Here is a 72,089-nt window from a genome sequence, read left to right on the forward strand (position 1 = left end):
TATTCTTGATGTTGTTACACATGGCATTTCTGTATAAACCCAATCTTGCATTATACATGGCAGCTACTCTTCAAATTGCTTTCCTTAATGGACTGAAGCACTGTGGGTTGAATAATAAAAAAAAATACAAGACATGTTTATTATGATTTATTTTAAGCAGAACTAGTTTGTGATTTCAGACATTTTACTCATTTCCGGCACTTTGGTCATTTCACCAACACTATTTCCAAAATCCTGCATAAGCAAGGGACCATTCCTGATTGGCTGAAAAACCACAGGCTGGTCTAATGACTCTTTTTTTTTTTTTTTTTTTTTTTGCTGCTAAGCCTGGGATTGACTTGTGATTTCTCAAGATGATCATCTGCCAGATGGACATTTTATATGTGCTATTCCAAAAACAAACAGATAACAGCACCTTTATGTCTTCATCGCTAATGACATTTCAAATGTGGTTTGCGTAAAATTCTGAAAAGAATTTGCTCCACGCAGGTCAGTCTTCACAAGGAGGGCTCCACCGTCACCACTGTTATGTAATGGCCAAACCAAAGAGAGTAATTGGAAAGTGTTTCAATATGGTTCTTGTTCCAGTGACTGCTATTTCAAATAATGCCTCATTTTTTATAAACACCTTGATCAATTCACTTCTCTTCTTTGCCAAAGCCTCTTAGTCAAGTAGAAAGGTTCCACCAATGGTGAAATCATATTTATCAAACAAGAAAAAAACCTAAAAAAAACTAAATAGATATATGCGAAGTGTTCTCCAGATGCAGAGGTTGTCTAAATATGATATAAAAGCATTTGAAATGCAGAGTGTTTGCTCTTCATAACATTCATCACATAATGTATAAACATGGGTCCAAATAATATCTGTTTTTTTCTGATGATGCTCCATTTTGACATCTGCCACTGATTTGATTTATGACCAGATTTGTCATAAACCATTGACCAAGACCATTAGCAAGTACCATTATTCTTTCAGATTCAGAATTTAAATGCCTCTGTGACTTTGATTTACCACGAGCCAGACAGGATTTCTTTTGAGATTATAGCGGCTGTATTTATTTACTACAAATGTAATGTTTCTTTTGGGAGCAAGTAAGATGACTAAGCTTAATCCAAAATAAAGATTGTATCATGGTATGCTCCCATTTCACTCATCTCCACATCTCTCTCTCTCTCTCTCTCTCTGCCACATTTAGTCTATGATCATATCTCTATCTGGAGGTGATTATGCCAGTGTCCACCTGTGCTGGATTAGGCTGCATAGTTACTGTTCTTGTTATGTCAAAACAACAAGAAAGCCACAAATCGTGCAGGAAATTTATTGAAACAGATTCCAAAACATGAGTTTAGGTTAAAGGGTCATAAAAGAGATTTGGCCCTGAAATTTTGTGTGTAACCTTAGTTAAACACTGAATTTTGCCAGTAACTACTTACATAACTGAAAATGGAGATAAACCAAGGTCAAGTTATATTTCTCCAAAATGTTTGACATAAATGTTTCAGCTTGATTCGTCAAAACAAACACTCTTCTTGAACACATCGGATGCGGTGCAATGGAAACCTTTATATTTGTTTAACAACTTCTAGTGGCAGAGAAAGGAAAAATTAATGGAAGAATGAATGGAGGAAAACTGACTTTGCAAATGATAGATTGTTCAAAAAGCAAAAGCGAAGTCTGTCAGCAGATTATATAATTGCATTTGATGTGAATGAACAATTTTGTAGCTGAGTACTGTTGCCTATGGAAGGCAGCTTCATTAAAAAAAAAAAAGGTAAAATAGTGATAAAATAGTGAAAATAAAAAGCACAATAAGCATTTCAGTATTGAAGTAGTATGTGCCGAACTAAAAAAAAAAAATAATAATAATTTGATTTTTTCTTTTTTCACATGCACATGCATCAACCCTATTTAATTAAAATAAAATAAAATTCCATTGTTGATTTGACATCTACATTAGAATTTATATGTAGTTTAATTTTCTCTTTTATTCAGTAGTTTTTAAAGTTGCCCTGTATGTAAAGTCATTTATTTCAAGTTGGTGGGGCTCATGTTTGAAAGTTTGGTATTATTCTATTGTGTTCAACTTTCCTGGTTGCAGTTACTCTTGATATCAACACTGACACTAGCAAAAACTTCTGTCAATGCCAAATCAAGTAGGAAAAGGATGTTACACTGCACAACACCATTGTTCGCCGGTTAAACAAAGTGTACATGTTCAAACATGTTTTATTAATTTTACTTTTAAAGCCAAATACTGACCATTGAAACTAGAGTGAAAGTAAAACTAACATGTAAACATTCAAGTATGGTACTTGAAAACCTACTCAAACATTACATAGTAAAGCCACAGAATCCGTTTGTGGCTATAAAGTTAAAACCACAGGGAAAAGAATGTCAGGGAAAAGAATGCTATGCTTTTTGAGTTCCCTTTCGAGGGAACTTCGAACTGCATCCTCTAGGGGGCGCTTTGGGGAACACCTCGTCGTGACTGAAGCATACATTGAAAAAACACCAACTTGTTGGCCGGCGACAGCCTCCGACGTCACTACCGGCGCGACTATAAATCAGCACCGGGAGAGCACGTCATTATCTTCTTCATCTTCACTGACTGTTTTGTTTGAAGCGTGCATCTGAAAGAACCGGTAAGGCTGATCTTTCTCTGTTTATCATGGCGACAACTAGCAAGCGTTTAGACGATGTGTGCATCCGTGTCGGCGTTATTTGACACCCGATGACATGCGATCTTTGTGTCATTTGTTTGGGTGAAGAGCATGCACGCGATGTCTTTGAGGAGGCAATCTGCGTGCATTGTGAGCGTTTTTCAATGGTAAAAGCTCCGCTCTCGTTCGTCTCTCTTCTGAAAGAAGGAAAAAAAAAAGGCAGCCATCTGCTTCCCGCGGTTCAGGATCTATCCGCGCTGAGGCATGGAAGAAAATGAGCTCGTGAGAATACAGGTGGATCTGTCGGAATGGTTTAAAGAGGGACTTTCCCTTTCGCGCTCGTAAAAAAAAAAAAAAGGGCGGCGGATTAGAGAGAGCCTCGGGAGGATGATGTTATATCTTTAACACTTTCTGATACTGAGGTTAGTGCTCTGCTGGGTTTTTACCCAGGAAAAGCAGGAGATATTTGAGGATGGTGAAGAAACTGAGCCTGAGCCTTCTCAATTCTCCTGCCCTGCGTATGTAGAGCTGTTGGAGGTTATTGAGCGAAAATTACCTTTTGACCATAGCCCTCCAGCTAAGTCGAGCCTTTCATTTGTGCATGATCTCCATACAGAAATGAAAGATGCCGTTTTCTTCTCGCATCCATCGGTTTCAGCATGGAAGTAATCTGCCGACATCGAGGTGATGTGCGAAAGCGGCTAGGAGGGAATGCCCCCTGTAGAAAGAGCTACAAATTTTATAAATCATTTATAAATAATTTTTATCTGTGAAAATTTTTTCTTTCTGCAGGTGAAACATCCTCTCTTAATCTCCCTCCTTGCCATCTAAGCCCCTTCAGAAAATCATCTCCCTTAAATGGCAAGGCATACGCAGTAGCAGGTCAGGCTGTGGCTTTATTACAGCACAATGCTGGTGCTTCAAGCATATCAGACTGATCTGCTAAGAGACCTGGATAGAGGCAGGGGCCTTATTCTGATCAGGTAGCTGAGCTGCGCCGCACCACGGATCTCTCTCCGTGCTACCAAGCAGGCCACCTCCGCCATGGGCAGGACTATGGCGCCCATGGTGGCAGCAGAGAGACATCTGTGGATGAACAGTGAAGACATCGGGAGGAAAGAAAATGCTTTCTGTTCGATGCTCAGGTTTCGCCTTCTGAACTTTTCGGTATTTCCGTTGAGACGGCGATTTGAGAAGTTCAGGGAGATGAAGGCGCGCTCTGCTGCTTTCAGATCCTTCGTTCCACGAAGGTCCAGGTCTGAGCCCGAACAACATAGGGGTCCTGGCCTGTCTCAATCTGAGGATCAAAGATGGGCACAGAAGACTAGTGTCGCAACTCACACTCCTCCCCTACCTGCGGGCAGGGGTAAGAGGAATCATGGGTCACGAGGAGGTAAGCAGAACCTAAGGGGTATGATCTAGACGAGGCAGCGTTCCACGTCCGAATCGGAGTGATAGCGAGGTATCTACTCGTTCCCTTTGGGGATTTTTAACCCTCTGGAGTCTAGGAGGTTATCAGGAGAAAATATCCTCATAACGTGTATATGCGTTAATCGACTTCAGAAGGTTAACTTCTGCTTTTATCCTGCCCTTCCTAATTCCCCTGTAACCACCAGCTCTCCACCTGATCGAGGTTAGGTGGAAACCTCTCGCATAACAGTCTCCTATGCTGGACCTATAATGTTTTTATGGTTCTATGTTCATAGCAACCACCTGACTGATGGTCCAGACTAAATGGAGGCGCCCCTTGAGCGGGGCTCCGGCGCTAGAGGGTGGGTGAGTAAATGTAACCCTCTCTATATATACTTATGTGTATTTAATTGCTGGTGGTTACGTGTCTACTAATAAACTCTGTGAGTTTCCTTTGCAGTGCTCAGTTACAGTGTTTACTAAACATTCGCCAGCAGCAGTCATCCTGCTTCATGTTCCGGTATTAGGCGGCTGAGATCACAGGTTTCTGAGGGAGCCTCCTTGATCATCAGGCCTGGCACAGCACTGCAGGGAATTTCATGGATGTCTGGCCAGGTCACCCCGAGGGGTCTCCTGGTCGCTTAGGGGTGCTGTCGCATCTACCGGGAAGTGGAGGTGGCAGTTACAGAAGTCTTCTTGTATATGCTGCCTCAGGTGATGCTCCCCTCGCCCGAGGTTTGTAAAATTGAGCTTGCCTCTCCCGTGAGATTCAGCACCTCTGCGATGCTTAGGAACCTTTAAGTACACACGCTAAGCTTTGTGTACTTTCTCAAAACCTCATGGTGGTCAGTGTGCACGTGAACACTTTGCGCACTTTCTAAAAATCCACAAGAGGTAAGTTTGCACGCAAGACTCTGCAAACTTTCTGAAATCTTTTACGATAAGGGTTACGCGCTCCGCTTCGTTCCCTTTCTTGAGATGATTAGACCTTGGTTCCTTGGGTTCCATTCAGCCAGTGTGTATGTGTTTATACACCTCAAGCATCGCTTCCCTTAACATGAGGGGCTATTTGGGTGATTCTCGTAGTAATTTAGCAGCGCTCCCCTTTTTCCAAAAAAGGGTCGCCCATGAGCGCGCTACTCTGAGCCCAGAGTTCTCCTCTCGTATGAGACTGAGTTCTCTGTTTTTTCCCCAGACGCTCCAGTATTGTTTCCATAAATCGAGTTGATGACTCTCAATCAAACAGTTTTGAGATACACTATTCCATCTATGAGCTGCACTATCGGAGTGCCACGAGAGCCCCACCTTAGAACAGTATTTGAAAATCCATGCTATGGTAAGTGTGCACGTGAAGTCTTTGCACACTTTCTGAAATCCACACTGTGGTAAATTCGCACACTATATATATATATATGTATTCTGCGTTCTTTCTAAAATCCTATATGGTGAGGGCTTCGCACAGTTGCTTCGTGCCCTTTCTTGAGATGGTAAAAGCCCAGTTCATCCTGGGCGCCACTCCACCTATGTATCCTCGGATACCTATATAAACAGGGTTTTGCTACTAGAGAACTGTTGAGACAGCTCTTTCAGCAAGCTTATGCGTAAGCTAGCGGTAGCCCCTGTGTGACAGGCAAGACTTGGTAGAAATGCTAGGTTCTTAGCCGTATCCCTTTAAAGGAATCTTTCCTGATTCCAAGCCTTCAGCTCTACCCTGGGCCGAGGCCCTAACAATTAAGTTGGGTATGTAGCTTAGGCCTCTTGGCCGTAAGGGGTACTGTCACAGACAGCCGTCTAAACGTCCCAGGGGCAACTCCCATGGAAATGGTAGAGTTGGTACTTAGTGCTCGCCATGATTCTGGCCTGCACTCCCCTCAGCATGGTGGCGTGGGTATACTGTTCCCCAAAGCGCCCCCTAGAGGACGCAGTTCGAAGTTCCCTCGAAAGGGAACTGTCTCAGGTTACGTATGTAACCATAGTTCCCTGAGTAGGGAACGAGACACTGCGTCCTCTAGCTCCCTGCCATGCTTCGGACGCAAGCTTCCGACGAAGAAGATAATGACGTGCTCTCCCGGTGCTGATTTATAGTCACGCCGGTAGTGACGTCGGAGGCTGTCGCCGGCCAACAAGTTGGTGTTTTTTCAATGTATGCTTCAGACACGGGACACAACGAGGTGTTCCCCAAAGCGCCCCCTAGAGGACACAGTGTCTCGTTCCCTACTCAGGGAACGTACTCGGTTACTAACGTAACCTCGGTTCCCTGAGATGAGGGAACGAATACTGGGTAAGCTAGCTTACACTATGGGAAAAGGTCCCCTTTTCTCGAGAATATGAAGCCAAAAATTATCCTTAATTTTTAAATAATGTAAAACACAGTGCTGCAGCACAGCAGACCCAAGCGAAGCGGCTCGCGCGCTTATTGGCTGTGCTGCGGCAACTGCAGCAACCTATGGTGAGGCGGCGGAGAGGAATGAACCAATGGGGGCGCTTCGCGCCCATTGGACGTCAGAGCGCGCCAAAATAGGCGTGGCTGGAACTATATAAGCCACCGCTTCACCATAGGGATCAGGTTTTAAATCGACTGAAGCGATCACCCGGTCCGAGCACATAGCACGGCAGGTTACGCAGTACTCGTTCCCTCATCTCAGGGAACCGAGGTTACGTTAGTAACCGAGTACGTTCCCTTTCGAGAGTACTCTCGTACTGCGTAAGCTAGCTTACGCTATGGGAACACAATGTAAAACGCCGTGCGTGCTCGGGAACTTCGACCTGTCACAGCCCGAGGCGAGAGCCCGGGGCTTTATAGCAGGGGAAATCCCAGTCCCAACAGACAACCTTAGTGAGCTTTATATAGGGAACGAAAAAAGGGGGACGTGATAAGGCTTAGCACGTCTATATAGAAAGTACCCTGGCCTGCAGGGCAGGGACTTGCAGATTATAGAATCTAATAAATGTGGACGGAGAGGCCCAGCCTGCCGCCGCACAGATATCATCCAGTGGTATCCCGCAGGACCACGCCCATGACGAGGCCATACCTCGGGTGGAATGGGCTCTGATGCCGAACGGGCAGTGAAGGCCTTTAGATTTGTAAGCCAGCGAGATAGTGTCTACTATCCATCGCGATAGGCTTTGCTTCGTGGTGGCGAGACCTCGGGTGCGCCCACCAAAGCATATGAAGAGCTGGTCCGACCTCCTGAATAAGGCGGAGCGCGCAATATAGGTTTTAAGAGCCCTGACGGGGCAGATGAAGCTTGCGTTGCTTTCGTCGCTTTGCGAGGAAAGGGCTGACAGCGAGATGACCTGCGCTCTGAACGGTGTTGAGAGCACCTTGGGGACATAGCCGTGTCTTGGTCTGAGAATGACTCTGGAGTCATTAGGCCCAAACTCGAGACAGTCAGCGCTTACAGATAGCGCATGTAAATCCCCCACTCGCTTGACTGAGGCCAGAGCCAGTAGAAAAGCGGTTTTGAACGAAAGAAGCTTCATATCGACAGACTGAAGTGGTTCAAAAGGGGGGCCCTTTAAGGCCTCTAGGACCGTAGACAGGTCCCAGGAAGGGATTGAAGGGGGTCGGGGAGGGTTCATCCGACGAGCTCCCTTAAGGAAACGAATGACCAGTTCGTTTTTTCCCAGTGATAGGCCGGCCACCGGAGCATGAGAAGCTGCAATGGCTGCCACATACACTTTGAGCGTAGACGGGGATCTGCCCGCATCTAAACGCTCCTGTAGGAAGGAGAGTATCTCCGTCACGTCACATAAGTGAGGGTCTAGGTTCCGTGTCCCGCACCAGGTGGAGAACACTGACCATTTCTGCGCGTATAGGCACCTGGTTGAGGGCGCTCTGGCTTCCGTAATGGTCTTTAACACTCCCTCAGGGAGGTTCCCGGGTACCCGTTGAGGGGCCATACATGAAGGGCCCAAAGTTCGGGGTGGGGATGCCAGAGCGCGCCCTTCAGCTGCGTGAGGAGATCTTTCCGCAGCGGTATTGGCCATGGGGCTGTACTGGACAGCTGCATCAGCTCGGAGAACCAAGGTTGGGTCGTCCAGAGTGGGGCTACTAGCAGCATAGCACATCTGCTCTTCCTGACCCGATCGATGACCTGCGGTAGCATCGCGACCGGTGGGAAGGCATAAAGCGGGCGTCTGGGCCAATCGAGGGCCAGCGCGTCCCTGCTCTTTGAAAAATATATTGGGCAATGAGCGTTGTCTTCTGAGGCGAAGAGGTCGACCTTTGCCCTGCCGAAGATGCTCCACATCAACTGAACCGTCTGTGGGTGAAGAGACCACTCCCCAGGGGGAACATTCGCCCTGGAAAGCATGTCCGGGCCCCGGTTCAGGATGCCAGGTACATGCGCTGCCTTTAGCGAGCGCAGATTGTAATGTGCCCATGTCAGAAGACGTTCGGTCAGGGTGTGCAAGGTTTCTGACCTGACACCACCCTGGCGATTTATGTAGGCCACCACTGACATGCTGTCTGATCTGACCAGAACGTGGTGGCCCTTTAAAAATGGGAGGAAAGTTTTCAGGGATAGTTCGACCGCTATCATCTCCAGACAGTCTATGTGTAACAGTCGCTCCGGGCTCGACCAGAGGCCGGAGGCAGACCTGCCCTCGTACAGGGCGCCCTAACCGAGGTTGGATGCATCTGTCGAGACTACTTTCCATTTCGAGACAGCGCACGTGCTTACGCCTAACTGATACCAGTTGGCTATTTTCCAAGGGGCCAGAGCTGTGATGCAGCCGTGGGTCACCCTGATGCGCGCGCGGCCGGAAATCCAGACGCGCGCTGGAACACGGTCTCTCAGCCAGCGCTGTAGTGGGCGCATGCGCAGCAGGCCCAGTTTGAGAACCGCAGAGGCTGATGCCATCAGACCTAGCATTTCCTGAAATCGTTTGAGCGGGTAAAGAGACCCGGCTTTGAACGACACGGCTAGATGCTGAATAGTGAGAGCGCGCTGTGACGTCAGACGCGCTGTACATGTCACAGAGTCTATGTCTATCCCCAAAAAGGAAATCCTCTGGCTGGGAGACAGAGCGCTCTTGACAGTGTTGATCGTGAGACCCAGGCATTTTAAATGGCTGAGGATCCAGGATCTGTGTGTCGTCAGTAGTTCCTCGGAATGGGCTAAAGCTAGCCAGTCGTCGAGGTAGTTCAATACTCGCACTCCCTGCATTCTCAGGGGTGCAAGAGCGGCATCCATGCACCGTGTAAACGTACGGGGCGCTACGGAGAGGCCGAATGGAAGAACCATGTACTGATAAGTCTGCCCCTCAAAGGCGAATCTCAAGAATGGCCTGTGATGGGTTGCTATTTGAATGTGAAAGTAAGCGTCTTTCAGATACACTGAGAAAAACCAATCCCTCGGGCGAATTTGCGCGAGTATTTGTTTGGTAGTTAATATTTTGAACGATCGCGTCATAAGCGCTTTGTTCAAACGTCTGAGATCTAGGATGGGTCTGAGACCGCCATCCTTTTTTGGTACGAGAAAGTAGCGGCTGTAAAAGCCTGACTCGCGCTGCACAGGGGGGACAGTTTCTATCGCCCCTTTTGCAATAAGGTTTATCAGTTCGGCGCGAAGGACGTGTGTCATTTCGCTTTTCACTTTCGTTTCGACCACGGCGCGAAAGCGCGGCGGTCTGCGAGCGAACTGGAGCGAGTAACCTCGTTTTATTATATTCAAAACCCAATTTGATATGCCGGGGATGGCCTGCCATGCAGCGGCTCGTGCGGCTATGGGTTGAATGTGCTTCGGGCACTGGCGGCCTGTTATGAGGGGACCAGTAGCTCGAGTATGCTGTGCTTGTGACACTGTGGTGACAGCGCTTATTTGTAGGGTTGCGCACTGAGAAGTGGGCACGCGCGCTACATTTAGAGCACCTCCGGCGCGAGCGGGAAGGTGGGCATGAAAGGAGACCCGAGTGAGTCTTTGTGACACTTGGGGGAGTGTGTATACATGTAGGGGTGCGTACTGTGTAGTGGGCACACTGCCTACATAGAAAAAGCTCTTTTTGTGCTTTATTGAGGTCGCCGTGAAAACGGCGTTTGTGTGCAGGCGTGCGTGCATTGTAACAGGCTCGTTTACTGCAGTATAGACATCTCCAACCGCCTTTAGTGAGGTGATTGGAGGAAGCATGTGAGGTTTCTTGTGTGGTGGTCCGGCCGCAGCGGGACTTAACCACGGTCTTTTCAGCCCGAAGGTCAGGAGGGCTTAGGAGGCTCGGGGTTCAGCACAATCCTGGGCCGAGGTCCCCGTCTCTCTGGCGGTTTGCGGCTCGTAGAGCGAGAGCGGTGCTGGGTTTTGGTCGCTGGGCGAGACTGTAAGTCTGGCTGCGATGGCTTCGAGGTCTGAGGGGGCGGCGCATTTCTACGGCGTCCCGCAGCAGAGCTAGAGCGTTTCGGCAGGAAGTGTCTCATTGCCTGTGACGTTTTCTGAGCCTCAGTGAAGCGTTCAGCGAAACCCTTAACCGACTGGCCAAAGAGGCCGGAAGGCGAGATAGGAGAGTCAAGAAAGGCGGATTTGTCGGCGTCCTTCATCTCCGTGAGCGTGAGCCAGAGGTGTCGCTCTAAAACAGCGAGGCTTGCCATGCTTCGGCCGATCGCTTGTGCTGTGGTCTTTGTCGCACGCAGGGCTAGATCAGTAGCGCTGCGGAGATCTTTAAAGTCATAGGTATCTGGGGCAGACTCGTCCAGTTTACGGAGAAGTCTGGCCTGAAAAACCTGCAGCACAGCCATGGTGTGTAGAGCCGAAGCAGCTTGACCAGCGGAGGTGTAAGCTCGGCCAGCGAGAGCTGAGGTGGTGCGGCACGGCTTGGATGGATGCACAGGCTTCGACCGCCATCCTGCGGCTGAGGGCGGGCAGAGGTGTGCAGCAATAGCCTCCTCGAGAGGGGGGAGGCTCTCGTAACCGTGGTCTCGGGCGCCGTCGACAGAGGAGATCGCTGACGAGACAGAAGTCTTCAAGCGTGTGGAGAATGGGGCTTCGATATCAGCGCGTTGTCCGGTGCAGCTGGGTGCTGTAGAGGGGGGGGGTCCGCAATGGAGCCCGACCATTCCTCACTACTGGACGCGGCGAGAGAAAGGCTGTCGTGTCTGTCCTCTTCCGCCTCAGGCGCTCCGAAGGAGAAGGGGGCGCTGGTGAGCAGGGACTGGCGCTGCTCGTCCACGAAGAGGACAGGCGAAGGAGAGAGAGCGGGCGAGGCACGCGGGGAGTGTTCCGGCGTGAGCTCGCGTGTAGCAGTGTGCTCAGGCATTCTCTGATCGCGGCGTTTCTTACGCGGCACTTGAGAGAGAAGAGGCGGAGCGGGTGGAGCATCGTGGCTGGTTTGAGCTTATCGAGCCCGCAGGGTCGATATAGCCATGTCGTCGCACTCAGGGCAGCCGCCCTTGGAGAGTGCGCTCTCAGCATGCTCGCGGCCCAGGCAGGAGACACAGATGATGTGGCGGTCCTCGCTGGGCAGAGGGCCTCGGCATGAAGCACAGGCCCGAGGCATTTGAAACAACGCCTCGAATTCTGGAGGAAAAAAGTGTGATGCAGCGGCAAACACACTAGCTTTGTAAAGGATTTAGTCACGCCGGATGGCGCAGCAGGAAGCGAGTGCTGAAGGCGGCGTCGAGATGAAGCACGAGCCGGCGTCCTCAGATCTGCGTTGCAGTGCTATCCCGCTGAGAGGCTTTTCGACGGCGTGCAGAGGCTTCTCCGGAGAAGACAGCGAAGTGCAGGTGAGATCGCTGAAGGAGATGAAATCTGATCCCTATGGTGAAGCGGTGGCTTATATAGTTCCAGCCACGCCTATTTTGGCGCGCTCTGACGTCCAATGGGCGCAAAGCGCCCCCATTGGTTCGTTCCTCTCCGCCGCCTCACCATAGGTTGCTGCAGTTGCCGCAGCACAGCCAATAAGCGCGTGAGCCGCTTCGCTTGGGTCTGCTGTGCTGCAGCACTGCGTTTTACATTATTTAAAAATTAAGGATAATTTTTGGCTTCATATTCTCGAGAAAAGGGGACCTTTTCCCATAGCGTAAGCTAGCTTACGCAGTACGAGAGTACTCTCGAAAGGGAACTATGGTTACATACGTAACCTGAGACAGTTCACTGCCATATACAACAAATCAAACATCAAGACCAGGCAGGCTGCAGCATTTCAAGAAGCCAAGAAGTTGATATAACTCCTCAGGTGCAATTATGAATGGGGTGTTATACCAACAGATTGTGTAATGAAAGGTACGTCATGACAGAGCACACAGAGCACTGTTTTTCTCCAATATGTCTGTTGAAATGGAGTCTGGGTTTTTAAGAAAAAACTCTTTTCTTTTGATGACTAACACATCTATACCGGATGATCCATAATAACTATGGCAGATAATATTAAACACATTAAGTGACAAAGAAATGTTTGATTTTCTTTTCTCATTTGTTGCATGATATGAAATTAACAATCCGGGTATCTGGCGAACAGAGATAACATTTACTCTGACTCGTTTTTCATTCTGAGCACAAGTATGTTTCTGCCTCAACAGAACAGTTTCTTGGCACGTTACTGAACTGTAATATACACTCAGACATACTGTCATCTGATGTTTGGTGCAGTTGCTTAGGAAACAGTCCACGTAGCTCTGCTTTGGAGCGAGTGGAAAGAGTCTGGAAGCAGGAGTTCATCTCCTTCATGTCACTGAAGCAGCAGCCCACAGATGAAATGATGAAGAGCGCTACCCGTCACAAATGATGATCTAATTCTGTAGTCATTCAGATATACTGACTTAATCCTACATAGATGTGCCAAACTCAAACTGACACACACGTTCAAAACTTGCTTTTAGACATACCGCAGCTCAGGTTTTTAGAGATGTCATTCAGGAACAAGCTCAAAGGTTAGTATAAACAATATTTGCCTTCTGGAATTTCTCAATTTGATACTTACTTTTTCTGTTATCCTTCTTACTTTTGTACGTACAGCAGAAGTGCAAATTTCCTTTGCTAAGTGAAGCAAGTGTTATAAAATGAATGGTCAAGTGTGTAATTGCTTTCCACGTGGCACCAAAACATGACATGGTCTGCCACTGCTTGGACAAACAAGTAACCTCACATCCATTAGTATTTTGAAGCTCCTCAGACTGCAATTCCATTTGGTGCCACAAATAGCACAGAAGTTACACATCACCTTAAAGTCTTTTTTTAATTTCTTTGCGTTCCATTATATCATAAGAATGTGTCCAATTTTTTTATTGCAGTTTTCCATTGCATGTTGGAGAGCAGATGGAAAACTCAATCTAATGCAAATGACAAAGTTTCAAACATAACACGATAAGAGTGATATTTTCCAGAATTACAGAATGTCAGTAAATTGGAAGTGTAGTAGATAGGGAGAAAAGATAGGTTCAGCATCCATGTGACAGTAGCACACATACAAGTGCGCACACACACACACACACACAATAATAGTGGTGGTGAAAAAAAACAACATGTTTGTTAGATTAAAAATGACCTTCTTCTTGCGTTAGACCAAGGCTGCATCTCATTATTAGATTTACTTGAGATTAGTGCTGTGGTAAACAATATAGATCATGACATACTCATAGAACAATTACAAAACTATATTGGTATTCAAGGACATGCCTTACGATGGTTTATATCCTACCTGTCTGACCATTAACACTTTGTTTATTTAAACAGGGAATCATCTTAATCAAAACCATTAAAGTATAGAGTGCCACAAGCATCTGTCTTAGGCCCTCTGCCAATTTTATAATATACGTGTTGCCCCTTGGTAATAATATAAAAAAATATGGAAAGGAGTACGTAGGTTTGGGGTTCAGACATACTCTATCTGTTACATCTAGATTGAAGACACATCTCTTTAACCAAGCATTCACTTAATGCATCTCTCAACCCTGTACTCCAGTTATATCTGATCTAATGCACATTATAATTCTTTGCTTGAAATGGTTGAACAGAGGCTATGCACATTTTTCTCTATCTGCTTTTCTGTTTCTACCATAGGATGGGTCTCTATGGTATGGAATTAATAGAATATTAATGGAATAATAAGGAATATATGGAAATAAACTTGAAATTTCTAAGTAGAAAAACATAAGTCTTATATTCTTGTAAAACATACTCCAATAAACTTTATAACCTTGAAAATGCACCAGATGTGCACTTTTAACTGTAAATTTTTTAAATACTTCTGTATGGTAATATTAGCTGCTTTGTATCTACACCATTATATATATAATTATAATTTTTGTTTTATTTTTTGTTTTACAGTGTAGATGCAAAGCAGCTTATGTTACCACAGAAGTATTTCAACATTTTACAGTTAAAAGTGCACATCTGGTGCATACTGTTTGACCGTTTCTTATGAGGTCATGGTTTTGTGAGACGAGCTTAATGAAACAATGCTCCCAAAGCCCGATTTCCAAAGAGATTCACAAACTGATTTCTTTTCCGCATTACTCTGTCTCTACACAATGTCCAGAACGAGTTTTAAAGCTCCTGTAGTAGTAATAAAGTAAATTTGAAGAATAGCCTGTGCATTAACAGTTCCAGCACGTATGCTGAGACACTTTAATAAGAGCTGATATTTTTCTATTCTGTGTGATCTAGTGGGTTTGACGCAAACCGGGAACCTCTCCTCCCTTCCAAGGATATGTTTGTTATCACGGCAGCCAAATGTTGCACTGAGACAGTTGGAGGAGCATTCTTCATCATTTCACAACAACAAGGAGACAGCAAGAACTCTTTGACATTTCTCACCAATGAGAATGAGTCCCACCAGACAGAAATATGCCATTCAGTAAACTAAATCATATGGTTGATATTTGGAAGATCTGGTGTCACAATTCAGATTGTTTCGTGGTCAAATCTTGAGTTCTATGAAAAAAAAAAACTAATAAATGATCCTCTCAAAAACTCAAAAACAAAAAGTCTCAGTCCTGCTTTCCACTATTGCCCTGTGATAACCATCACTGGTCTGAAGTGTCTGGAGCAAAACCCAACAACATCACGCTAGGAAGTGAATCAGCCTGCCCCTCAAAAAAGACACAGAAACAGTGTCTAGCTAAGTGCGGTCCTTCCCATCATAAATAAGAAAAACATTTGAGGAGAAAGAAATGCCTCACTAAAGCCATCAGGAGGAACGACTGATGACACTAGCATGTGTTCACTTCCTCCCCAGTTGCCTAAAGCCATTGTGATTGCTTTCACAGACAGCAGAGCCCAGGCATTGTCCACCTACCAACAGTCTGACCTTCATATAAGCTTAGCTGTAGGAGGAACCCTCAGTTTTACACTCACAAACACAAGGTGGAACGTTTCAGGATACAGAACAATGAAGTAGAAGAGAAGTTAAATACAATTGTATGTGCAAAATGACAGAAGGGAGTCAATTACCAGAATCATTCACTGCAGCATCTCCCCACCTAAAACATTTTCTCTAAATACACATCTTGTTTATTATGTGATTTCCAGATGAAGGAAACTCCACAGAGTCACTCTGTCTAAAGGTCTGGATGATAAAATGAGTGTTTTAACATTCTAAGACCCACTGTGGCAAAATGGCAACACTTGTTTATACTGTATTTAGCGATTACACAGTACCTGTTCTTCACATTAAATATGAGCTGAAATTACATATAACAGCAGCTCACACAATGAAATGTTTCATAGCAACCAGTTTGGCAGGAAAATATTTGCCTATACTGTGCCTACTGATACCATGATTAAAAATATATAATACTTTATTTTAAACGTGGCAGAAATGAAAGGGTGGACTTTTTAACCACCAATTTTAATTCTATATAACAGAGTTTGTTTAGTAAACTGTAGCTAAATATACATTTACATTTACCTTTATTCATTTAGCAGACACTTTTATCCAAAACGACCTACAAATGAGGACAGTGGAAGCGATCAAAAACAACAAAAAGAGCAATGAAATATAAGTGCTATAACAAGTCTCAGTTAGGTTAACACAGTACACATACCATGGGCTTTTAAATAATATAATAAATAAAAAAAACAGATAGAATAAAAAAGAATAGAGCAAGCTAGTGTTAGAGGTCTTTACACACACACACACACACACACACACACACATATATATATATATATATATATATATATATATATATAAGCAGCAGACAGATCAAGCAGGATAAGTACTGAAGATTTGGATTCTGCTCTTGCCAGTTTTAGAGCTTCAACAACTGAGAGCAAGGCAGTCTCAGTTGAATGTCCACTTCTAAAGCCAGATTGGTTGCTGTCAAGGAGGTTGTTGTGTGTGAGAAATGTAGAGACTTGGTTGAACACAGCTCGTTCAAGTGTTTTTGCAATGAAAGGAAAAAGGGAAACTGGTCTGTAGTTCTCTAAAAGAGATGGATTGAGGGTGGGTTTCTTAAGTAGTGGAGTTATACGAGCCTGTCTAAATGATGAGGGGAAAACACCAGTGTGGAGGGATGTGTTGATGATGTGAATGAGTGCAGGTACAACTGCAGAAGAAATGGCTTGAAGGAGATGAGATGGAATCGGATCAAGCGGGCAAGTTGTAGGGTGATTAGAAAGGATGAGTTTGGAGACTTCTGCCTCAGACAGTGAAGAGAAGGATGTAAATGAGTGTATGTTTGCTGGTGATATGAGCTTGACTGATTGTGGTGTGGAAAATTGTGCACTGATGTGTTTAATTTTATTAATGAAAAACGTGGCAAAGTCGTCAGCTATTAGACATGAAGCAGGAGGGGGAGGAGGAGGACAAAGAAGTGAGGAAAATGTTTTAAAAAGCATGCGAGAGTTTAGACTAATTGTTAATTTTGTTATGGTACTATGTCATTTTAGCCGTGGAGACATTAGATTAAATATATTACATTATTATATTATATTACATTAAATATACCAATTTCCTTTTTTTATTGTAGTCTAATGAAACTCTGACTGAACATCCTTAAAAACATAGTAAAGTTTCAGCCTTCTAGTGTACTAGGAAGGGTTTAAGTTCAAGACAACTGTACTTCAGGCCTCTAAATATGCATTTTCAGGTATTTTACAGGCAGGTCATTGAGGTTTAGGAATATTCCAGGAAAAAGGTGTTCACTTGCTGGCTTCTTGTTCTTGTATGGTTAATTATAACAGTGGTAAAACTTTTAAAGCCCAGCATTACAATTTTCCAATACTTAACTTCACCGCAAAACAAAATATGCATAAACATCATGATTTTCATGACTCTAAAATATTTTTAAAAATATATAAATTTAAGGGGGGAAAGCAATAAATCAGTGCTTGGATCCCTGATGATTAAATGGGAAGGAAAGATATTCACAACTTGTTCTTTCACAATGCCTGGATAAAGACACATAAACAGATGAAAAAAGATACTTATGGGTAAGATTTCTTAAAGATTGAAGAGAAGAGGAATGTGCTACTGGATCTAACACACAGACACGTTTATGCACGCTGGACAATGTTCTACTTAAATCGTTCACATCTGGACACCAATCCTCAATCACCCACACGGCCAGGCTCTGCAAACACATTGAAGTGGAGTGAACTGCATCTAGAGAACAGTGAGTTCAGACGGCCTCCTTCAGCCAAAATATCATCCTTCTCTCTCACACACACATGCACGTAAACTGCCATGGATCTTTGTTTCTCATCACAGTACCACGTGTGGCTCTGCTTATGACAATAAAATAGATAAAAGGAACAAAACCGAGTCACAGAGAGGAAAAACAACAGTGCGAGAGGAAGAACGAGAGGAGAGCGATGAAAGAGAAGAGGATTTTGTTTACAACTTGCAAAGAAATGACAAGATGATGGTTAAAAGAAACCGTGTGGATTTAAACAAAGCTTAAGACACTTTGTAACACAAAGCAGCAAGTTGTAATTCCTCCTCATCTTCTGAAAACTGGCGCTGTGTCCATGAGCAAAGTTTGCTATGTTCTGCGGTATGGTACACTTCCTTTTTCCTCAGGGTGTGCAGATGTTCTTTCATATTATTGTAAATAACAACTTGAAATAGCCATAAACATCTGTTTTCAGGAACCCTGTCCTCTTGGATTGACCATTTAGAGGTTTCAACACGTTGGCAAGTAAAGATGGTAAAATCATATAAGTTTAAATCTGCTCTGAGGTATGAAAGGAATGTTGTTAAAATCTAAACTGTAAGTGCTTGGTTGACCAAGGCAACTACATCATAAAGCATCACAATTTTTTATGCTTCTTTTTAAGGAGCAAAATACATTATATTAGCCACTAGGGACGAGCCATCAATCCTTTCCATACTGTTATGCTAACTATTAGTGTAAAAATAAACCATTGAAATAAAACAGAACCATACTCAGAGAAAAGAAGTGAGAAAAAAAACACTGTTGGGATTAATGATGAAGTTATGATTATATTCATGCTGCTCCTTATACAGTCCACATGGCTGTCCCATCTGAACAGTGTCTGTAGTCTAAATATCCATAACTTAAGTAGATTATATTGTCAACACAACTGTCAGAAGAGGGTTTTTACAACCTAGCAGGACACAGATGGTTGCAGGAACAGTGACTCCTAGTGGTAACATAGACAATTGCATATGTGTTGCACATATTCTGGAGTTTTACGATAAATATAATTCCCTGCCTGGAAAGCAGAAGTCCTGAGTCAGTTCCTTCAAGACGTTTATACAGCCGAAAGGCATTACAACACATAGAAACACATAACAAAGTCAAACAAAACCTGCTCACCTGCTGGGTGTGGAGTAGCCCTGCAGCAACTAATGGCTTTAAAAATGACTTCATCCTCTTCATGTGCTCAGGTGAGGTCATCCACAACAAAGCAACTACAGCAAAAACAGATCAATGAAAGGAGTCAAGGATATGAGCATCTGCTCTAGATAAACACAAGCCCTTGTCTGACCTCAGGTACAACATAATAGTGTCATTGCTTGGGTTTGTCGACTGTAGGCTATTTAGGATCTTGTCAGCATAAAGAATGCCTTTAAGGTACACGCTGTCTTTTCTTTCAGTGAAATGTTGCCATATATCATGGGAATCTGTTTGTCATCTGCTGTCAGAAAGTACAGGGGGTGATGAATGGTGCAATGACGGCCGCGTAAATATTGTATGTCAGCTTTTGTAGAAGACTGTGTAGAAAGGAAATTGCTGCAGTAACTTGTTTTTCCAACATAAGAGCTCTAAACTGCAATTAACTCAGTCGCAAAGGCAACAAGATATTACAATTTAGTCAGGAAAGTTTCGAGGCGAATACAGCGCGAGCACCGATGTCTGATTCATGTACAAACGACTCTAATGAACCGGTTCTTTTAACGAGTCATTCAAAAAAGACTCGCGAATCAGCCGAATCGAACTTGACGGTGAGTTCTTTTACTGTCTATGGTGAGTTTAGGCGGTTTGAATCAGCTTCACTCAGTCAGTGAATTGGTAGAAACCATAACTGAGTTCCCTCTGGTTCACATCTGGCTCCCTAGTTAAACTTCGGCTGTATTTGGCCCAAATGTTCAGACCATACGTATAGGCTGCCGTTGTTTAAAACCAATGAGAATTAGCCTAATAACTGTCGCCTTGTTATGTGATGCTTCTGCACAGATTTAGCTCTCATTAGCTCTTATTTCATCTCATTAGCCTAATTCAAATTACTCTTTATATAAGAACGAGAATTGATAAATACATTTATAGATACAGATTCAGTTTGGTTATACAGTATAGTGTATTAGTCTATTAATGAGTAATGGAATTCTATTAAAAAAAAACACTTTATTGGTTATTTATATGAGATTGAGTTGTAAGGTTGAAACAACTGGTGTGACGTTAAAACTATAATCACAACATTTATATTTGTGTTTATAACATGTTATTTTGTTAGCTGTGTGAAGCAAGGATGTCAATGTTACATGACCCGACTGACACGGGGTTCCTAATCTCTTAAGTACTACAGATTTCAGAGGAAATAATGAACGTATTACTGACAGCAGCACTCTGACAAAGAATGGAGAGGGGCCAAACCAGGATGGATTTCCCAGACGGCCCCTTTGCTGTCCAAAGCAAACACAGGTCCCACTGTCCCTGAGGTGTCAGGCTCAGTGTGTACAGTGAAGCTTCAGACACTAGGGCTCTTTCAGACTCTGTCAGACTGACACAGGAAGAGAGATGGCACAGGCACAGACACAGATCATGCCAGATTTAGATCCTATTATACACCAGTTTTAATTAAGAAGTTGTTGATCTTGAAGCTTCAGCCTGGCATTAGTACAGACAGAGGGTCTTTGTGGAGGTTAGGGGCAGGGATTTATTTTCTTCATATAATAAAAAAGATATGAGGATTTTTCACAGTGTCAGATACTGTTTCCTACATTTTATATCTGGATGTTTTTTTTCTTCTTCTTTTTGCAGTAGATGTATTATCATAAAAGGATAATGCATGAAAGTAACCATAAGCAAAGTCAGAATAATGGAAAGGGGGTATGGATTTTTTTTTTTTTTACGAGCCATTCTGAAAGTACTCTTTGATCATTCTTCTGCATATCTTGCCACAACGTCTCTGGTATTTTTCTTTCAAAGGGTTCTCTTTTGAAGAAAGTGTTTGAAGAGAGAACTGAGGCATCCTTGATAAGACAGAGACTGAATCCTACCTACATCACAAGCCAGTGTTGCCTTTACACAGTCAAATCTTTCATCACAACATAACTAGAGCATCTGAGGATTGAGCCATCAAAGCTAACAAACTCACCCAGTGTTCATTTCAAACTGAAGAGATGGCCTTTATTCTTATATGTGTTCAAATTAACAGATCGACACAAATATGGATCTTTCGCACAGTTGATATTTATGTGCTTTGAATAATCAAAAACTAATTTAATAATAAAAACTACTACTTACTAAGAATATAATGCATAAGCATAGAAAAAAATATATACACAAAATAATAACAAACTGAAATTCTATTAATTCAGAGCTTCAAGCACTTCTTTAAGAAGACTAAAAAACATCTCAGCAGAACCATTATTGTTTTCTTAATTTGTTTTCCTGGTTAAGAAGATTTTTTAATCACAATGGTGTATCCCATTAAAAACTATGGTTACTCGCCGTGTTCAAAAGTATAAAGCTACATCCAATCCCATGTAATGTATGGACTTTGGACATATTTTTGGTGTTAAGACATTTTATAATATTAAGATATTTTTTTGTTCCAATAGTACAGACACACACATATAGTGTGTTTGGTACAGTATCCAGTCAGTTTCCTTCAAAGCATCAAAGGCTCTGCTTGAGAGGACCCTGTAGGCTTCCTGTATGCTCTGATAATCAAGTCAGAGCACTAAGCTAACCTATCTGCTTCCTGACTTTAATTAGAATGGCTGAAAGCAGCCCTGCCTGCAAGATTTACACACACACAGCACTATCAAAGGCCACTTTGTACTGAGCACACTAAACAACAAAGAAGGGCAAAGCCTCAAAGCCAGGAAGCAGACCTCTGCTGCCCTAAGACTAATCCTGTCATAAGGAGTCTTCTTACAATATCATATTGTTTTGGATTAGAGGGACAGATTTTGGGTTTTAGAGTAGACCAGAAACTATATTCAAAATTTAATTAAAATGATTTTAGCTTTGTAAGAGTTTTTAATAGTTAGTGTATAATAAAGAGCTAGCTTGTGCTATTGTTTAACAGTAATAGTATAGACCACTGGTGAAAATCAAAAAGACAGTCTTTGTAGGAGAGTGTATAGTAAGTGACACTAAGGAAGACATGCATTCTATCACACATTAGTATATGAAATTCATAGACTAGATTTTCTGAAAGTTAAATATTTGTTGAACAGGTGAACTGGTTGTCATCATCTGTTTTGTTTCTTAATGCATATCACTGCTAAACGTCAAAAATATATAGGATAAAAGATGCATAATATAAAACCACAAATAAATTATTCATAATATTAGGGATTCACTTACTTTGAAATTGTGGCCAATACCAATAAGCCAGTACATATTTTTCATGCTTTGGCTGATAACTAGTAGATGGATTATTAAACAAAACAAATTCACTCTTCAAAAGAAAGTACTTTTAAAGGTATATATATATATATATATATATATATATATATATATATATATATATATTTGCCATAATCTCTAACAATCACTTGAAATTGCTAGATGATGATCTAAACTAAATAAGCAGAAATAGAGTATTAGCTGATATTGGATAAGGTGTCAATACTTTCAATACTAAAAACTCTTTTAGTAAAAAAAAAAAAAAAAAAAAAAAAACAGCTCACAAATATGGTGTTCTTTTGCAAAAAAGAACATTAATCACGTTTGTTTCTTTGAAATTTCTGATTTATTTGAAGTCACAAACCAGTCAGGTTTACAGATTGGGACAGTCAGTCATGAAAACTGTCCATACTGATAATTTCCAGCAAAAATAGTCGTTATTCGCTGGTTGCATTAGTTTAACAGCTAATGTTATACACACATATCATAAACATTTTTAAAGTCTGAGAAAGGGCTTTAGGTCATTTTTCCGCGAGATTGGAAGGGTTCAGCACCCTTAAAGTGCACCCTCTGAATGCACCGCGGGAACATGAAGACTATGTGGTAATTGTCCTTGAGGACGGTGTCCTTCAGTCAGTGCGCGCCCTTCTGGACCATCTGCGTAAAGCGGTTGGTGATGGTGAGCGTCGTGTCGATGAAACGCTCCACGCAGCTAACGAGACAAGTTTCCGTTCGCGAGTCCAGCTTGGAGCTCGGTTTGTCCATGCACTTATCCCAGCAAACATCCGTAAAGTTGTGGACCTGAGTAGAACGTTAAGCACGGTTAAAACCCAACAGGCATGTTTAAGGGTTTTGAATGACAGCACAACGGTACTGAAGAGTTACCCACCTGCGCTTGGAACTGGGCCTTTTGCTGCTCCACCGCGATCAGACGCTGGAGCTCCGCAGCCTCGGCGTTCTCAGATGAACCAGCCGACGGCATATCAAAGCTAGAACTAAAATCAGCCATGGCGAAACTTTTATAAAACAGATTATATGCACAGGAACATGTGAAGGATAAAGCAACGGCGCTCGCTGACGGGCATGGACGTGAAAGCAACTACTTCCGCCGCGAAAATATGACGTCATGACAAGGCTCATACTTGAGGGGTGCTGGGGGAGGGGCATATGTTGCGGGGCGGGTCCACGGTGTGTGTGTGTGGGGGGGGGGGTATCCTATTAAACAGCCCAAACAAATAAATACTTTAGATGAACATACAAACGAATAAAGGCAGTTATATGAGAACCAATATATATTTCCATGTAAACTTCCCTCGTCCACTGGACAAGTATAGGTCTCTGCAGGAAAGTAATGGGAGTTACCAGATCAGGGTGTTTTGACATTAGGTTAAGGGGTGGGGTTGGGTAAAAGGGATCATTTAGATTGCATGATTTAGAAACACCCAGCAGTTTGAAAACACCCACATGGTGATAAACGCCCACAGATAAAATATGTTCCCACAGCTATTTATACTTGTCATAGAGCATTGATCTCATGTTAAAAACTGTTGGAAATATTTAACTAGAGCTATAATAGAAAACATTGACCATTTCTCTTACGTGTTTTATTTGGTTTTATTAATATTAATAAAATGGAAAAAATTGGTTTGATCATGACTGCCAAACTATTTGCAAAAAAATAATAATAATTAATATATTTTCAATTCAGAAAAAAATCAAAATCAAGATTTCACCAAATGAGAAACACATCCAATTGAGACCCTGTATAAAAAATATTACACACAACAAATACGCATGCAGGGCAGAATTAAGCATATATCCTTTAATCATAAAGATACAAAAAAGGGCTATTCAATTCTGGAAACATCTGAAACTCAGTGACCCCAATCATATCATTATAAAGTCCTGCAATACCAAGAGACGAGCAAAGAAAGCAAGCCCCTCCCTCAGCTGATCCAGAGCTTCAGTCCTGATGCTTCACTAACATCTACCGTATTTTCCGGACTATAAGTCGCACTTTTTTCATAGTTTGGCTGGTCCTGCGACTTAAAATCAGGTGCAACTTATCAAAATTTATTTGACATGAACCAAGAGAAAACATTACCGTCTACAGCCGCCAGAGAGCGCGGCTGTAGATGGTAATGTTTTCTCTTTTTCTTGGTTCTAAATAAATGTGACTTATATTCCAGTGCGACTTATGTTTTTTTCCTCGTCATGACGTATTTTTGGACTGATGTGACTTATACTTAGGTGCGACTTATAGTCCGAAAAACACGGTACTGAGGCTCTGAATCACAACAACAGAATCAGTCAGATTACTGCACAAAATCAAACAGAACTACATCACTCACGGGCAGACACAGAAAAACATGGCTGCCACCAGAGCAGAGATTGTATTCACTCTGTGATCTGAATCAGAAAACAGAAACAGAACTGCACTTCCTAACAGAATGCTCCAAATATACACAGATTTATGGACAGTGTTCTATGATAAAATACAGCAGATCCATCAGACATTTAAAACTCTTTCAAACCAGGAGAAACTGCTGTATCTGTTAGGAGAACACAAGAACTGCTGTGTGTTTGCTGCTCAATATGTGTCTGCATGTCACCATAGAAGAGAGAACACTCAACCTGTCCTGATCTGATGTTACCAGCACATGTAGATTATATTATGCCGTATTACTGTAGTATATTATTTAGATGTATATTTTGCTTCTGTAAATCTGTCTAATCCCTTTATTTTATTTATAGTTTACATAGCTACTTACATACATTAGTAATTCATTTTTTCACAACATGCTTAATACTTTTTATATATTATTATTACTATTATTGTTATTATTTTTCTTTCTGTTAATACGTGTGTGCACTATTTGTAAGCAGCCCAACTGTATTACTTTGGCAGTACAAATGTATAGTTTTTGTCATGCCAATAAAGCACAGTTAAATTGGAACATTTTCAATTGAGAGACCTTCTTCAAATTAAGTATGTAATTATTTTATCACTATTCCTTCCTAAATGTTACATTCAAGATAATATGCATTTTTATGTATTGTAACCCTTTGAGAATGTTTTGTTGATTGACTTTTTGTTGAAAACTCTGGTGGTTGCCAACTCTACCCCAGAGCTGGCGTTCTCGAGTAATTATAGTGAAACAACAGATTCATGAGAGAATGACCCACTGTTAACACCACAATATGAATCTTTAACCTTGTGGTTAAACAGTCATGGCGAACTTGATTTGTTTAAGCACTTTCTGCCAAAGAGGAATAAGACGTAAGTAATCATTTTAGTGTTTTTTCCGGATGACTGAATCAATATGAGAGTTATGATATTACACAGTAGGCTATGACACAGACTGTTCATTGGCATATCAGCAAAGATTTATTTCTAATCATTAAATAAATGTTAGCCACTGAACATTTGTATGACGTCTTTTGATATTTGTATGATGTATTGATTTTGGTTACGCTTTATTTTAACATGTCCTTGTTCCTTTGTAACTATACATTTAATTACTGAGAAATATTAACTACTTGTACTTACTATATGGTTAGGGTTACTTGCATGTAATAACATAATGTATCGTTATTACAATAGTTAGTGCATGCAATGTGTAAAAAGTACACCTTTAAATAAAGGTGTTACCAAGGTTTTTTTTTTTTATGTAATATTTTATACCATGTACAGCTGTGCTTCTCTGCCACACACACCTGTCTCGTGGGTTGGTTGCCTATCAGAAGAATCGAGATGGGAGGATCCACACAGCTTCAGCACACTCCAGTGAGCGATGACACTAATCATTGTTAAAAATGTATTTAGACTTGTTCCATGATCATTCTCTTCTCTGTTTATAATGCTGCAAAAGCGGTGCGACATTAACAATGATCTGTTGTTGAAACATTGCCCATTCAGTAAAAAAATATTTCACATGATTTTAATACATTTACATTGAACCAAAGGATATTTTAATGGTTTATACAAGTAAAATTTTAGACAGTTTAGAACTATTTAAATATTCAAAAATGAGGTGTCTGTTTGCAAGCAACATTAGTAGTCCGTATTAGTACTGTAAAAATGACAATCGAATTTCCTTTTTTGCAAAAACACTGTTTCATAAACTCTCTTACTTTGCACACACAAAGGTCGTTAGCAAAATAAAAATTTTTACTTGTTTTTTAGCAGTCTCAAGTTCAAGAGCAGCCTCCAAGCACTGGACTGGTGAACGGGTGTTGAGTGTAGTTCTGTTAGGTATGGCTCCAGCTGCATACCTGTGTCCTGGTCCACTACTGGATTACTCCATAGTTGCAGCTCTCACACTACATGGACACTGGTAAGAGTGTGTGTATCTCTCACTCGTGTACATCTGCTTAATGTTTGTTGTATAGCTTGTTTTATTGAAAGTGGATTTTAGGTGCCTCAGTCATCAGTGAGGTTATGCAATATTTAAATGATATAAATATCCCACAAGCACTATTTGTATTCTATGCTTAGTTTGATCTTTTATTTCTGTGTTTTTCGTCTTCTGCAGGGGGATTGGTCAAATCCTAACAGACTATGTCCACTGTGATGCTAAGGTCAAGCTGGCTAAAGCTGGTGTCTTGTTGCCCTCCACAGCCACATTCTTTGGTCTCTGCTATTTCAATTATCATGATGTTGGTCTCTGCAAGGCAGTCGCCATGCTCTGGCAAATATGATTATACAATATGGCCAGAATTACAGTGACTGGTTTGAAGGATTAATCACCATTTTAGGTACTTTAGGTATTTTTTAAAGATACTGATCTTCGGCTTTACAGATGACAACATACCATCCCCTAACATATGTTACATGTTTGAATAATATTTGTCAAAGTGATATTTCACACAGAATTTTGAATTGTTGGCTAAATTGTTTGTTAATAATGATCTTTTTCCTTATTAGTACTGTAAATGAGAACAAGGGAGGTCTCTGTGTAAGACTATGTTCAGTAGCTATGTTAGTATTTATTATTTCAGCAGTAACTGTTAGTGTCCAGCAGAGGTCAATGTTTTTCAGTGTTACTGGTATTGCTTGATCATATTCATAGTGTCTGTGCAGGTCACGTCTGTGTTTACAACATGCTTTAAAACCAACTCATTTACTTGAATACACTTGCGTATTTGTTTTATTTGAAGCATGATAACGTTATCTTAATAATATTAAGATGCTACAGTAAAAACATTGCTGAGATATTTTTTGTTTGTTTGCTTGTTTTCTAATAGCTTTTTACGTTGATTTATAGATATAGTTTACTAACCACAAATGAAAAGAAATCATTTAATTAGTTAATTTGTAAACAATTGGAGTGTCTTATACTCTATATTAGTAGTGGGAATCAGCAAAGATTTGCCAGTACTGTCATATGATATAATAAAACTTCTAAAAGATATTATTGGAGTTTGATACGTGTTTTATATTTGCATTTTTACTTGGCACCAGCAACTGATGCTTTAATATGGAACCACTCAGATTGAATGTTTCACAAGAAGTTTGTTTTGTAAGTTTGATTTGAATGTGGATGCGCACCTCTCTCTGAAACACAAGTGACCTTGATCTCTTCACAGAATTCAAATAAAAGGGTAAATAATGATTCCAGACTTTTGTGGACACTTTACCTATTTATTTTGACTACTGCATTTAGTAGAAAAAAGTTATCTGATTATTTTAAAAAACATTTAACAAGAAACCACATATAAACCTTTGAAACAATGGTTAAGGTGTAATTAAAAATTAAAAAACTTGAATCCACTGCATAGATAAACATATTTTGGTAATACTGTAATTTATGTAAGTTATGCCATTATCAAAACATAGCATGCTGCCTGTAGCACTTTTCTTATTTATTAAAAAAAAGTGAAAATGAAGCTGAATCCCGATTATTCATCTGATTACTGTATTAAGAGTAAAGTACAGTTCTTCCAGAGACATTATATTATATGTTTCAAAGGAAATGACAGTCGCAGACTTACAGAAACCACAAAAGAGTAACAAACAAATAACTAAGCACTTGACCTGTTCAGTCTATGATAGAATGTTTGAATTGTTATTAATAGCAATCGCCAATACAAATATCTCGTAAAATTAATCCTACCTGCATAACTGAAAAAAAGAAGAAAAAAAAAGAAAGTTGAAATCGGCTTATAATTAAATACTTTAATCAGAGCTCGACATTACCCAGCCGGCACATGACCGACCTTCATCCTAAAATATGGTGGAAATAAGGTCAGGTGTTGTTTTAACGTTGACACAACGTTGTTCCAATGTTTAATGCTGAACGGTTGAAAAAGGTTAACAAAAACACTTTTTTTTTTTTACAAGAGCAGCAACAGCATACAAAAATATAATTCTGCCTTTTAAATTATTCATATTAAATTAAGATTAACATTATAAATATTTTAATAGCATTTTCAATATTTTGTTCATGAAACCTATTCTAAAATCTAACGGTATAAGTATTAACAGAGGCAATTTATAGAAGGACTTTTTCATAGACTATAAAAACATGGACGTCGTGTCCGTGACGTCACCTATTGGCAGCTCGACCGCGCGTCAACGTCGCCGCCATATTCGAGCGGGCAACTGTCCATAACCAGTGTTGCCAGATTGGGCGGCTTCCCGCACAATTGGGCGGTTTTGAATTTGATTGTGCGGGTAAAAATTGTCTTGGGCGGGTGGACAAAATTTGGGCTGGTTTGGGGTCAGTTTGGCGGTTTTCAAAAATATACATTGTATAGGCTAATTGGCTAACAAACAAGCTCAAGTGTGCATATACTGCATCCGAACAGTCATCACGTTGTTATAAACTGCAGTGCAGAGGTGCTGATGATGATGTGGACGTCGCGGCCGTACTTTTAGCCAATCACTAGTGATCTACAGACACACGTGATGATTCATGAGCAATAACGGATCTAATTTTAAATGTATGAACTGTATGAGTGATCATAATGCCTAAATATATGTTAAAGAGTGGGAGAGTGTTTTAACACTCAAAACGTGAATTACACCTGTTGAGGGAAAGATGACAATAAAGATGACTCTAATATTACTGCAACTCCTAAAAAAGAGCACAGTTAAATTATTTAATTTATAACATAATCTATTTATATCTAATCTATATCTAAACGATCTTGTCTTTTATCTTTTAAACAGTACAGATTGGTATATCTTCTTAGTTTTGACTGTGCAAAATGTAATGTTAATATGAACGTCACAAAAGACTAAAGCCCCTATTAGGGCGGTATTGTTTCTCATGTGGACCGCTGTGAAAATAAATTTACATACCACCTCAGTGATAAACTCATGGATTCGGATGGCGATTATTATTGTTGTTGTTGTTGATAATTTTCATACAGTATTTATCAATGAATGACAACACAGTTTTGACTGTTATATGTGTGCATAAACAAGTGTGAAATACCTAATTACGTTGCTTTTTCCTATCACTTATATTGGACACTTATGCATTTAAATTCTGACTGTTGACATTGAAAATGATGCATATGTTTTTTCGAGGGTATCGCTAAATCAATTGTAAATCAATCAAATGTTTTGACGGTGACTGCTTGCATAACCTATCATATTCGGTAATTGTCTTTAATGTATTTGCCACCATTTGATCCATGGAAAATTTATCTAACGTTATTATTTATTATTTCGTTTTAAGGAGTTAAAATGGCTCTTAACACCTTTGACTGACATGTTGTATCACATTATTTTGTTAGTTAAAGTTTTGGGCGGTTTTTTGTTGGAGTGGGCGGGTTTTTGTGAGCTTTTGGGCTGGAAATCGTCCATCCAATCTGGCAACACTGTCCATAACGCTCATATTGCAGGAGAGTAGAAAACATAACGTTACCTGACTCGTTGGCAGCTTGGGCATCTATAAACCGTAGCACAATAATAAAAACAGATCTCGGGGTATTATCTTTAACAGGTAAGACTCAACAGTTGTTTCTGGATGTTTTTTGGTCATTTTTAACATTATGTTGACAGCTTTATTAGCCACCACCAGTGTCAGACTAGCCTATATCGCTAGTTAGGTGTGAAAGCTGAGACTTTATAAGAATTCAAAGTTTAAATAAATTTTTATTAAGTTTTAACTTTATATTGCAGTTTATATCATACACTAAATTGTGTTGTGAGCACAATGTGTCAGACTGTCAGGATTAGTGATGGAGCTAAAGCATCTCCCTTTAATTTCACTAACGTTACTTATTTACAAAGATTAAGTTTATCATCACTTGATTATAAGGATATCATAGCTTTTCATAAAACTGAACGGATTAGATGTATTTTTTTTTTCCCTTTTTAGCCAGTTGTAAACAGGAGGAACAAGGCAAGCTGAAGAAAGCCTGTTCTCTGCATTTCCAAGAGACAAGGCTATACTTCCACAGACTAATGTTGTATTTGTTCTAGTTAAACCATATACTGTATAAAAACAGGTTAAAACCCAGAGCAGCCCTGAATCAATAGCCAGAATGACCCTGGTCATATTCTCTCTCTCTCCCCGGAATATACTTCCAGGAGGATTTTTTTAACCTTTGTAAAGGTAATTTTTATAAAAAAATATATAATTTAATATGAATACTTTATTAAATGTTTCTGTTGTTTTTGGGAAAAATTTGGAGGTGAATGTTGCACACTTCTGGTGGTTGAGGAGAGATCCCCCCTTCAATGTAAAGCACTTTGAGTGCCCAGAAAAGCGCTATATAAATGTAAGGAATTATTAATTAATTTTTATTTAAATATAACCAGTTTCCTCAGTCAATCACAATACTATAGACTGTTTAATGCTGATCATGTGCATTATGTGTCTTTACACAAAAACTACATGATGTAAATAGCCTAGAAATGAATAACACAGGAACTCATTAGTGAGTCCAGCTGCAATATCATGACAGAATCATTTTTTGATGGGAGCATCTCATATTCTGGTCTGTGATAAATATAACTATACTTTGACATTTTGTTGTACAACGTAAACTGCACACACTCACACCCCAAACATTCATATGTGTTAACTAGTGGTGGGCATAGATTAATTTTTTTAATCTAGATTAATCTCACTGTGATCTTGAAATTAATCTAGATTAAAATGGCTCATTCGAATTCTGCCGACGGCATTCAGAATATGTGTGTTACCCAAATAAAATTGACAAACAGTAAGTCTTTGAGAAGGGGTTTATCAAGCTAGGTGGTGCATTAGAAAAGGGGCTCATCTCCTGTTTCCAAAATGCATCACAAAGTGCTTGAAAAAGCTGTAAACTAATTCCACATTGCACAAGGTGCAAACAACCTTACGCCTGTTTCACACATACTCCGTCTGCAGTGCGTATGCGTTGCATATTTTTTTTACGCACCCATGTTAACGAATTCCAGTTGCGTTCCAGGAGTGTTGCGTCTGCAGCAGTGCAGCGATCGTTTATGTACCGAGTAGCGAACTGCAAACGCGTCCTGTGTGAAAGCACATCAAGTCCGTGCTGCACCACATACGTAACGCACAGTGTTGGGGAGTAACTAGTTACATGTAACGGCGTTACGTAATTTAATTACAAAATAAATGTAACAGTAATCAGTTACAGTTACTAAGAAAAAATGAGTAATTAAATTACAGTTACTTATGAAAATTGTAACGATTACAAAGAGGATTACATTTGAATATTTACACACATCCACATACATCTTATTTCTTTCCCAAATTGCACTAAGACATATGGCCCATAATCTCCGAGACGCGGAAAACACATTCATAGAATCCAGTCATAAAAATGGAATTCAGCCTATAACACGGACGCAATATGCCACATTTTGGACGAATAAATCAAAAGTAGGACAGAACACTTGAATCAAAACCCGATATGGACTGATGTCTGTGAATATTAAGCCGCAAAAAGACTGAATATGAATCCTGCACGTTTTGCGTGTCTGTGGAAATCAGGCGCTGACTGGACATCGGGAGAACCGGGACTATTCCCGGTGGCCTGGCAGACGATTTGGCCTTCTACTTTAATATTGTTATTGTATAATTGCAGGTCGAATATACTAAAGCGATTATTTCCGAATCCGCCATTCGATAATTAAATCTCTAATAAATCATGAATCGGTTAGTCGTGACTAGCAATGGTTGGGCTCCGCCGAACGGTTTGGATCAGACTCAATTGGATCAGTAATCAATGCGAGACTCGAGAGAGACTGGAGTGAACTGTGTAAGCACACAGCTGGAGCAGAGAAGCGACACTTCTGTTCAGGGTTTCAGGTGCAGGTCAGTTTCATCTGTAAATATGCTATTGTAGTTTTGTCTTTGTTTACTTAGTCAAGTAGCAGCAGCACATTGCTCGCAATCACTCAAAATACTGTATAAACGACGTCATTATTATCTTTTGTAATGTTACAGTAGTAAGTTAGCAGACAAATCATCATATTTTATCATAGGTTTAGGGGGAGCTAGTGCATACAAAAACACAACCCTTAGGAAAATTAATGTAGCCTATGGTATGGCACTAACCGTGGTTTAACTATGGAATTTGTAGTAAAAATAAATACAATTGGTAATTCATTTGCCAAAAAAAACAAAACTGCACTTACAAAACATGATAAAAGTCAAATAAAAATCTTCAGTATTAAAGTCATGAGAGAGATGGGTGGATAATGGAAGTGAAGGTGCAGTTCAGGAGAGAACTCTTAATTATGTTGCAAGTCCCCCAACCTAAGGATTCAAATCTTTTTCATGTCAGGTCCATAAAAAAAATAGGGTTGTCCATGTTTCAGAATGGGTTGTGGGTGTATGAGTGTGAGATTTCCCAGCCTATTTTTTTTCCCAGTCCGCCCCTCATGGAAATTAATCTCTAGAACAGTCACTTCATGAGCATTTTTTACTTATTTTGAGAAACTATCATCATATCATATACAAAGAGAAAGACAGTGTTTCAAAAAGACACCAATGTTTCAGGAGTTTAGTACACAAAATAGGACACATGCTTATTAGATAACCGTATTTGAGTTGATGTATATGCTTTTATTTTTTTATTAACTATTTTTCCCCAAACCATTGTTAGATGCAGTTAGATGCCTGTAGTTATACAAAGATTTGGTTTCAAAAACAGTATCTATAAACTATTTCTTTAGATTTTAAATCTGCATTGAACTTCAGATCAATCTCAAAGTAAAAGGCAGTATTAAAGTCTGATTGTGTGTTGGATGTGTTCAAATGTGATCATCTTAATTCAGGTGATGAAGGATGTTGAAAGTCTGACAGTATTGAGCACTACTGTAAGGTTAAACCTGCATGGTGTAAAATGGTTGAAGATGATTAACAGTTGCAAATTGACATTCATTAGAAATTTATTAAAGTAATCAAAATGTACTCAAAAGTAATTAGTTACATTACTTTATTAAAGTAATTAAAAAAGTTACACTACTATTACATTTTAAATAGGGTAACTTGTAATCTGTAACCTATTACATTTCCAAAGTAACCTTCCCAACACGCACACGGACTGCATACGCACTGCAGACGGAGTATGTGTGAAACAGGCGTGAGCAGGGCCGTAGCTGGGGTCAGCGGGGCCCCGGTGAAGGTTGTACCAGTGGGCTCTGTTTGAAATTGTTTAATTTGTATGTTCGTTTATTTTTATTTATTTGTGCTACTTACACAATGTTTAAGTTTTTTTCATGTTTGTAGGTGTCAAGGTACAAAAACCAAATTATTAAATGTAAAATAGGACTGGATAGTCTTCAATGTAAAAATGAAATATACAATCAAACCTACATTTATTCAGACACCTTCAACATTTCTCACATTATTACAGTTTTGCTATATATCAAAAATTATATCTGGTGTCTGAATAATTTTTGGTTTGACTGTTAAAACTACAAAGTAAGTCAGTCAAGAGCAGTGAGTGATTTTCATTTTCATTTTCTTGGATTAACATTACAGCAGCCAGTAGCTAAATTAGGCGCGGACACTTTAAGAGACAAAAGATAACTGTTTACTTTCACTTAAGAAATAACTGACAGTTTTTTCGAGCATAATTTCCAAGGTGGATATTTTGACACATTTTGTATGTATTTGTCGGCACAAGAGCAAAAATAAGCAAATTCAGTGTTCAAGTGTTTTGAGACGCCTTTCTCTGCATGAGCCTGAACACCAGAACACCGCGGTGCTGAATTGGGCTCTTTTACATCTTTTTGTTTGTTCAAACTGCGATTTGTATTTGTTCGTTCAGGTGCAGGAGGGATTTCGAGGAGTAGAGGAGAACTTCGCAGAAGAGAGCTCGGTTCAGTGTCGCTGTCCGTGATACGCGGCTCTCCCTCCGCGTGCTCACCGAACACAGCGCGCGAGTAACCAGCTACTCTGTTCAGCTTTTCCTCGTCTTGTGTTTGGTTGCTTTAATTTTTAAATGAAAAAGATACGCTTTCGTGACGATGCGCAGCAGTGGCCCATCAACTGTCCTGAGCATCTTTTTAGGCTGGCCTCAGTCAGCCGGTTATATAAAAAATATCAAGGTGAAAGTCATCATAGCTTGCTTAGTATAGACCCAGCTCTCAACCCAACTTTGAGAATAGATTAACGGCGATATTTTTTTTATCGCCCGATAAGAGTCTCACGTTAACGCCGATAACGGCCCACCACTAGTGTTAACATATATGGAAAAATAAACAACTGTTTCAGAATTTGTGTTTTCTGCATGGGTATGTGTAATGAGCATTGTAGAACAAAATGTCAAGCATCATCAAGTTTTTTACATTACTTTACTCATTAATTTAATCAAATATAGGACAATCTTGAAGGAAGCAGTGGAGAATTAGTCTTTATTAGTCAGGTTTTGTCATCACAACTGAGGCACTCTATTCCCAGAGAAAGCTAGCACTGAAAACTGAAATAAAATGTGTATTTCGAGCTGAGATTGATTCTAAATAATTTTTTGTATGTATGTATATGTAATAAAAAATTATGTAGAATCAATCTCAGCTCGAGATATTATATATATATAATGTGTATATATGTGTGTGTGTGTATATTATACTTAAGGAGCTCATTAAACAAATTGGAATTCATGTCCACAATTTTGTTGTGTTGTCAAGTCAAGGCAAGTCAAGTCTGCTTTATTGTCAATTCTTCCACATGTACAGTACATGCATACAGAGAATCGAAATTACATTACTCTCAGACCCCCAGTGCATACAGATAACACTAACAGTAGAGCCTAAAAATATACTGTATATATATATAATATAAATATAAATATTATATGTTTTTACAAATATAAAATATTAGATAAAGCTATACAATAATGGAATGTAAAAAAGACATGTAATACAATTAAAAATAAAGTTAAATAAAGCATCGCAAGGCACATGGCAGATAGAGTGCAAACTAGTGAAGTGAACAAACAGTGCAGATGAAAAGATTTTTAGTGCAAAAAAAGGCTTATTCAGTCTGATTAAAGTGACAAAGGGCTCAAGAGCAGTTATTTTGTTTAACTGACTGATGAGGTAGTAGAGTGATGTCAGTTCCATGCTGAATGAGGTAATGAGCAGACCAATACTGCACAAAGTGACTGGTGCATGTCATTGTATGTTAGTGTGTGTGTGTGGGGGGGGGGGTTTATCATCACTTGATTATAAGGATATCATAGCTTTTCATAAAACTGAACGGATTAGATGTATTTTTTTTTTCCCTTTTTAGCCAGTTGTAAACAGGAGGAACAAGGCAAGCTGAAGAAAGCCTGTTCTCTGCATTTCCAAGAGACAAGGCTATACTTCCACAGACTAATGTTGTATTTGTTCTAGTTAAACCATATACTGTATAAAAACAGGTTAAAACCCAGAGCAGCCCTGAATCAATAGCCAGAATGACCCTGGTCATATTCTCTCTCTCTCCCCGGAATATACTTCCAGGAGGATTTTTTTAACCTTTGTAAAGGTAATTTTTATAAAAAAATATATAATTTAATATGAATACTTTATTAAATGTTTCTGTTGTTTTTGGGAAAAATTTGGAGGTGAATGTTGCACACTTCTGGTGGTTGAGGAGAGATCCCCCCTTCAATGTAAAGCACTTTGAGTGCCCAGAAAAGCGCTATATAAATGTAAGGAATTATTAATTAATTTTTATTTAAATATAACCAGTTTCCTCAGTCAATCACAATACTATAGACTGTTTAATGCTGATCATGTGCATTATGTGTCTTTACACAAAAACTACATGATGTAAATAGCCTAGAAATGAATAACACAGGAACTCATTAGTGAGTCCAGCTGCAATATCATGACAGAATCATTTTTTGATGGGAGCATCTCATATTCTGGTCTGTGATAAATATAACTATACTTTGACATTTTGTTGTACAACGTAAACTGCACACACTCACACCCCAAACATTCATATGTGTTAACTAGTGGTGGGCATAGATTAATTTTTTTAATCTAGATTAATCTCACTGTGATCTTGAAATTAATCTAGATTAAAATGGCTCATTCGAATTCTGCCGACGGCATTCAGAATATGTGTGTTACCCAAATAAAATTGACAAACAGTAAGTCTTTGAGAAGGGGTTTATCAAGCTAGGTGGTGCATTAGAAAAGGGGCTCATCTCCTGTTTCCAAAATGCATCACAAAGTGCTTGAAAAAGCTGTAAACTAATTCCACATTGCACAAGGTGCAAACAACCTTACGCCTGTTTCACACATACTCCGTCTGCAGTGCGTATGCGTTGCATATTTTTTTTACGCACCCATGTTAACGAATTCCAGTTGCGTTCCAGGAGTGTTGCGTCTGCAGCAGTGCAGCGATCGTTTATGTACCGAGTAGCGAACTGCAAACGCGTCCTGTGTGAAAGCACATCAAGTCCGTGCTGCACCACATACGTAACGCACAGTGTTGGGGAGTAACTAGTTACATGTAACGGCGTTACGTAATTTAATTACAAAATAAATGTAACAGTAATCAGTTACAGTTACTAAGAAAAAATGAGTAATTAAATTACAGTTACTTATGAAAATTGTAACGATTACAAAGAGGATTACATTTGAATATTTACACACATCCCATACATCTTATTTCTTTCCCAAATTGCACTAAGACATATGGCCCATAATCTCCGAGACGCGGAAAACACATTCATAGAATCCAGTCATAAAAATGGAATTCAGCCTATAACACGGACGCAATATGCCACATTTTGGACGAATAAATCAAAAGTAGGACAGAACACTTGAATCAAAACCCGATATGGACTGATGTCTGTGAATATTAAGCCGCAAAAAGACTGAATATGAATCCTGCACGTTTTGCGTGTCTGTGGAAATCAGGCGCTGACTGGACATCGGGAGAACCGGGACTATTCCCGGTGGCCTGGCAGACGATTTGGCCTTCTACTTTAATATTGTTATTGTATAATTGCAGGTCGAATATACTAAAGCGATTATTTCCGAATCCGCCATTCGATAATTAAATCTCTAATAAATCATGAATCGGTTAGTCGTGACTAGCAATGGTTGGGCTCCGCCGAACGGTTTGGATCAGACTCAATTGGATCAGTAATCAATGCGAGACTCGAGAGAGACTGGAGTGAACTGTGTAAGCACACAGCTGGAGCAGAGAAGCGACACTTCTGTTCAGGGTTTCAGGTGCAGGTCAGTTTCATCTGTAAATATGCTATTGTAGTTTTGTCTTTGTTTACTTAGTCAAGTAGCAGCAGCACATTGCTCGCAATCACTCAAAATACTGTATAAACGACGTCATTATTATCTTTTGTAATGTTACAGTAGTAAGTTAGCAGACAAATCATCATATTTTATCATAGGTTTAGGGGGAGCTAGTGCATACAAAAACACAACCCTTAGGAAAATTAATGTAGCCTATGGTATGGCACTAACCGTGGTTTAACTATGGAATTTGTAGTAAAAATAAATACAATTGGTAATTCATTTGCCAAAAAAAACAAAACTGCACTTACAAAACATGATAAAAGTCAAATAAAAATCTTCAGTATTAAAGTCATGAGAGAGATGGGTGGATAATGGAAGTGAAGGTGCAGTTCAGGAGAGAACTCTTAATTATGTTGCAAGTCCCCCAACCTAAGGATTCAAATCTTTTTCATGTCAGGTCCATAAAAAAAATAGGGTTGTCCATGTTTCAGAATGGGTTGTGGGTGTATGAGTGTGAGATTTCCCAGCCTATTTTTTTTCCCAGTCCGCCCCTCATGGAAATTAATCTCTAGAACAGTCACTTCATGAGCATTTTTTACTTATTTTGAGAAACTATCATCATATCATATACAAAGAGAAAGACAGTGTTTCAAAAAGACACCAATGTTTCAGGAGTTTAGTACACAAAATAGGACACATGCTTATTAGATAACCGTATTTGAGTTGATGTATATGCTTTTATTTTTTTATTAACTATTTTTCCCCAAACCATTGTTAGATGCAGTTAGATGCCTGTAGTTATACAAAGATTTGGTTTCAAAAACAGTATCTATAAACTATTTCTTTAGATTTTAAATCTGCATTGAACTTCAGATCAATCTCAAAGTAAAAGGCAGTATTAAAGTCTGATTGTGTGTTGGATGTGTTCAAATGTGATCATCTTAATTCAGGTGATGAAGGATGTTGAAAGTCTGACAGTATTGAGCACTACTGTAAGGTTAAACCTGCATGGTGTAAAATGGTTGAAGATGATTAACAGTTGCAAATTGACATTCATTAGAAATTTATTAAAGTAATCAAAATGTACTCAAAAGTAATTAGTTACATTACTTTATTAAAGTAATTAAAAAAGTTACACTACTATTACATTTTAAATAGGGTAACTTGTAATCTGTAACCTATTACATTTCCAAAGTAACCTTCCCAACACGCACACGGACTGCATACGCACTGCAGACGGAGTATGTGTGAAACAGGCGTGAGCAGGGCCGTAGCTGGGGTCAGCGGGGCCCCGGTGAAGGTTGTACCAGTGGGCTCTGTTTGAAATTGTTTAATTTGTATGTTCGTTTATTTTTATTTATTTGTGCTACTTACACAATGTTTAAGTTTTTTTCATGTTTGTAGGTGTCAAGGTACAAAAACCAAATTATTAAATGTAAAATAGGACTGGATAGTCTTCAATGTAAAAATGAAATATACAATCAAACCTACATTTATTCAGACACCTTCAACATTTCTCACATTATTACAGTTTTGCTATATATCAAAAATTATATCTGGTGTCTGAATAATTTTTGGTTTGACTGTTAAAACTACAAAGTAAGTCAGTCAAGAGCAGTGAGTGATTTTCATTTTCATTTTCTTGGATTAACATTACAGCAGCCAGTAGCTAAATTAGGCGCGGACACTTTAAGAGACAAAAGATAACTGTTTACTTTCACTTAAGAAATAACTGACAGTTTTTTCGAGCATAATTTCCAAGGTGGATATTTTGACACATTTTGTATGTATTTGTCGGCACAAGAGCAAAAATAAGCAAATTCAGTGTTCAAGTGTTTTGAGACGCCTTTCTCTGCATGAGCCTGAACACCAGAACACCGCGGTGCTGAATTGGGCTCTTTTACATCTTTTTGTTTGTTCAAACTGCGATTTGTATTTGTTCGTTCAGGTGCAGGAGGGATTTCGAGGAGTAGAGGAGAACTTCGCAGAAGAGAGCTCGGTTCAGTGTCGCTGTCCGTGATACGCGGCTCTCCCTCCGCGTGCTCACCGAACACAGCGCGCGAGTAACCAGCTACTCTGTTCAGCTTTTCCTCGTCTTGTGTTTGGTTGCTTTAATTTTTAAATGAAAAAGATACGCTTTCGTGACGATGCGCAGCAGTGGCCCATCAACTGTCCTGAGCATCTTTTTAGGCTGGCCTCAGTCAGCCGGTTATATAAAAAATATCAAGGTGAAAGTCATCATAGCTTGCTTAGTATAGACCCAGCTCTCAACCCAACTTTGAGAATAGATTAACGGCGATATTTTTTTTATCGCCCGATAAGAGTCTCACGTTAACGCCGATAACGGCCCACCACTAGTGTTAACATATATGGAAAAATAAACAACTGTTTCAGAATTTGTGTTTTCTGCATGGGTATGTGTAATGAGCATTGTAGAACAAAATGTCAAGCATCATCAAGTTTTTTACATTACTTTACTCATTAATTTAATCAAATATAGGACAATCTTGAAGGAAGCAGTGGAGAATTAGTCTTTATTAGTCAGGTTTTGTCATCACAACTGAGGCACTCTATTCCCAGAGAAAGCTAGCACTGAAAACTGAAATAAAATGTGTATTTCGAGCTGAGATTGATTCTAAATAATTTTTTGTATGTATGTATATGTAATAAAAAATTATGTAGAATCAATCTCAGCTCGAGATATTATATATATATAATGTGTATATATGTGTGTGTGTGTATATTATACTTAAGGAGCTCATTAAACAAATTGGAATTCATGTCCACAATTTTGTTGTGTTGTCAAGTCAAGGCAAGTCAAGTCTGCTTTATTGTCAATTCTTCCACATGTACAGTACATGCATACAGAGAATCGAAATTACATTACTCTCAGACCCCCAGTGCATACAGATAACACTAACAGTAGAGCCTAAAAATATACTGTATATATATATAATATAAATATAAATATTATATGTTTTTACAAATATAAAATATTAGATAAAGCTATACAATAATGGAATGTAAAAAAGACATGTAATACAATTAAAAATAAAGTTAAATAAAGCATCGCAAGGCACATGGCAGATAGAGTGCAAACTAGTGAAGTGAACAAACAGTGCAGATGAAAAGATTTTTAGTGCAAAAAAAGGCTTATTCAGTCTGATTAAAGTGACAAAGGGCTCAAGAGCAGTTATTTTGTTTAACTGACTGATGAGGTAGTAGAGTGATGTCAGTTCCATGCTGAATGAGGTAATGAGCAGACCAATACTGCACAAAGTGACTGGTGCATGTCATTGTATGTTAGTGTGTGTGTGTGGGGGGGGGGTTTATCATCACTTGATTATAAGGATATCATAGCTTTTCATAAAACTGAACGGATTAGATGTATTTTTTTTTTCCCTTTTTAGCCAGTTGTAAACAGGAGGAACAAGGCAAGCTGAAGAAAGCCTGTTCTCTGCATTTCCAAGAGACAAGGCTATACTTCCACAGACTAATGTTGTATTTGTTCTAGTTAAACCATATACTGTATAAAAACAGGTTAAAACCCAGAGCAGCCCTGAATCAATAGCCAGAATGACCCTGGTCATATTCTCTCTCTCTCCCCGGAATATACTTCCAGGAGGATTTTTTTAACCTTTGTAAAGGTAATTTTTATAAAAAAATATATAATTTAATATGAATACTTTATTAAATGTTTCTGTTGTTTTTGGGAAAAATTTGGAGGTGAATGTTGCACACTTCTGGTGGTTGAGGAGAGATCCCCCCTTCAATGTAAAGCACTTTGAGTGCCCAGAAAAGCGCTATATAAATGTAAGGAATTATTAATTAATTTTTATTTAAATATAACCAGTTTCCTCAGTCAATCACAATACTATAGACTGTTTAATGCTGATCATGTGCATTATGTGTCTTTACACAAAAACTACATGATGTAAATAGCCTAGAAATGAATAACACAGGAACTCATTAGTGAGTCCAGCTGCAATATCATGACAGAATCATTTTTTGATGGGAGCATCTCATATTCTGGTCTGTGATAAATATAACTATACTTTGACATTTTGTTGTACAACGTAAACTGCACACACTCACACCCCAAACATTCATATGTGTTAACTAGTGGTGGGCATAGATTAATTTTTTTAATCTAGATTAATCTCACTGTGATCTTGAAATTAATCTAGATTAAAATGGCTCATTCGAATTCTGCCGACGGCATTCAGAATATGTGTGTTACCCAAATAAAATTGACAAACAGTAAGTCTTTGAGAAGGGGTTTATCAAGCTAGGTGGTGCATTAGAAAAGGGGCTCATCTCCTGTTTCCAAAATGCATCACAAAGTGCTTGAAAAAGCTGTAAACTAATTCCACATTGCACAAGGTGCAAACAACCTTACGCCTGTTTCACACATACTCCGTCTGCAGTGCGTATGCGTTGCATATTTTTTTTACGCACCCATGTTAACGAATTCCAGTTGCGTTCCAGGAGTGTTGCGTCTGCAGCAGTGCAGCGATCGTTTATGTACCGAGTAGCGAACTGCAAACGCGTCCTGTGTGAAAGCACATCAAGTCCGTGCTGCACCACATACGTAACGCACAGTGTTGGGGAGTAACTAGTTACATGTAACGGCGTTACGTAATTTAATTACAAAATAAATGTAACAGTAATCAGTTACAGTTACTAAGAAAAAATGAGTAATTAAATTACAGTTACTTATGAAAATTGTAACGATTACAAAGAGGATTACATTTGAATATTTACACACATCCCATACATCTTATTTCTTTCCCAAATTGCACTAAGACATATGGCCCATAATCTCCGAGACGCGGAAAACACATTCATAGAATCCAGTCATAAAAATGGAATTCAGCCTATAACACGGACGCAATATGCCACATTTTGGACGAATAAATCAAAAGTAGGACAGAACACTTGAATCAAAACCCGATATGGACTGATGTCTGTGAATATTAAGCCGCAAAAAGACTGAATATGAATCCTGCACGTTTTGCGTGTCTGTGGAAATCAGGCGCTGACTGGACATCGGGAGAACCGGGACTATTCCCGGTGGCCTGGCAGACGATTTGGCCTTCTACTTTAATATTGTTATTGTATAATTGCAGGTCGAATATACTAAAGCGATTATTTCCGAATCCGCCATTCGATAATTAAATCTCTAATAAATCATGAATCGGTTAGTCGTGACTAGCAATGGTTGGGCTCCGCCGAACGGTTTGGATCAGACTCAATTGGATCAGTAATCAATGCGAGACTCGAGAGAGACTGGAGTGAACTGTGTAAGCACACAGCTGGAGCAGAGAAGCGACACTTCTGTTCAGGGTTTCAGGTGCAGGTCAGTTTCATCTGTAAATATGCTATTGTAGTTTTGTCTTTGTTTACTTAGTCAAGTAGCAGCAGCACATTGCTCGCAATCACTCAAAATACTGTATAAACGACGTCATTATTATCTTTTGTAATGTTACAGTAGTAAGTTAGCAGACAAATCATCATATTTTATCATAGGTTTAGGGGGAGCTAGTGCATACAAAAACACAACCCTTAGGAAAATTAATGTAGCCTATGGTATGGCACTAACCGTGGTTTAACTATGGAATTTGTAGTAAAAATAAATACAATTGGTAATTCATTTGCCAAAAAAAACAAAACTGCACTTACAAAACATGATAAAAGTCAAATAAAAATCTTCAGTATTAAAGTCATGAGAGAGATGGGTGGATAATGGAAGTGAAGGTGCAGTTCAGGAGAGAACTCTTAATTATGTTGCAAGTCCCCCAACCTAAGGATTCAAATCTTTTTCATGTCAGGTCCATAAAAAAAATAGGGTTGTCCATGTTTCAGAATGGGTTGTGGGTGTATGAGTGTGAGATTTCCCAGCCTATTTTTTTTCCCAGTCCGCCCCTCATGGAAATTAATCTCTAGAACAGTCACTTCATGAGCATTTTTTACTTATTTTGAGAAACTATCATCATATCATATACAAAGAGAAAGACAGTGTTTCAAAAAGACACCAATGTTTCAGGAGTTTAGTACACAAAATAGGACACATGCTTATTAGATAACCGTATTTGAGTTGATGTATATGCTTTTATTTTTTTATTAACTATTTTTCCCCAAACCATTGTTAGATGCAGTTAGATGCCTGTAGTTATACAAAGATTTGGTTTCAAAAACAGTATCTATAAACTATTTCTTTAGATTTTAAATCTGCATTGAACTTCAGATCAATCTCAAAGTAAAAGGCAGTATTAAAGTCTGATTGTGTGTTGGATGTGTTCAAATGTGATCATCTTAATTCAGGTGATGAAGGATGTTGAAAGTCTGACAGTATTGAGCACTACTGTAAGGTTAAACCTGCATGGTGTAAAATGGTTGAAGATGATTAACAGTTGCAAATTGACATTCATTAGAAATTTATTAAAGTAATCAAAATGTACTCAAAAGTAATTAGTTACATTACTTTATTAAAGTAATTAAAAAAGTTACACTACTATTACATTTTAAATAGGGTAACTTGTAATCTGTAACCTATTACATTTCCAAAGTAACCTTCCCAACACGCACACGGACTGCATACGCACTGCAGACGGAGTATGTGTGAAACAGGCGTGAGCAGGGCCGTAGCTGGGGTCAGCGGGGCCCCGGTGAAGGTTGTACCAGTGGGCTCTGTTTGAAATTGTTTAATTTGTATGTTCGTTTATTTTTATTTATTTGTGCTACTTACACAATGTTTAAGTTTTTTTCATGTTTGTAGGTGTCAAGGTACAAAAACCAAATTATTAAATGTAAAATAGGACTGGATAGTCTTCAATGTAAAAATGAAATATACAATCAAACCTACATTTATTCAGACACCTTCAACATTTCTCACATTATTACAGTTTTGCTATATATCAAAAATTATATCTGGTGTCTGAATAATTTTTGGTTTGACTGTTAAAACTACAAAGTAAGTCAGTCAAGAGCAGTGAGTGATTTTCATTTTCATTTTCTTGGATTAACATTACAGCAGCCAGTAGCTAAATTAGGCGCGGACACTTTAAGAGACAAAAGATAACTGTTTACTTTCACTTAAGAAATAACTGACAGTTTTTTCGAGCATAATTTCCAAGGTGGATATTTTGACACATTTTGTATGTATTTGTCGGCACAAGAGCAAAAATAAGCAAATTCAGTGTTCAAGTGTTTTGAGACGCCTTTCTCTGCATGAGCCTGAACACCAGAACACCGCGGTGCTGAATTGGGCTCTTTTACATCTTTTTGTTTGTTCAAACTGCGATTTGTATTTGTTCGTTCAGGTGCAGGAGGGATTTCGAGGAGTAGAGGAGAACTTCGCAGAAGAGAGCTCGGTTCAGTGTCGCTGTCCGTGATACGCGGCTCTCCCTCCGCGTGCTCACCGAACACAGCGCGCGAGTAACCAGCTACTCTGTTCAGCTTTTCCTCGTCTTGTGTTTGGTTGCTTTAATTTTTAAATGAAAAAGATACGCTTTCGTGACGATGCGCAGCAGTGGCCCATCAACTGTCCTGAGCATCTTTTTAGGCTGGCCTCAGTCAGCCGGTTATATAAAAAATATCAAGGTGAAAGTCATCATAGCTTGCTTAGTATAGACCCAGCTCTCAACCCAACTTTGAGAATAGATTAACGGCGATATTTTTTTTATCGCCCGATAAGAGTCTCACGTTAACGCCGATAACGGCCCACCACTAGTGTTAACATATATGGAAAAATAAACAACTGTTTCAGAATTTGTGTTTTCTGCATGGGTATGTGTAATGAGCATTGTAGAACAAAATGTCAAGCATCATCAAGTTTTTTACATTACTTTACTCATTAATTTAATCAAATATAGGACAATCTTGAAGGAAGCAGTGGAGAATTAGTCTTTATTAGTCAGGTTTTGTCATCACAACTGAGGCACTCTATTCCCAGAGAAAGCTAGCACTGAAAACTGAAATAAAATGTGTATTTCGAGCTGAGATTGATTCTAAATAATTTTTTGTATGTATGTATATGTAATAAAAAATTATGTAGAATCAATCTCAGCTCGAGATATTATATATATATAATGTGTATATATGTGTGTGTGTGTATATTATACTTAAGGAGCTCATTAAACAAATTGGAATTCATGTCCACAATTTTGTTGTGTTGTCAAGTCAAGGCAAGTCAAGTCTGCTTTATTGTCAATTCTTCCACATGTACAGTACATGCATACAGAGAATCGAAATTACATTACTCTCAGACCCCCAGTGCATACAGATAACACTAACAGTAGAGCCTAAAAATATACTGTATATATATATAATATAAATATAAATATTATATGTTTTTACAAATATAAAATATTAGATAAAGCTATACAATAATGGAATGTAAAAAAGACATGTAATACAATTAAAAATAAAGTTAAATAAAGCATCGCAAGGCACATGGCAGATAGAGTGCAAACTAGTGAAGTGAACAAACAGTGCAGATGAAAAGATTTTTAGTGCAAAAAAAGGCTTATTCAGTCTGATTAAAGTGACAAAGGGCTCAAGAGCAGTTATTTTGTTTAACTGACTGATGAGGTAGTAGAGTGATGTCAGTTCCATGCTGAATGAGGTAATGAGCAGACCAATACTGCACAAAGTGACTGGTGCATGTCATTGTATGTTAGTGTGTGTGTGTGGGGGGGGGGGGGGGGGGGGGGTTGGGGGTTGGAAGGACCTGGGGATGTGGGATCTGGGGGTGGGTCATAGTTTAGTGGTGTCTGGGGCAGAAGAGGGATGGGGGGGCAAGTTCAGGAGTGAGTTCAGCTTCCTGACAGCCTGATGGATGAAGCTGTCCTTCAGTCTGCTGGTCCTGGCCTGGAGACTCCGCAGTCTCCTCCCTCCAGCAGACTGAAGAAGCTGTGTGACTGGTGGGTGGGAGGGTGCAGAGGGATCTACGGGTGAGGCGGGTTCCGTAAATTTCCTGGAGGGAGGGGAGAGAGACACCAATGATCTTCTCAGCTGCTCTCACTATGCGTTGCAGAGTCTTCCGGCAGGACGCGTTGCAGGCGCCATACCACACAGTGATCAGAGACAGTTTATAAGAGACATGCCACTTCCTCAATCCTCAATACAACTACATAAGAAAAACCTGTAACGGCAAAGATGGCGGTTGGATGCACATGTCCCACCCCTCCCGCTGGAAAGCCAATCATCTGCTTTTGACAGTCAAGCCGGGAAACATTTAAGCCTATCGTCTGGTTCCACTGACATATGCGCACAGTTCAGTAACCCTTGCGCATGCGTAGTAAACGTATAACCTGTGGGGAAAAAGGCATTTTAAACCTTATTTTGGGGCAAAGTCATTAAACATTTTTTAGCGATTTTTATTATATTTTACTGCTGTTTCTGTACATGCAGTTTTTATGTCCCGGTGACCAGTGAAAGTGCAGTTATGACTCTATGCCCATTCATTTAGATAGGAGCCTGGTCTTGTTAGTCTGAAATAGCTGCCCGGAGGTGTTGCCAAGATGGCGACCGAGTGGCACGACTTGCCTAAAAGGACTTTGCAGTGATGCAGCTCGACAGGATGCTCTCAATGGTGCCTCTGTAGAAGTTGTACGTAATTGGGGCGGTGCTCTAGCTCTACTCAGTTTGCGGAGGAAGTATAGACGCTGGCTGCTGTGATTTCTTGGCCAGTACTGTGGTGTTGTCAGTCCAGGAGAGGTCCTCTGTGATGTGCACACACAGGAACTTGGTGCTGCTCACTCTCTCCACAGTCGCACCGTTGATGGTCAGAGGAACGTGCTGAGTGTGTACTCTCCTGAAGTCAACAACAATCTCCTTCATCTTCTCCACGTTCAGAGAGAGATTGTTGTCACTGCACCACCCGGCCAGGCGGCTTACCTCGTTCCTGTAGCTTGTCTCATCTTTGTTGCTAATGAGACCCACCACAGTCATGTCATCCTCAAACTTAATAAAGAGATTGGAGCTGTGTGACGGTGTGCAGTCATAAGTCAGCAAAGTGAAGAGGAGGGGGCTCAGCACACATCCTTGGGGGGCCCCAGGGTTCAGTGTGATGGTGCTGGATGTGTTGCTGCCGACCCGTACTGCCTGAGGTCTACCAGTCAGAAAGTCCAACAGCCAGTTGCACAGCAAAGTGTTGAACCCCAGCTGGACCAGTTTGTAAATGAGCTGTTGAGGGATCATTGGGTTGAATGCTGAACTGAAGTCTATAAACAGCATTCTGACGTATGAGTCCTTTTTCTCTATATGTGTGAGTGCTGAGTGGACGGCAGTGGCGATGGCATCATTGGTTGGACCGATATGCAAACTGGAAGGGGTTGGGGGGGGGGGCAGACTTAATGTGGTGCATGACTAGCTATGACGGTAGTCATTGAAGCAGGATGGAGACGGCTTCTTCGGGACTGGAATGATGGTGGTAGTTTTGAAACGTGGGAACAACATCTATTCATGTATAACTCCACACTTGATATTACATATTCTTCTTCCTATTATTAATCTATTGTTATTTATTTATTTATTATGGTATTATACATATAATTTGTGCTATTATATTCAGGCTGAAGGTCTGGAATTCATGGCAGCTTTCATTGGCCGTTTTGGCCAAGGCCGTTTTTTTCATGAGGCCGTTTGAATGACATGTCCAACAACCAATCACAGTTCATTCATCGTCACGTTTCAAAGCGTGGAAATGTCACCACAATAACAGACCGTTGTGTAAAACTCTTGGATCGTCACAGTTGTAAAATTGATTTTTTAAAACACCAGTACATTTTTAGTTTTCAAGATTTTCTTTTTTACTCAACTTTGTATAAAGATTATTCTCAACTATGTTATAGCAGAATGATTCAATATACCATTTTTCTTTCTGCAAAATGTGTGTAAAATTACCATAAACAGGTTTTCTCATACAATGTTTTGCATGTTAATGTGTTTTTTGGAGCAGTATGTAATGAAAAAAGAAGTGTAATAATGGGAGGAATAATTGACAAGATTTTCATTATAATATATAATATTTCTTATAATATTGAAATATAATTTATTTCCCTATTAATTTGTTGTGTCTCCCAAAATGCGTAATAAACATGCTTTTAGTCCTGGTGTCCTCATATGAGGACATGTATGAAATCAACATCCTGTTTCACAACAGAAAGTCATATTTTGATTTGAAACCCCGTAACATTTTTCTGAGATGTTAATTTATGACACACAATTTAAAAATGAGAAAGATTTAAATGATAATTACAAAATATTATCATATTTCCATAAGAGTGTCACAATTAATTTCAGACATTTTTGAAGACCAAGGAGAGGGAGTGGTCATGGGGAAACATCCAATCATTTTGTATCTCTGAAAAGCCCTGAATGTGCTCTGTACAGGACATCCAGACTTAAAACTTTCTCAGAGAAATTCACAAAAATATAATGTCCTCATATGAGGCCGCAGGGTTTTAATATGGTTAATGTTAATACAATTTAATTTTTTTTTTACATTTAAGTTCAGTACAGTTATGTTACCTTTGTTACAACAAATTTTTATTGAATCATTATTTAAGTTTTTTATTTACCAGTATGTAAGCACAATGCAGTTTCAATGTTCAAACTGTATTTACAATGTTAAAGTGGCTGACAACAATAAATGTTCTTATTAGGAATAAAACTGTTTTAGGAATTTTTTAACTGCAGCTGTATAGTTCGGCCTACTATGCTGTTGAAATTGAATGTTGGTCATTATGGTGGTACTTAGAGAGCCAAATATTTTCTGAAGTGGTACTTGGTATAAAACGTTTGAGAACCACGGTTTAAAGGAATGGCATAAAATTAAATCCAGCTTTTTAAGAACTTTTCAGTAAACCATTTCTTCATTCCCCTTGTAGAGTCATCAAGGATCCAGCTTATTATTGGCACATTGGTAAGGAATTGTTCATCTGCTACATTGCAAGGCCACTTCTGGTAGAGATCCATTGACTTTTTATGATAGGTTTTTATTTTACTTTGCTTAATAAAAATGTATTTAATATGTCTTAACTGGGGGCTCTGAAAAAATACTGCTAATGAATAATTTAACATTGTAAACTTTCATCTAAATAAATTAAATAAGTTTTTAATGAATAGTGTTGTGAACTTTATTTCCAAACCCACTGTTATTGAACTGTTAAGTGAAAATATTGTATGTGATTTGATTTGCATTTTCAGTTAAATATATTTCACAATATCAAAGTTGATATTTATTTTATATCTATTTATTTTTGGTGTTTTTGTTTTCATTTATACAGGACAGTACAGAAAGTGCACAAGTGGGAGAGAGTGGAGGGGAAGGCATCAGAAAGGACCTAGAGCTGGGACTCTTTCAAGGATCACCCGAAGCACAACCACGCTACAGTATATGAACAAGGCTGTTGGTTCTAACATTTTAGTGCCCCCCTTGTTAGAAATCCCATTCTGTGTTCCCCACTGTAATAAAAAAAAAAAAAAAAAAAGATGCAGTCTGGGGGCCCCTGGTTGCAGGTTAATTTCTGTAACTGTTCCAACATTTTCACTGCAAAAATGTACAAATCTCTTGTATGAGACACATTAGTAAAACAAGTTTTCACAGAAACTATAGTTTTCCACCAAAATAGAAGATTAACTGGTTTCAGTCATAAAATTAAAAGGGTTTTTCTTGAAAGTGCAGCGCAAAATATGGATATTATGTTACAAAAAAAAAATGTAAATATTGTATTTGTATTGCTCTACAGGCATTTAACAATAAATACATGAACACAGCAAGTTAAAATTTGGTATTATTTGCATCTGTTTATTAAGTAGGCTATGTTTCCAAAATAAAAAATGCTGTTTTACAATTTTGAGCATGTGGTAGTTTATTGAACTTGTTTGTAAAGCCATTGCTGACAGTCATTTGATTTTTAACCTTCATAATGTACATGGGTTGATCTAAATGCAAACTATGTTCTAATTGAACGTCCAGTTGTGTATCAACCATGTTGAAAGGTTCGACGGTGAAACAACGTCGCGTTATCACATTTGATTCACTTTGAAAAATCAACACCTAATTCAACGTTAATCCAACGTCTACAGAACAACCTTAATTCACCCATGCTGCAGCTAGGACGGCGAAACAACGTCACAATATCAACGACGTTGATCCAATTTGTCATATCTAAACGTCATCCAACGTTGATTCAACCATGGTACCGACGGTGAATCAAGGTTGAAATGCCGGCTGGGAGACTTTACATGGGCTAGGTCAAGTAAATCAAGGTCATTCACTTGTACAAGTGAAAAAAAACTCACTTGTCCAGTAAGAAAAATAGAGAGTGTGTAAATATTATTTATTCTAATGCAAAATTCTAGAATAAATAATATGTAAAATTGCCATTTAGCTTCACAATGTAATAAAATCAGGATCATTCTTGAGAAAGTTTAAGTATTTAACTATGATTTTTATTGATGATTATGATGATGATGATGATTATAATCCTTTCGGCAAGAAAAAAATCTTGCCACTTCAACAATTCAACGCTTAATGTGACCTAATCAGGTTAAGACAGCGGCCTGAAATATGTTTACAATCAGTATACACCTTCCTGATGCTGCAAACTATAAAGGCAGATGTGGCAAGAATATGAATGCAATGTTTTGAATGTTTCGAAACAATGTCTCGGTTGAGGGTATATGACGTTAACCCATAACCTGGAAGTTTATTAGGGGTAAAGTCTACGTAACGTGGGTCACGGTAGCCTACTCCGCGCGCGCGTTAACCTACTGTATTCTCTTGTAGGTGACCTGTTTTAGTTAATAATGTCGACAAGTGTGCTTAAAAATGCATTTAGGACCAGCAAAGGTAAGCTTTTACTACTGATTATCTCTACGTCTTATAACTTTGTTTTTACCCCCTCTGACTGAGCAAAGGGCGGTGACATTTACTGTTGCATGTATTGGCAAATAAACTGAAACTGAAATACAGACGCACAAACAACAGTATGTAAAAGACAATATATTGTATAATTTAGTACTTATACTATATGTAAAATGGTACTATAGACTACATACATATAGATACCTCACAACAAAATTACATATTTACATAATTAACAATAACCACAAAAACAACAGAACTATTGCATGTTGCATATGCATAATACATAATATGCATAAAACTTGTAAAGTATCATTGCAGTTGCATACATCTTGCTTACAATAATTATTATATGATTATTATTTTATGCCATTTTGCATGTGATAATGTGAAGCCATTTTCTCAAAATTATATATAAAATGGTTTAAAGTGCATTTTGTTGTGATTCACAACTCCTTTTTATCAGTTCAGTAGCTATTTATTTCACATCTGCTGTGTCATGCAATCATGTGTGATGTAACAGGGTTGGCAAGAGATCAGACTTACATAAAAGGGACTTGTCTCCTACCATCTTTGTGAACATAGCTTTTATTGCTCTTTACAATTTGTCATAAACTCTTCTTCATCCTCTGTTCTGATCAAGTGTGCAGCCTCACATCTCTCTACGGGATGTCCTGCATAAAGCCTCAAACGATTGGTAAGAATATGGGAGCTCTTCTGCACTGATGCACATCTGCAAGTTTCACTTTCTGTTGTATGTTACAGGTTTCATATGTTTTTGTGTGAAGCAATGCAGTGTATGAAAGCAAATGTTTGTGTTTTAAAGCAGCTGCTGTATTCATATGAGAGAGAGTGAAATATACTTTGAGTCCAATGGCTTTTAAATGTTAGCATAGGTTTAAATTCTTCAGCTTACTTATAACTTAATTAAACTCATTTTCAATTGTATGTCACAAGTTTGACTTTTCTGAAAGATACCTGTACGTCTTTGTAGTTGCTTCATTATTTATGCATTAGTGTATCACTGTACATGTGATCATGTAGAGAGGAGACGGATTGTTTTTCTAAAGATAGTGCTTCCCGTTGTAACATCACTGACTCTGCCATTTCAGCTCTGTCCTTTGTTAACTCTGATCCTGTATTTTGTTCTTTCAGCTGACATAAATGGAGGAGCAGAGTAGTTTGTCTGCAAATCTGTGACTTACTACATTTATATACTTTAATATAACTCAGGGTTAGCTAACCTTGCAGTTTAGGACCTTTATATAAAAGTGTCAGCAACACTTTAGAATAAGGTCCCATTTGATAACATTAGCTAACCTGAAATGACAATCAGAAATATATTTTTAAAGTGTTTATTAATCTTTATTAAATGTAGTAAAAAATCAAACTTGATTATACATTGTCTTGATATGCATGTTATATACATGTACTTACTATAGTAAAGTAATAACTCATAACTCTATAGTAAGTACATGCTGTGCCTAGAACTTGTTAATTATTTCTTAGTTCACAGTGCATTAACTAATGTTAACAATGACTTTTATTTGAAAATGTATTAGTAAATGTTGAAAATTACCTATACATGCTGTAGATGTCTTGTTCATCGTTAGTTCGTGTTAACTAACATAGTTAACTGATGTTAACAAATTAAACCTTATTGTAAAATATTACCAAAGTGATAATACTCAAAACAACATTTTACTACCGCTATCAAAATTTAGGAACATTTGGATTTATAAGTGTATCTTTACAACTTTATTCTGATTATTCTTCACATGAACAGATTTTGATCTGTCAGCTTGCCAAGCAATCAGATTTGAACATCACGCAAATCACAATTTGCTGTTTGGTTTTTCACAGCTGCTGCTCAGAAAACATACTTCACAAAAGTACATGGGCTGCCAAACATCTCCCCCTTGGTAAGTTCGGTAGAGGAGACACCTGAGCCCATCCCCACCATGGTCAAAGGCACCATCCCAACCTGGATCCATGGGAGTCTGCTGCGGAATGGTCCAGGAAAGTTTGAGTTTGGGAATCAGCAGTGAGTACAAGCATTCAACTGTCAATACATTGAGTTTGTGATCTTAATAGAATCACTAGAATGTGAAGAATAGTAACTTAATACATTTTATAATCTCTGTTTCTTGCGATTAGTAATTGGCAGTAAAACTAATGACAGATAGAAAGGTACAATTAATTATTTGGTATTTACAGAGATAGTAGACAAAGTAGGCACAACCATGACAACCTTTCACAGAAGTCTTTTATTCACAATACTGTATGTAAATGAATATTCAGGCAGACTCATGCCGATGTAAATGTTTCCTCAGCTATAACCACTGGTTTGATGGCATGGCCTTGATGCATCGCTTTCAGATTGAGGATGGTCAGGTGACGTACAGAAGCCGTTTTCTGCGCAGCGATTCGTATAAGCAGAACAGCGAGAGGAACCGTATCATGGTGTCAGAGTTTGGCACTCTGGCTTTACCTGATCCCTGCAAGAACTTCTTTCAGCGCTTCCTGTCCAGATTTGAGATGATGAGTACGTCGAAATTGTGAATATGTGTGTGAATGACAGTAAGGAAGTATATTTGCTGTGCTGTCGGCCTTGGTAAAATGGATCTCAGTAGGTTTAGAACAGTCTAACATTAGCCGATTTAAAAATGTTACATAAAGCTCTTTCTGTTTTCTGAAAGAGTAATGAGGTGTGTCTCTGGAGGGCATTGCTCAAGAGCATAACAGGAGTGGTCAGTGGAATTGTCAAAGTGTGTCTAAAGTCATCCTAGACTAACAGCTGAATGTCTGTAATCACGAGAATACATTTAAATCAGACACCACAAGCTCTCAATTATGATTAAATAAAGTGACAGTACTACTAACGTGTTGAGATGGAGTTAGCAGAGAGTTCTGGACACTACAACTGATGCGATTATACAGTAACACATGGGTCTTTTAAAAGGATAAAACTGCACAACCATCTTTAGGATCAATGCCTTGAGTAAATCCTGTCAGTATGGTGAAAGTGTGACTTCATGCAACAATAAGGTTTGCGTTTGGATATGCGGGATACACAATTGTGGGGGGAAAAAAAAAAAAATCCTGGAAAATAATTTTATTATTTAAAAGTGGTTTTCATCCAGGGAGCCTCAGCAAACTAAATTATTCTTTAAATTATTCTTTATGATCTAATTTAACATATAATATTATCTAAATTCAACTGGTTATAAAACATAAAATGAGGTTTAAATAGAAATCATAGCACATATTTTTCCCCTCAAACATTTTGTTTATTCAGGAACGTGGAGTTCTTAAATCTTCTAGAATCACAAAATGAATAATGGTTAATTTAATATAATTATTAATCCCAGTTTCTGTTAAAGAAGTCTGAAAATAAACAGTTCTAATCAAATTTAAACTGGAATCTAAATAAAAATTCTCCATAATGCATAAAATCATGTTTAATGTATTTTGCTCCTCCTTAGTTAATAATTTATTTATTGAAAAACAGTTTTTGAAACTTCGGACAAAACAAATTGTGGTTATGGTATTAGCATTAATAATAAAAAAAAAAAAAAAAAAAAAAAAAAAAATATATATATATATATATATGAAAACAAGCATCTTTGTCAGATTTACAGAAGAACTACCTTAGAAATGTGTGTTAAACAAAAGAAAAAAGTCAAAGTTTGTTCTAATCAATTTCTGCCTCAAAGTTTAAAAAAATAAATAAAAGATATTTGTGACACTGCTTCCCCTCTTTCCAATTCCAGAGTCAACAGATAATGCCAGTGTCAACTTTGTTAAATACAAGGGTGACTATTACGTCAGTACAGAGACAAACTACATGCACAGAGTGGATCCAGATACTCTGGAGTCTAAACAGAAGGTATGAACGATTACCAGTCTATAGCCACCAGCCTAGACTAACCCATCAAGTCTAAGTAAGATTATCATCTGTAGGTGGACTGGAGCAAGTTCATCGCTGTGAATGGGGCTACTGCTCATCCACACTTTGATCCAGATGGCACAGCTTACAACATGGGCAACTCATACAGAAACAAAGGTTAGACTCCTGTCTTCTCCTTGTGTGCTGATCAATCTAAGTGCATTGTCACTAAAAGATTAGGAGGCTTGATGTTGTGCTGTGGTGTGTTTTATAGGGGCTTTCTATAACATCATCAGGGTGCCACCAGAAAGAGACGGCCGAGAAGATACACTAGAGGGAGCCAAGATATTATGCTCTATCACCCCTCGTGACAAATCCAAACCCTCCTATTACCACAGCTTTGGTGAGTGAAGACGAGAATCTGTCACGTTTACTATCATCATATCTCCTAGACAGACAGATTTTCATTCTGCATTCTCAGGAAGAATGACTATCATTTGTGATTTTATTACACAGCTACTGTAATAGTGTCATGTGTAATTTCATTGCAAGGCACTCTGAATGGTGTAATCGTATACTCTGAATAGAGCAATCATATCAGTGTGCAGCACTGAAAAGCCCTCTTTTTATTTTCCTGAACCTTTCAGGCATGTCAGAGAACTATGTAGTGTTCATCGAGCAGCCCATTAAGATGGATCTGTTTAAGATAGTGACTGGTAGACTAAGGGGGAAATCGCTAAATGAGGGTGTTTTCTGGGACCCCAACCAGGAAACCACATTCCACCTTATTGAAAAACAAACTGGAAAGGTAAGACAACAATCTTGACAATAGTCTCACAGAGGCACTGAGAACAATGAGGAGCCGATGCTTGAAGCAAACGAGTTTATTCGTATATTTGTTTGCTGATTATGCTTCATATGGTTCAATGAAAGCTGATTGAGAACATGAAGAAAATATCAGGCTATTTTAGCACCTTAACCAACTATTCTGCATCTCTCTGCAGGAGATGTCAGTGAAGTACCATGCCAAGGCCTTGTCCACCTTCCATCAGATCAATGCTTTTGAGCAGGATGGATTCCTCATGCTAGACATGTGCTGCTCTGACGACGGCCAGGCCATAAACAACTTCCTCATCCAGAACCTGCGTCAGTCAGGAGAGGCTTTGGATGAGGTAATGTTCTTCCTTAAAGGGACAGTTCACCTAAAAATGTCATTTCTGTCATTAATTACTCACCCTCATGTCGTTCCAAACCCCTAAAACTTTCGTTCAGCTTCAAAACACAAATTAAATTATTTTTGATGAAATCCAAGAGCTTTCTGACCCTGTATAGACAGTAACACAACTGCCAGGTTTAAGGCCTAGAAAGGTAGTAAGGACATCATTAAAATAGTCCATGTGACATCAGTGGTTCAACTGTAATTGTTATGTGTATGCATTCCTCTGCTTGTAAACAAGATGCAGTACAAGCAAGTACACACATGCATGGTTCAAATTTTCTAATTCTTATTTGTCCTGTCCCTCTCTCTGTCTCTCAGATGTATAACACCATGAGCAGGCCACTGCCCCGTCGTTTTGTGCTGCCTCTCAACATCACAAGTGAAACTCCACTGGAACAGAACCTCAACACACGGCCTGACAGCACCGCTACCGCTGTCTGCCGTACCAAAAATCAGGTGCTGTCTTAAGCTGGCTACAACATGTGTGTACAGTATGTACATCTCTGAAAGTTGCTCATTCTAAACATTGGTTTTCCTTCAAAGCCCTCCAAGCACGTATACTACAGTGTGCGGTCAGTAAGATTTCTGAAAGAAATTAAAACTTTTATTCAGGAAGGATGCATTAATTTGATTTCTGAAGGATCATTTGAGTAATGGCTGCTGACAATCACAGGAATAAACAAAATCTTACCATGTATTAAAATAGAAAAGAGGTATTTTAAATTGCAATAATATTTCACAATAGTTATGTTTGATTAAATAAATTGCCTTGATGAGCATATGAGACATATTTCAAAAACAAAAAATCTTTCCAACCCCAGATTTTTTTTTTTTAACAGTAATGTTATTAAATTAATGCATAACACAAAAAGTGCATTTATGTGTTGAAGAGCCTTCATCTCTTTTAAAACATGTTTCTCTCTCAGGTATTTTGCACGTTTGAGGATCTCCACAGCGAGGACCTGAAAGACTACGGTGGCTTGGAGTTTCCACATATTAACTATGCCAGATGTAACACCAAACCTTATAGATACTACTATGGTTGTGGCTTCCGACACCTAGTGGGTGACTCCCTAATTAAGATGGATCTGGAAAGCAAAAAGTTCAAGGTGAGAACAATTAACGAGATCATGATTGATACCTAGGTATTCACAGTTACTATGATCAAAATGCAGAATGTTTGCTAAATAAATTGATTTACAGGTATGGCGCCAGCCTGATCTCTATCCATCAGAGCCTGTCTTCATTCCTTCACCCAATGCTGAGGAAGAGGACGATGGAGTCATCCTGTCTGTGATTATCACACCAGTTAAGGTATAAAACAGCCCTGAATGAATGTAATGTATGTAAACATAAGCTTTATAATTGACTTGCTTTATAAGAAAATGAAAAATGATTGTAGAACATTTATCAATATGTCTTCAGTCTTAAACCCCTTCTTTCTCTTCTCTTTGTAGGATAAGAGTACATTTCTTTTGGTCCTGGATGCCAAAACATTTGAAGAGCTGGGAAGAGCCGAAGTGCCTGTCAACATTCCTTATGGATTCCATGGAGTCTTCAACTCTAGTGCATGAAGCCCTTTGGATCACTTCAACAAAATAACAAATGACAAGTAGATTTTCACAATGGTTACTACACCAGTTGCCAGCTTCTATTAAAAGCAAGAGACTAACAGAACAATATATCTACTGCATAAAATCATCCCAAAGGGATCCTCCACATATCAACCTCATATATTTTTTAAAAGAACGACATATACTTTATAGTTCAGTTAATGTTCTGCAAGAAATTATACCTTAACTAACATACAACAAATGCTGTAGAGTTAAATTTAGAATTAACAGCTTCACAATGAATTTTTCTACAACTTTCAAACTGTCGCTTTTTTCTAAAGATTCTGATGTAGGGATCAAGACATTTATACATTACTGATGCCTATTCATTTTGAATCAACTTGGCCCGCCCAGTCACAGTGATATAATTGAAGAGGAAGTAGAAATTATACTATAATTTCTAAACAGCAGCAGAAAATGCAATTATTTGTATTGAACAATAAGAATAAGATGGGGAGATCTGCAAACATTGTGTTGTTTCTGTAGATCTGTCAGAATGCAATGTAGGCTTTGCAAAGCGGCTTTTATTTATGGGAAGAAAAACAGCTTGTTGAATTCTGTCGGTCAGAAAGAGGATGGAAATCATAATGTAACACTAAATTATGGGTTTTGGTGCTAAACATCATGGTGAACCGCAGGGGGAAAATACTTATGATATTATATTATATGATGAAAAAAAATGTGCCATAATAACAATAATTTATGTTGATAGTTAAATAACAAAAAATAATCACTATACAACATGTCATATTGTAATAATTTTCTACCTCATGAAGTAACTTTCAAAGAGTTTCCCTTGTGCATTATTCCTTTAAATTTTAAATTTATATAACAGTTCTACATATGTTTCATTGTACATTGTTTTTTATCAATTTCTAATTGTAACTATATAATCACAATGAATACATATTTGTACACACAGTACTTGTATGCTATCTACTACATGGTTCAATTAATGCAGTCCACTTTTATAAAAACATTCATAATGTTTAAAAGCAAAAGGTGTCCCCGTGTCCAGTATTTTCCACATCATTTCACATTCTGATATCAGTTTGATTAGGAAATCTTGACGGACAGCAATACATTTCCTGTCCACTAGGTCGCAGCAGACAATCATAGCAGGCATGCCTGAGTTTGGTTATAAACCCAATGTAAAAACAACTAAATGCATTCATTCTATAAAACACACTACATGTTTGAAATAAACCTATTAACCTATAGTGCATTCAGTCAGTTAAAAAATGACATTCAATGTGTGAGTGTATATGTGCTCTTGCATATTGAGTATCTCTGTGGCTTGGCTAAATTGGGAGCTCTCAGATTTCTCCTAATCCCTGCACATCAAACAGCAAGCAGAGCAGAGCAGATGCAGACAGACAGAGGCACTGCTCTCCTGTGGTATCTCCACCTGCCGGATCTTCTTTCTCCGTACACAGTGCTGTTATTGTCCCTGTATCTGTATGTGTGTTTGTGAGAGACACAGCATAGGTTGTTTGTCCCTGTGTCTCTCCGTTCCTATCTTTTTTGGGGTTTAAACGCTGTTCTGACTGGTAGCAAACAGACAGTGAGTTTGGACACGGATACTAAAACAGAAATAAAAAAACAGAAGTACTGAATGACTGACTGACCAACTGAACGACTGAATGAATGAATGAATGAATGAATGAATGAATGATGGAAAGCAGCGGCGGGACGTAAACCAATACACTAACCAGGTGGTGGCCACAACAAAGACAGCTGTGTGTGTGCGTGTGTGTGTGCACCTTGTGGCCCTGCAAATCCCACTCAGACACCTGCACTCAAAGCTTCCCGCTGCTGAACCTCCCCTTCAAACAACTACCGACACATCGAGCGGAAACACATATCTATGGAGAAGGGAACAAAAGACTGAGAAAGAAAGTATAGAATAGGATTTCTGCAAAACTTTGCTAACCCTAACTCATGCAATGCAGTTTTGATTTGCAGGCACATGTACTGAATGTCTTTATTTATAGCTTTGATGAACAAATGTCCATATTTGTATCATTACAATGCATCTAAAATTAAAAAATGACCTCCATCTGACTATGTCACAGACCAAAACACCAGATGTGAAGTACTGTATCAGATCACTCTACAGGACAGTCTTGAAATACCTGATGAAGCTGCCGTTTAAGAACCGAAGATAAGTGTTTATTAATTGTTTTGAGAATATAATGCTAAAAGGCAAAAGTGCAGAGAGAATATAATACACTTTTTATTTGATAAAATCATGATATTCAAAGTTTTTCTGTTTTTAAATAAACAATGGGCCTCCTGTTAAACTTTTGGTGAAAATAAAAATATGCACTAAATACATATTGAAGTTAACTTTAAACCAAAAACAGAGTTAAGAAGCTAAATTTTAGTTAAATGCTTCATAGTCTCACACTTTGAGGTCAGCAAGATTTATTATTTTATTTTTTAAAGAAGTGTTTTACGCTTACATCGGTTGTATTTATTTGATCGAAAATCAATAAAAACTAATATTAGGAAATATTATTTGATTAGATTAAACATTTTGATTAGATTTACTGTATTTTGATCAAATAATTGTAAATTAATTATTATGAAAAAATGTTAACGTAAAAAAAAAAATTTATCATGCAATTTATTGCTGTAATGTAAAAGCTGTATTTTCAACAACAATTACTCCAGTCTTCAGTGTAACGTGATCTTTGAAAATTCAATCTAATATTCGGCTCAAGAAACATTTCTTCTTATTATTATTATTATGAAGATTTACAATACATTAATTTAGTACAAATGCTTTTATAGGCCAGTTTTATACAATGTGTAACAGGGGGTCTCTGCTTCATCTCTCATATCCACTAAGGGGGTCCTTGCCCAGAAAAAGGTTGAAGACCCTGGGTGTTGACGACTGGAGATTAGAGAAAAATGCCTCTGTCCTTTGTCTTGTGTCTTTCATTATGTGCGAAACATGAGGACAGGAAATGAGGGTGTTTGCAGCTTAATATCCTCCGAATATGTGAGTGTATATGTATTCTTTCCATTTTGTTGACAACAAATGTCTTTGATGTCTTCAGTTTCAGGTTCAAACTGGAGTGAATACAGTGGAAACTTGTTTAACAGAAGGTATATGAGTTGGTCACTTATCATATTTACACTAATGTCACACATGAACACATTTACTTGTTTACGATAATACTGGATGCAATTGGATGGACTGGAGTGAGATGACAGTAATACATAATCATTATATTATCATTATCAAGTATTATGATAATGCATAAAGCAGAAAGCTTAAAATATTGAAAATCCTTAAGAGATAATTTAAAAATGACATATTTTTGTTAATTGTGCATGTACTCATGATACGATATGCCATGAAAAGAAACACATAGTTCGTAAAAGACATTAAAACGATTTTCCCATTAGTAGTTTAGCATTTGCCCCTTCAATGTTTATGCAAACATCTTAAAATGCATTTTCACTTATACAATGTAAAGCAATGCATACACCTTGAAGTCCAAACCTGAGGTATCAATCAGCTTATGAATCTAAGAAATACTTTTTCCACAAAAACATTTAGTATACAATATCAGTCTTGCTGGACATTGTAACAACACGCTGCTGCTTAATCATACGGTTACAACTATAGAAGACAACGAGACATTCCAGTGCTCTAGACACAACTACACCTAGATTTGTGACCTAATATACAGTGTAGTAAAGAAACAAGCTTATAGCACACCAAAATCAAGCATGTTAAAAAATATTCTATAACTATACAAACTGGATACTGCATGCCCTGTTGCTAACACCTAGAACACATCTTGAAATGACTATGAAATTCAAAAGAAAATACAGTAAGACTTCTAAAAAGACATAAATAGCTACATGGACTCTATCCTTACCATTGTTTTATTAATACATTTTACTCCTCGACTTATTTTAACCCATAAAACATGGCTAACATATTAATCAGGTCTTCTAGTGTGGCCCGCTCTCTCTCTCTCTCTCTCTCTCTCTCTCTCTCTCTCTCTCTCTCTCTCTCTCTCTCTCTCTCTCTCTCTCTCTCTCTCTCTCTCTCTCGCTGATACCAGAGCTCTCTGATTGGATAATGGAGCTACTTCTCGCAGCCAATAAGAGAGGCCTGCACCTTTTTTCTCCTAGCAACCTTTTTTCTCCTTGTTTCCTTTCAGCACAACAAACAGACACCCGTAATATCACAATACGAATAATGGGAACTGCGCAGCTTTACGGAGGAGAAGTTCTCTCTGTTCTGCCATTCCGCTCTGTATTTCAACCCCTGCTGGTTCCTTTCAGATTCCTGCTCATTCTCCGTCATCCCCATGTTTTTCCTCTCATCTCTGGCTTCTTCCTCTTTTTCTACATTACCCTCGTCTCACTCTTGCTGTAGCTCTCTATCCTTCCCACCCCTCTCTGCTCTGTTCTGCTCTCCTCAACTCTTCCTCCACCCCACCCCCACCCCCCACCTCTCCCTCTCTCTTGGCTGACTGTGTGTCTCTGGTAGGGGCACACAGCTGGCTCCTGTTTCATGCTCTTAAAGGAGCAGCATGTTTTTCGTTTCACTGAAGGACTATTCTGAGGGATTCTGGGTAACAGCATGCACTCGCTGACCCTGGGAGAGGTTCTGCGCAGGCAGCCGGTGTGGAGCAAACATCCCGCCAATCTCTTACACACACACAGACTGTTACCTTACACAAACTACACACTGCCTGGAACTAAGCACAAAATTTTAGGTCAAAAACATAAATCAGACATACAGCAGAGCAAAAAAGTATTGGGACATTAATAATGGATGAATGTCAATGCATTCGATTCAAAATATCAGATGAAATATGAAGTAAATGATGACAGAATGTGTTTATTTTTCACTTTTAAATCCAAAAGGTACACAGATATAACATTTTATTAGAAATCTTCAAACAAACAAAAAAACTGCTTTAAAAAAAAAAAAAAGTGCATGTTAGTCACTTTTACACTTAACTGAAATATATGTTTTAAGTATTTGTCGATGATGTGAATTCTGTAATTTAACATCTATAAACCTGTTTACATTCAAAATATAATGCAGTAGTTAAACTAGACATTTGGTTTTGTCCTGCAAATCTTTTCAATTTTTACATGGAAACTTTTACTTCAGTGGTGGTCAAGCATAGTAGTGATTTCAATCTCGTCATCTCAGGTCATTTCTAAGTTGTTAAACTGATAATTTTACATATCCCTTCTACAGAAATATAATATTCTTCTTAAAGTGTCTTACAGAACTTGTTCATTGTAAGAGTGGCCAGCCTAACTTAAAATGTTGGTTAAAATATTAATCTTCTTTCAAAGTGATAGTTTTTGAGAATAAATAATTGCATTTCTTCCTGTTAACATATGCCACTTTAATTTTATCTAAGAAAACAACCAAAATATATTTTTTCTTACATGTTCATTATTTGGATCGATACCACACATTTTTTTCTGTACAAAAATATTAATGTTTAATGTGGAAATGTGTTCATCATGAACTAAAAATAAATAAATGTATAGAAAATACTGACAATATCAAAATAAGATCTTCTCAAATGATTAATCATGTATTTACATAGCAACCTTAAATGGAAAATTACTGAATACCAATTAGTCACAAAAGCCCTTTTCAAATAGGCTATTTTTTGAAAGATCCTTGAAATGATTGCTTAAAATAGTAAAAAAAAAAAAGGTGTTTGTGTTTACACTGGAGACTAGCCTTTATCAACCATGTGTGAAAATAGCTTAATAATGTGAAGCGTCTAGCAGTTTAACTGCAGTGTCCTACCATTTGACGTTACAGTCTAAAATGAGTTTTTAATGCTAACAATGCATGAAGATTTAAGTTATAACACCTGTCACGAGATTACATGTAACATGGATCATGGAACTTTTGAAAATTAATTAGCTTCCCTGGAACACTTAAGCAAACTGATGTTTTAACAAAAAAACGAGTGTCTAAAAATACAGTTTCAAATGCATCTATTGTCATCTTTCCACTCCTCGTTTTCAACTCGTGATTGAAACTTCACGCTTTGCTGTTGGCTGTACCACCCAACCTTAATTGACCTCACTCTCTCCCTCCTTCCAGCTCTTTCACCCTCCTCATCTCTGCTCCAGAGGAATTCTGCCGCTGGGCTTTTTAATATTCCCTGTGCTTCAGTGCGGCCCGGCCAAAGCAAGCTGACACTACAGATTAACCACAGACAGAAGGAATGCCGCAGCGCTTTTGTGCCACGTGGAGAGCCGCCAACTAAACGCCTTTGGCCAGTTCGGACTGTAGGAGATCTCAGAAAACAAGGAGAGCGGGAAGAGAAGAGAGCGAAAGGACCGAGTCCAAGAGAGAGAGGGTGACAGTCATGAAGTAAAGATGCTGCAGACAGCCCACAGTCGCCCTGGACGGGAGGTGTCAGCCTAATTTGTCAGCTGCTTAATGATGACCTCAAGCTAGCCACAGGAAGATGGCATGGGGAATTTGCTAATAAGCTGCTGGCGAGAGAGAGAACTGATGCCAAAAATGGAATACTGTAATGCCAATCGAAGACAACAAACTTTGACGTCTCATTTTGATATATCAGAAACATTTTTCTCATTGCAATAATAATTCCCTTTTCGTGAAAAGGAAAGTTCAGTAAGTTAAAATTTCCTCAGTCCCCTGCCTATCTGCCCTCTATGAGACAAGGAGGCATCATGGGAAGAGTGTAGAGTGAGACAGCCCATGCAGGGGGGGGGGTGTTTGGGGGGGGGCGGAGACCCAGTGGCGCCAGCAGAATGTCTTCAGACACCTGGCATTTTGTTGGTGGTCAGGGTTACTATGGCAACCCGCCAAGACTTTGCCAGGGCCCCGAAGGCAGTGTTGGACTGCACAGGTGCACTCGTCTATTAGTTTAGCTTTTTCTGTTTTGTTTAAAACATAAAGCTCTTTAAAGTCAAATATTTAACATGTCAATTTTCAAAAAAAAATAAACAAAGGATTTGGGATGCCACTATGAATTTAGACATGGTTAAATATAGAAAAAGCCTGTGTGCGAGCAATATTAAAGCACAGAATGAAACAAAGTAAATATGAGAAATAAAATAGAAAGAAAACAATGGAAAAAGAAAGTAAAGAAAAGAAAGTGAATGGATACACAATAGGGGAAAACCTGTCTCCTGCAGATTAGCACAGTAGAGGACATTTTAAAAATGAACAACTGAGAAGAAGAAGGAGAAGAGAAGTTGGAGAAAAAGACATACAGATTATGAGAGGATGATGAAGAGATAGAAGGAAATTAATGGAGTTATTTGGCAAAATTATAAAGCTGTTCAGTCAACTGTGGTACAAAAAGGATTTTAGGCATATGAGAAAGGGGAAAAAAATATGAAGAGAATGAAAAGCTTTCACAAAGGGGCCAGAGAGGGGAGGCCTTCCTAACAACAACGAAACTACAGCAGATAATTCAGATGAAATTGTGTTGCCTTTATAGAATCATCTTTCTTTTTTTACGTTAACATTGAATTTTCAACCTAACAAACTGAAGCTAATCAAGTTGAAAGGAATTCCATTACATCTAAACACTTTTTTTTTAATCTATAAACTGTTTTTATCTATACACTCAATGTTTTTGAAAGTCTCTTAAGTTCACTGTATTTATTTGATCTAAACTACAGTAAAAACTGTAATATTATGAAATATTGTTATAATTCAAAATCATTCTAATGTGCTGATTTGGTGCTCAAGGAACATTCATATTTAGTAACTATGTTGAAAACAGGTCTGCTGCTTAATACTTTCAAGGAAACTACGAAATATTTTTTTTTTCAGGATTCTTTGAAGAATAGAAAGTTCAAAATAATAGCATTTAATTAAATCTTTCTTGTAATTATCTTTAAAATATTATAATTATTTACTATAACATTAACCTGACTATAATTACATTTTCAAATAGCTAATAGTAATATTTTTTAATTTCTAATTATATTTCTTATTTTAATCAAATACATTTTTTTATAGAATGTGCAATAACATATAGTGTATGTGATACAAAAGAGAACCAGTCTGTGAACACTACACAAGCTTTCAAATAAACACAATAGAATTCAATATGATTTTGTATCTGTAAGCAAATAATGTTTGTCTTCCACTGTGTAGACACTGTAATCAAACAGATTTACATGATTGTTCAAATTGGTTGAGTTTGTAAGTCTATATAGTTTCCAAGTCATTTGCAATAAATAGGCTTTGCCGAAGATTTTCACAGCCTGACACTCACTCACTCACTCACACACACACACACACACACACACACACACACACACACACACACACACACACACACACACACACACACACAAGCTTAAGCACCATCTTTGTCATTATCACCACAGCCATTTCACCTCTAACAAATGCAAACACTTGCCACAGCACTTACAAATGTAATTGTGTTTCGTCTGTGTTGATCTGTCTCACCCCTTCACCCCTCTTACTGTATCTTCACTCCACCTCTCTTTTAAATATGCTAATCTAATTTTACTATTTCAAATGACCACATTTTAAAGAGCTAAATGTCAGGAGGATTCCTACTTTATGCAGTAAAATTGAATTCCTTAGTATTTGTATAGCTTTTGTTAATTACACTATGCCATCTAACAGATATTGAATAAGTTATACGACATTAATATTTCTTTCAAAGCTGTTTTTGTCACAATAAAGGGGAATAGTTTCTGTAGCCCAACTGCTAGCAACTCAGAGCAAGCACAGAATTATAAAAAGTACACTTTCTATGCGCTTTTAGTTACTTTTGATAACAAAAATGTAAATAGTTGCTTTACAAAACCATTAATTGAATTTACAATTGAGTAAAAGAGATTTATATTTCTTTCAGCTCCGAGAACACACACAGCATCAACTGTGTGATAGTCAGGAATTCTGAAACACTATGATTTGTGACGACACTACATTTTTTTAAATGTTCTTTTCAGTTTTCATGATATTATTTAGAGACAGTGTTCAAATTCCATTCCAAACGGTGAATGCATTTCACACATGCATTTCAAGTATAATATCTGATTAATTGAATGCTTCGTATTACAAAAAGAAAAGAAATAAATAAAAATCAATATTATCTTTAATTTCCACTCTTTTCAGCACAATGGAAAATGGGGAAAAATGTTATGTTATTAAATAATTTTTAATCATTGCAATGCAGCTGAAAGAACAAAAAGAGGCATAACCGCTTATGAATTTCAGAAAGCACCAAATTCAGAAACTGATTTTACAGTCCTTGAGTATACATGTCCTGCAGTCCTATTTAGTGCATTAAACATATGGTCAGAAATGACTAAGTGTCAAGAGAGCAGTGACCTCTGACTTATCCTGAGGCAAGAGCACATAATACACACCCCTGCCCACCCACTTTACTCTTATGATGCATCTGAACCAATGACATCACATGATAATTACTGTGTGAACGTACCACATTTACAAGAATACCACTGACATACAACAGACAAACATATTGACAAACTTTTTAAATGTACTTTCACGAGTTATGTCTATGACTAACCATTCAAAATTCGCCATGGTTAAATATCTGTGGTGAAACAAACATTCAGAAAACATGTATAATACAGACATCTGTGATGAACTTATGCAAACCAATTCTGACAACCTCTCAGTATTTGTAATGGGGTTTTATTATATCTTATAATATATATTTTATTATTTATTTATTTATTTTTCTTAACTATTCATGTATACCATTTTTTCAGGGTACTGTAAAAAAAAAAAAAGTTTGAGACTAGAATAAAGCAGCGCAACACTATTAAATTATAAAAAAGTAACTTTAATAATTTACACAATTAGCTAAACAGAACATTTTATTGATTATATTTTGTGAGAACCCGTAGCATTATAAACTGCAAAACTTATGACTAATGTTCTTATGTGGGTTATCAGTGGGTGAACGTCATTCAGTGATCTCAATAAATGTACAAATTACCTTACACCATGTCAAGTGATTTCACGCAGCTGTGTTAAACAGTCAGCGAATTCAGTTAAAGCCAATGTTTTTAATCCAAATAATACAGATGTGTTCATATTTATAACACATAATGGTTTTGTTCAAGTGCGGGATATATAAAATGATTACTATTTCATGTGTATGAATCTAAATTAGTTTTCAATAGAAATGTCTGGTTCATACAATATACACTGGTACTGACCAGCTGGCCCCCATCTTTACACAGATCTTCAACAGATCACTGGAGCTATGTGAAGTCTCTTCATGTTTCAAACCTTCCACCATCATCCCCATCCCAAAGAAACCCAAAATTACTAAATTACTACATGCCTGTGGCTCTAGCATCTGTAGTCATGAACTAATTTGAAAAACTGGTGCTGGCCCACCTGAAGGACATTACTGGACCCTTGCTGGATCCTCTTCAGTTTGCCTACAGAGCAAACAGGTCTGTGGATGATGCAGTCAATATGGGACTGCCTTATGTTCTTCAACATCTAGACAGACCAGGGAGGATCCTTGTGTGAGGATCCTGTTTGTGGACTTCACTTTGGGTTTTAACACTATCATCCAAACCTTCTCCTGCCCAAACTAACTCAGCTCTCCGTGCCCACCTAGGTCTGTCAGTGGATCAACAGCTTCCTGACAGACAGGCAGCAGCCAGTGAGGCTGGGAAAATGATCATCCAGCACTTGTACGATCAGCTCTGGTGCCCCTCAGGGTTGAGTCCTCTTCCCACTGCTATTCTCAATCTTACAGAACAACTGCACTTCAAAGGACCCCTCTGTCAAGCTCCTAAAATTTGCAGACAACATCATACTTATCAGCCTCATTCAGGATGTTGACGAGTTTGCTTACAGACAGGAGGTTAAATAGCTATCTGTCTGGGACAGTCTTAACAACCTAGGGTTTAACACACTCAAAACTGTGGAGATGATCATGGACTTCAGGAGAAACCCCCCTGCACTCCCCCCATTCAGCATCATGAACAGCACTGTAACGATAGTGGAGACCTTCAGGTTCCATGGCACCACTATCTCAGGACAAGAATTGGGACACTCACATTGACTCCATTGTGAAAAAGGCCCACCAGAGGTTGTCCTTCCTTCACCAGCTGAGGAAGTACAACAACCTGCCACAGGAGCTGCTGAAACAGCTTCTACTCCGCCATCATTGAATCTGTCCTCTGCATTTCTATAACTGTTTGGTTCAGCTCAGCTACCAAATCTGACCTCAGAAGACTATGTCGGATAGTCCGGACTGCTAAGTGAATCATTGGTACAACCCTCCCTACTCTCCAATAACTGTACTTATCTAGAGTGAGCAAAAGGGCTGGCAAAATCACTCTGGAAAAATCACATCCAGCTCACTCCATCATTGAACTGTTGCCATCTGGACTGCGCTACAGGGCACTGCGGACCAGAATGGCCAGACACTGGAACAGTTTCTTCCCTCAGGCAATCTTATGAACACTTGAAAACAATTGGAACACACCACACTATTTATACACTTACACTTATTTATCTAACACAAATAGTTTACATTTTGAATTTGCACATGATATAAGTGTATACAAAACTGTCTATTGTAATATACCTGTGCATACAATTGTCAATCTGTATATTGTTATTCCCTATCTACTTGTTCTATCTATTTATTCTTTTATTATCTGTGTTTTTGTCCTGTCACTGTCCTTCTGTTGCTCTGTGGAAGCTTCTGTCATGAAAACAAATTCTTTGTATGTGTAAACATACCTGGCAAAAAGCTAATTATGATTCTGAAATGTTTAGCTGGCCATATTTATTTCAAGTGACCACTAGGTGTGTTTTTTAAAGGGTGTACAGTATATGATGTAAATTGAACAACAAAATGATTTGATATTACATAAATATTTGTTAAATGTTGCGTTTAGTTAAAAACACTATTTTTAATTACAACAAATAAACTCCATTTAACTAAAAGTAATTTGTGTAATTTCAGTAAACGATTAATTAAAGTCAACAACACTAGTTTTGTGACCACTGGAATTAATGGTTTCAAAAATGGGTTTATGAATATTAAACAAAACTAGAACACATTAATAGAAAATAGATGTGTCACTAGAACCCAGTTAAGGAAAGCATGTTTTTTATGTTCTCTTGTACAATACACTAAGTCTTTACAATTTAAAAGAAAACTATTTTTATGAAAAGAAAATTACACAGAGTGTAAAGATGTACACACTCTAGTCATACTATGCAAAGTACAGTACATGAGTGAATCTTGACAGTCATCTATTTTTTTTTTGTTTTAAAGGCACAGCTGCACTACACAGTATCTCACTGATCATCTTGTTCAAAATGCTTACTGATTTTTAAATGAATTTGGACGAATCTCTGATTATGCTGTCTTAAACTTTGATCTAAAATGATCAGTTCAATTATCAGTTGTAGCATCTGCTACAAAAAGTTGTTTTGATATAGCACCTAAAAAATATGCCTACAGATTGTGAATTAATGTTGAGTACAGAAGGTGCTGTTGAAAGGGTTTTGTACATGAAAATCAAATTCACTATAATTACATAACATTCCATTTAAAGCTCCACCCTTAAAGGGGTCATTAGGTGCTACATGCACTTTTACAAGTTGTTTGAACTGAAATGTGTGTTGGCAGTGTGTAAACAACCTATAATGATAAAAAAATCCACCCAGTGTTTTGTTTTTAATCAATAAAATTTTTTACCCCTTCTCAAATCGAGCCTGTCTCAGATACCTGTCTTTTTGACGTCACACAGACAGGCCACTCCCACGATAGTTTGATTGACAGTAGTGTTTCAGCACAGACTGGACTGGTGTCTTACCTTAGACCCCCCCCCCCCCCCCCAAGGGATGTGCTGGGTCAGCAGAGCTCATTTGCATTTAAAGGGAAATGCTACAAAAAGACTTGCTCTGAAAAGAGCTGTTTTTGACAGGGTACAAAAGGTGTTGTTTTACACTACCATTGAGAAATTTTAACCAAAGTATGTTACAGACTTTTCATTAAGACCCTAAAGAATCACATCAACTTGTGGAAAACGGGCATCTGATGACCCCTTTTATTTAAATATATTTTTTAAAGCTAACAATAATAAAAAATAATAAAATATATATATATATATATATATATATTTAGCATTGAAGGATCAAGAGTAAGCATTGTGAGGGAAATTACTCAAGGCCACAGTCAAAGCATCAAGATTGAACTATATGGTAAACATCACCCTTGTGACATCTGCAGGATAACGGTGCATTAAGACCTGTTGCTATGGATACAAAAGCAGGCCTACATTATACTTGAGAAATATCCTGATGCATTAATACTCACAGGTTGCAGGCCACATTTAACCGTTACACAGGTCAAAAGTTTAACTATTACTGGGCTCGTAATTCCTCATGTGTGTTTCATATAAAAAAAGATGTTTGATGCTCTGACCTCTCTGTATTGTATTTAATATGGCCTCTACCATTTCATTTTACACCTACACATACTGCAATAAATATACATAGAGTCAGAAAACTTCATTCTGATTGGACATTCGCCGTGTAATTCATTGTTAGTCCAAGCTAATCACATCCCTCATGTAACTCTGGTCTGTATACTCACATAACAATAAATGAAACTCAAATCAATAGTTCAACATGCATTTATTTATTTGGTATGTAGTCAGTTTTTGGTTTCACATGATCCTCAAGAAAACATTCTTATATGCTGATCTGGTGCTCAAGAAA

General features: G+C 38.4%; 3 protein-coding genes and 1 long non-coding RNA gene across 4 annotated transcripts; 3 read left to right on the top strand and 1 right to left on the bottom strand.

Annotated features, from left to right (window-relative positions):
* Nucleotides 1-22,348: 22,348 nt before the first annotated feature.
* Nucleotides 22,349-23,176, bottom strand: timm8b (translocase of inner mitochondrial membrane 8 homolog B (yeast)). The gene is made up of 2 exons (XM_059549202.1): nt 22,944-23,176; nt 22,349-22,855 (listed from the first exon to the last, which is right to left on the bottom strand). The coding sequence occupies exons 1-2, from the start codon at nt 23,061-23,063 to the stop codon at nt 22,688-22,690; spliced, it is 288 nt and encodes a 95-aa protein (XP_059405185.1). The 5' UTR covers nt 23,064-23,176; the 3' UTR covers nt 22,349-22,687.
* Nucleotides 23,177-25,285: 2,109 nt separating this feature from the next.
* sdhda (succinate dehydrogenase complex, subunit D, integral membrane protein a) lies at nt 25,286-27,262 on the top strand. Its single transcript, XM_059549203.1, has 4 exons — nt 25,286-25,334; nt 25,749-25,845; nt 26,257-26,391; nt 26,590-27,262. Exons 1-4 carry the CDS (start codon nt 25,286-25,288, stop codon nt 26,753-26,755), a joined length of 447 nt encoding a protein of 148 aa, XP_059405186.1. The 3' UTR covers nt 26,756-27,262.
* Nucleotides 27,263-29,928: 2,666 nt separating this feature from the next.
* On the top strand, nt 29,929-50,195 carry LOC132140420 (uncharacterized). The gene is made up of 3 exons (XR_009433801.1): nt 29,929-30,009; nt 49,622-49,697; nt 50,021-50,195. It is a non-coding gene; the product is annotated as an uncharacterized LOC132140420 (long non-coding RNA).
* Nucleotides 50,196-51,449: 1,254 nt separating this feature from the next.
* bco2a (beta-carotene oxygenase 2a) lies at nt 51,450-58,473 on the top strand. The gene is made up of 13 exons (XM_059550776.1): nt 51,450-51,588; nt 52,247-52,300; nt 53,467-53,647; nt 53,937-54,148; nt 55,377-55,492; nt 55,567-55,669; nt 55,767-55,895; nt 56,140-56,300; nt 56,497-56,664; nt 57,030-57,167; nt 57,638-57,820; nt 57,915-58,025; nt 58,169-58,473. Exons 1-13 carry the CDS (start codon nt 51,546-51,548, stop codon nt 58,283-58,285), a joined length of 1,716 nt encoding a protein of 571 aa, XP_059406759.1. The 5' UTR covers nt 51,450-51,545; the 3' UTR covers nt 58,286-58,473.
* Nucleotides 58,474-72,089: the final 13,616 nt, after the last annotated feature.

Source organism: Carassius carassius, chromosome 5, assembly GCF_963082965.1.
Source record: "Carassius carassius chromosome 5, fCarCar2.1, whole genome shotgun sequence".
Taxonomy (NCBI): domain Eukaryota; kingdom Metazoa; phylum Chordata; class Actinopteri; order Cypriniformes; family Cyprinidae; genus Carassius; species Carassius carassius.

What these genes read in the sequence shown, in the direction of transcription:
- sdhda (XM_059549203.1), top strand. Translation starts at nt 25,286, where the DNA reads ATGGCGAACTTGATTTGTTTAAGCACTTTCTGCCAAAGAGGAATAAGA. An exon ending in GCTTCAGCACACTCCAGTGA is followed by an intron (nt 25,846 to 26,256) that starts GCGATGACACTA and finishes CTCAAGTTCAAG; the next exon opens with AGCAGCCTCCAAGCACTGGA. An exon ending in CTCACACTACATGGACACTG is followed by an intron (nt 26,392 to 26,589) that starts GTAAGAGTGTGT and finishes CGTCTTCTGCAG; the next exon opens with GGGGATTGGTCAAATCCTAA.
- timm8b (XM_059549202.1), bottom strand. Translation starts at nt 23,063, where the DNA reads ATGGCTGATTTTAGTTCTAGCTTTGATATGCCGTCGGCTGGTTCATCT. An exon ending in AGGCCCAGTTCCAAGCGCAG is followed by an intron (nt 22,856 to 22,943) that starts GTGGGTAACTCT and finishes CGTTCTACTCAG; the next exon opens with GTCCACAACTTTACGGATGT.
- bco2a (XM_059550776.1), top strand. Translation starts at nt 51,546, where the DNA reads ATGTCGACAAGTGTGCTTAAAAATGCATTTAGGACCAGCAAAG. An exon ending in CAGGAGAGGCTTTGGATGAG is followed by an intron (nt 56,665 to 57,029) that starts GTAATGTTCTTC and finishes TCTGTCTCTCAG; the next exon opens with ATGTATAACACCATGAGCAG. An exon ending in TCTGCCGTACCAAAAATCAG is followed by an intron (nt 57,168 to 57,637) that starts GTGCTGTCTTAA and finishes TTTCTCTCTCAG; the next exon opens with GTATTTTGCACGTTTGAGGA.